At 45.0% G+C, this 59,063-nt stretch overlaps 1 protein-coding gene and 1 pseudogene across 1 annotated transcript; one reads left to right on the top strand and one right to left on the bottom strand.

Annotated features, from left to right (window-relative positions):
- The first annotated feature begins 17,127 nt into the window (after positions 1 to 17,127).
- Positions 17,128 to 17,407, top strand: LOC118581126 (annotated as a pseudogene).
- A 10,390-nt stretch (positions 17,408 to 27,797) lies between these two features.
- On the bottom strand, positions 27,798 to 54,953 carry Stard7 (StAR related lipid transfer domain containing 7). The gene is made up of 8 exons (XM_036184031.1): positions 54,288 to 54,953; positions 42,542 to 42,747; positions 42,193 to 42,242; positions 38,527 to 38,637; positions 38,367 to 38,449; positions 37,743 to 37,842; positions 30,748 to 30,832; positions 27,798 to 29,147 (listed from the first exon to the last, which is right to left on the bottom strand). The coding sequence occupies exons 1-8, from the start codon at positions 54,584 to 54,586 to the stop codon at positions 28,963 to 28,965; spliced, it is 1,119 nt and encodes a 372-aa protein (XP_036039924.1). The 5' UTR covers positions 54,587 to 54,953; the 3' UTR covers positions 27,798 to 28,962.
- Between the last annotated feature and the right edge of the window lie 4,110 nt (positions 54,954 to 59,063).

Here is a 59,063-nt window from a genome sequence, read left to right as displayed (position 1 = left end):
AGCTGGAACTCTCTCCCCATAAACCTGTTTTACTCTTAAAAAAAAAAAAAAAATCAATAAATAAAAGTGTGTGTGTGTGTGTGTGTGTGTGTGTGTAAGAGACAGATAGACAAACAAACAGACACAGCAGGGCATGTCATGACACAGCATGGATGTGGAAATCAAAGTACAACTTTGTGGAACTGTTCCTCTCCCTCCATCTTTTTGGCTTGTGAGGCCAGAGCTTCACCTGCTGAACTGTCTCCCCAGTTCATCTACCTGAGTCTTCAGAACTTGTTAGGAATGCAGACACAAAGGGGGGCGAAGAGCAAGGCTTGTTTGCTTGCTTGCTTGCTTGCTTGCTTGCTTGCTTGCTTGCTTGCTTGCTTGTTTTGCATGGTTTTTATTGGTTTGGTTGGTAAATTTTTTTCGATGCAGATTCCAAGGTTTGTGGACACATGTATCCTAGGCCAGTTGGCCTCTAGCTCCATGCACAGCACGATGATCATGGACTTCTGCTCTGGCCTTCACCTCCTACAAGCTGGAACTGCAGCCATGCCTAGTTTTATACAGTGCTGGGGATCGAACCCAGTGCTTTCTGTAAGCTACGGGCAGAGTGTTCTACCCACTGAGCTATGTCCGCAGCCTGTGCACACCGTTGAACCAGAAAGCAGCAGAACACTTGACACCACGGTGTGAAACAATCACGGACCCACCACTCACGAGGTGCATCAAGCGACAGAACAAACTGTTCTGAGGCCAGTGCGAGGCTGTGACAGAGAGCTGTTTCTGATTTAACCAGGCCCTGTCACCGCTAGCCAGATTCATTTTGTTTTTCAAGACAGGGTTTCTCTATGTAGTTTTGGTGCCTGTTCTGGATCTCGCTCTGTAGACCAGGCTGGCCTCAAACTCACAGAGATCCGCCTGCCTCTGCAGTCCTGGGATTAAAGACATAAAGACATGCGCCACCACTGCCTGGCTAGATTTTTTTTTTTTTTTTTTTTTTTTGTGAAGCTGAGGATCGAACCCAGAGCCTTGCGCTTGCTAGGCAAGCACTCTACCAATGAGCTAAATCCCCAACCCCCCCCTTTTTTTTAAACAGTATTTCACTAGATAGCCCAGACTGGCCTCAATATTTTCCATCATCCTGCCTCAGCCTCCCAGGTTCTGGGAATTCAGACAAATGGCACCACTCTCGGCCCTTCACCAGATTATAAGAGTTCCTCATGCCCAGGCATCGGGCGCCTGCCTCCCAGTTCCGTCAAGCTTCCACACTTTTCTAAGAAGGACATCAGGCCCAGGGGAGTCCCACTGGTGCCTCTGAGGGGAACTTGACCCCTCAGCAGAACAGTCAAGGATGTCATCCCTTCCTCCCTTTTCTGGTTCATGTTCTGTGGCAAAGCCTAAAAGTTTCCCTATCACGAAGCTCCCTGGATCCCCACGCCCCTTTTGCTCACAGCAGACCTTTTCACTGAAGAGCCCAGATAGACTCAGACTGCCCCAAGCTCCCTGCTGGCGTTCAGCACCCATACCACCTCCTCCAGGAAGCCTCCCAGTTTGCCATAGTGAAGAGCAGTGACTACTCCTTGAGTGCCTAGCCCCCAGCACTGTGAAGCCCTCAGAGGCTTGATCCTCTGACACACAGGGTGCACACAGCTGTTACCACCCACCCTCACTTCTCCCCAGCGACCTCCTCCATCCTCACTGCCGGGACTGTTTTCAGGCCTCCTTCCTGGGAGAAATCTGAGACCCAGAAAGGCAAATGAGTCATGGCCTGGGGAGATCTGAGCAAGGGGCTGTCCCTCCTCCCCCATCACTCTGCAGGCCTTGGCTGGTCCCTCCTCCTCCCTAGAGCCAATCAGCATCCTTGCTCTGGAAAGCCACCAGCCTTGGTTTTGGTGGGAAGGGAGGAATTGTCACTGGGGGCCCCCACACTTGGCCTTAGCAAGCCTGGCTCCCCATCCAGGGTCCTGGGGGCCTGAGAAGAGGGAGGAAATAAAGGAAGGAGGGGCTTACTGGTTAATGGGCCAAGAGACAAAAGCATGTAGGGGGTGATTCTGGGGACACCCAGCAAGGTGGTGTCCAGAGGCCTTGAACCCTGAAAGAAGGCCAGACAGGGCTCACCACACCCAACCCTGCAGGGCAGGGGTAGTTTCTGAGTACCGAGTCCAGTGTGAGTAACAGATCCCAGCAGGGAAGAGGTTCAACAGCCCCTCAAATGACAGAAATAGAAACCGCTCATGAACCCTCAAGAAGGCACCTTCCCCTTCCCAGCCAACGCTGGGCCACCCCTCTGATGAGTCATGTCCCCTCAGCCTCACTGAGGAAGGGGCCAAAGCAGGGCCACCTCACCACATGGCTGTGGAAATTCAGTGAGCCTTGCCATCCGGGAAGGCATTTTGGAAACCATGAAGGGTTGTCTATGGGGAAATGATTCAAATAATTAAGGGACAGCAGATACATGAACCCAAGAAAGTCAGTTGGCTTGGCGACAAGGACAGAAACCATCTCCATGGAGATCCCAAGCTTGTCATCCTGCCCATGCTCGGGGCTGCCTCTGGCCTATGTGTCCTCCCCCAGCTGAGGACAGTTGTTCCCTCAGGGCCCTTCTTGGTCCCTCAATCTCCTGGCCCCTGCCCCACTTCCTGAATCCTGAGGCAAGAGAAGGCAGTCGGAGAGAGGAGAAGAGGCCTTCATGGTTGTCCGGCTCAGGCAGGGTCTATAGGTAGCCAGTGCCCCACAACCCCCCACTCCACACCCCAACCCCTCCCCCACAACCCCCACAGCCTAGGTGTACCTTCTCTGTAAGTCTTTTTGCTGAGACTTTGCTTTCTGGGAGCAGAGGCATGAATGTGCTTAGAAAGGCCTGGGACCAGAAGAAACCTGTCCTAGGCTGTCAGTCACCTGCTCCTGAAAGAACTTCTCAAGGGCAGCTGCCTCACACACAGTCAATGAAGGCTCACCCCATCAGGAGACTGGACAGGATAGGAGACAGACTCCAGCTGGATAGGCCCAGCAAGGCAGCGAGTAAGGTTTGTTCCATCCTGCCCCACATCTTGGGGAGCTAGGTCAGGTCAGGGACGTCTGTAAGAGCCAGGAATACGTGGGGCTCCATTTCTCTCTGGTGCCTGCAATAAATTCTCTCTCTCTCTCTCTCTCTCTCTCTCTCTCTCTCTCTCTCTCTCTCTCTCTCTCTTCCTCGGCAGGGTCTCTCTATGTAGGCTGGCCTCGAACTCACAGAGATCCTCCTGCCTCTGCCTCTGGAGTGCTGGGATAAAGGTGTGCACCACCACACCTGGCAGTAACTTCTCTTTTAACCACCTGAAGTCTCCCGAGAGCAGCATACAGCCTAGGATGGGGACACTGTGGTTCTGGAACAAGTTCAAGGCTCAGGCAACTCCTCAGCTTTGGGAATGTGCCGTGTGTCCCAGTTGGTTGTTGCAAACTCCCTCTTCCAAGACCCATTTTCTTCCTGCTCTAGACCCTCCAGACCCAGCTCAGTTCCCTTCTCTGCTTCCCAAGAGTTGTGCCAGGAGGCTCGGGCAGGCAGAGAGGAGAGACATTTGGGCTAATGTGCCGGCCCCACCCTCCGCACTCATGTGTAACAGTAGCTGGCGTTCCTGGGCCTCTAGTCCCCCAGGGGACAGCTGCCTTTGCATGGCTCCAGCACCGATGTCCCTCTGTCCTGTCTTTCCTGTGCCCATCAATGTATGAATGCTCTGAGGGGCAGTATAAAACACCCACACCATTTGATACATCCCACCCAGACTGGGGCCTCACTCACCACACTTGGTCAAACAAGTCACAAGGGAACTGGCAAGATGTCTCTGTGGGTAAAGCACTGGCCACACAGGACCGACGGCCGGAGCTCGATCCCCAGAAGAGAACCAAGTCTGCAAAGTTGTCCTCTGACCCCCACAGCACACCTCATCATGTTCGCACACACATTGATAACAAACATTTGTAACTGTGTATGTGTGTGTGTGTGTGTGTGTGTGCACATGTGCACGCACGCACGTGTGCACATATATGTGTGCTGGTGCCCCAGGAGAACAGGAGTTTGAGTCCCCTGGAGCTGTAGTCCCCTGGACTGGCATTTGTGAGCCATTGGATGTGGGGGCTGGGGACTGAACTATAAGGTGTCCGCCAGTGAGCCATCGCCTCAGCCCCAGTGATAATTCCTTCTTTAAAAAGTCACAGTGACAGCCCAAATCCTGCAGCAACTTCCTTCCCACACCCTGACGGGGACACCATGGTTTTCCTGTATGACATGCTCTCCCATGCTGTAGATAAGCCTGGTCTGTTCAGCCACACATGTGTCCCTGGTCATCTTTAGTGGAGGAGTTGACAGACACCACCTCCAGCCTGGTTCTTGCCTCGTTCATCCTTTGCCAGCATCCAGAAATAACTTTCTGAATTATATTTCTTGTCATCCCTCTGCTTGAAACCTGTCCATTTTCTATTGCTATAACAGAATATCTGAGGCTGGGTAACTTATAAAGGAGAGAGATTAATGTTGGCTCGTGATTCTGGAGGCCGGAAAGCCACAGGGCTTTGGTCTTCTTCAACTCATGGTAACAAGCAGAAGGGTAAATGGGTAGGTGAGACAGGAAGTGAACTGCCACTGTACCTAGTCCATTTGCATGAGGAAGGCGGTAATCCGTTAATCCGTTCATGAGGGCTTCCATGGCTCACATACTCCCCACAGACTCCTGCTCCCAGCACAGCTGCCCTGAGGGGTTAAAGGGCCAGCACAGTTTGGGAAGAGGGAGTGGGACACTCACACCACTGTGGAGAGATTTCATTCTTCGACAGTGACAGTGAGCATCAGGCAGGAGTTCAAGGTTGGCATGGAAGCTCACCTCCAAGTTCCCAGGAATGGACCCCTCCCTCCTTACCTCTGCAGCATAGGGCACCCATTTCCACACTTGCCTCGAAGTCTATAATGCCTGCCACAGCTCCTGCTAGCACACTCATATTTCAGCTAACAAAAAAGAGAAAGGCACAAAGGAGGACCTTTCTTCAGGAACCTTCAGGAAGGGATTCTGTCACTTCTGCGTATATTCCAATGTCCAGACCATGATCACCTGGCCACACCTGACTGTAAGGAGGGCTGTGCCATCCTGTGCACACAGCTGTCTGCCCAGCAAGCTTGCTGCAAGACTGACAAGCAAGGAAAGCAGGAGTCTCAGGACACTAGACATCTTAAACATGAGATATATAAACTTAAAATGCCCAAGCCTGGGACTGGAGAGATGGCTCAGAGGTTAAGAGCACCGACTGGTCTTCCAGAGGTCCTGAGTTCAATTCCCAGCAACCACATGGTGGCTCACAACCATCTATAATGAGACCTGGCGCCCTCTTCTGTATACATAATAATAACAAATAAATCTTTTTTAAAAAATGCCCAAGCCCACCACACCGCTGGGGAAGCTCTCCTTGAAAGAGAGGCAAGACGTCCAAGAATAACTGTGGTTCCCTACTCTGGAAGTGCTGGCCCTTCACAGGAGAAAGAAGGGATGATGAGGAAAAGATGGGAAATAGAACTACCTCTCAGCAAAGGCCAAGAGACGCGCTAGCACATACCAGAGCTCATGAGAGAAGTCGGCAACGTAAGCAAAATCAAGATCACACACGAATCTTTGTTTTTCTACACCCCAGGGAACCAATGAGACACAATGATCAAAACACGTTGTCTCTGCCAGGGGTGGGGGTTGGCGCACGCCTGTAATCCCAACACTCAGGAGGCAGAGGCAGGTGGATCTCTGTGAGTTCAAGGCCAGCCTGGTCTACAGAGCTAGTCCAGGACAGGCTCCAAAGCTACAGAGAAACCCTGTCTCAAAAAAAAAAAAAAAAAAAAAAAAAAAAGGTATCTCCAGAAGTGAGGCTGAGCCCCCGGAATATGTGAGAGCTGTACTCAGAGAGCCCTGCGATGTGACTGCAGGGTAAGCAGAGCTGAGGACAAAGAGGATTGTTTCATGTTCAGTCTCATAGGCTTAAAAAAAAATGAAGCACGCCAGGCGTTGGTGGCACACACCTTTAATCCCAGCACTCGGGAGGCAGAGGCAGGTGGATCTCTGTGAGTTTGAGGCCAGCCTGGGCTACCAAGTGAGTTCCAGGAAAGGCGCAAAGTTACACAGAGAAACCCTGTGTCAAAAAACCAAAAAAATAAAATAAAAAATAAAACACTTAATTGGGGCTTGCTTATGGTTTCAGAGACTTAGTACGTAATCATCATAGTGGGGAACATGGCAGCATGCAGGCAGATATGGAGAAGTAGTTGAGAGTTCTACATCCTGACCCAAGGGCAGCAGGAAGACAGAGAGCCTGGGCCTGGTGTTGGCTTTTGAAGCCTCCTCCAACAAGGCCACACCTCCTCCAACAAGGCCACACCTCCTAAACCTCCCCAAACAGGTCCACTAACTGGGAGTCAAGAATTCAAATACAGAAGCCCATGGAGGCCATTCTCATTCAAACTACCACAATCCATATGGATTAAATAATTTGAAATAAAAATAATTTGAAATAAGAACAAAATATACAGCCAGGAGTGGTGGCACACACCTTTATTCCCAGTGTTTGGGAGGCAAAGGCAGGTAGATCTCTGTGAGTTCAAGGCCAGTGTGGTCTACACAGCACATCTAGGACAGGGGAAAATACTTGGGGGGAAAAAAGACAAATTAAAGGTTCTAATTCAGGCTGGAGATGTGGCTCAGCAGTTAATTGCACTGGCTGCTCTTCTTGAGGATCTGGGTTCGAGTCCCAGCATCCACATGGCAGCTCACAACCACCTCTAACTCCAGTTCCAGGGGCTCTGACACCCTCTTCTGGCCTCTGTGAGAACCAGGCACACATACATGCAGGTAAAGCACCCGTAACCAAGTAAAGGTTCTAATTCATCCTTCCATCCACTCATTCATTCAACAAGTAATGGGAGAACAGGTTTTTATTTGTTTTGGTTTTTCAAGACAGGCAGAGTTTCTTTGTGCAGCCTTGCCTGGTCCTGGAACTCACTCTGTTGACCAGGCTGACCTTGAACTCACAGAGATCCACCTGACTCTGCCTCCTGAGTGCTGGGATTAAAGTTGTGTACCACCACCACCCGGCACGGGTGAGCAGGTTTTTAATCATTGTTCATGTTAAAGTTTCCAGCACTTTTGGGCAATGCCTGGACCATGGCCTTTGAGGCCATCATGGGACAGGACAGTGTGGTGGAAGCTTCTTCTATCACAGCTGACCATAATAGCAACTAGTAAGCAAAGAGCCTGGCTACAGCCTTCAACAGCCCACCAACCTCCTAAGGTTCTGAAGGTTCAGGATAGTTCCTAACTCTGGGAGTTATATGAATTGTGAGGAAGAAAGCGGGTATAAATTAGCAAAGTAAAGATGCGAGCTATCCCTAAAAAAGTGAAGAGGCAAGCATACCGTGTTCCCGTGAGTGTAGAAGCCACAAGCCAAAAGGTGCAAGAACGCCAGTTGACCCCACTGAATGAGATGAGTATGCCACCCATCAGAAGGCAAGCACACAGGCACTGGGCGGGGCAGGCAAGTGAGAAATCAGGCCCCTGCTAGGAGTGTACACTGGAGCTTGTTTCCAGAAAGCAGTTTGGTGAGGTCTGTCCCATAGCTCCTCTTCTGGATAACAACACTGGAAAGGCAGAGACTCCAATGGAGACTTCCAACTTAGCACGTCTGTGTTGGAGAATTGAAAAGCAACTTTATAGTTCTTGTGAGGCTCTAATGATGAGGGCCAGCAAGAAGGCTCAGGAGGTTAGAGGTGCTTGCTGCCAACCTGAGGACCTGAGATTGACCTCAGGAACCCATATGGTGGAAGGATAGAACCAGCTCCACAAGGTTGTCATCTGACAACCACAAGTGGGCCAGAGCTGGTGTTCGAACACCTGTATACACATGCACAACAACAACGATAACAATAAGGATAATGTTGAATGTATACCTACTTACTGCTAAAATTCCTTCCTTGGGAGAGACATACACAATGTCTACCCCCTCTCCTAAGGTCTTGACAACAAACTGAGGCACCATCCCACCGAAATTCACATTGGGGAAGCAAGGAGTTTAGTGGGCTTCCTTATGGACCATAGTTGAGGGGTTGATTACAAGAGTGTGTGCCCCACCCACCCAACATGCCCCACCTAGAAAGCCTTTACCCAGCAGGGATGCAGACTTTTCCCCTAACTGCATAGATGAAGCACCCCCATATACTCTAGTCCCTCCAGAAGACCCCGTCAATTAAGGCAGAATTGCTTATATAACAGGTGGTAGGGGGTGACCAGGCACTCCAGTGGAGGTTCCATGACCATCCCTGTCCCCATGGGAGGACATAAACAGTCTGCTGGGATAACCATTTCTGTCAGGGGCACAGTTGAACTCCCCAAGGTAGTGACTGCTTGGCTCATTGGATGGTCACCCGGACTACTGATATCAAACAAATCCCAAGCCAAAGTGGAAAAAGGATGCTTCAAATTAAGGTCATAGTGTACAATCAATGCTGTTTAAAAATAAATAAAAGAGAAAAGCACTAGATTCTAGACTTTCATACTAAGTTGAGTATAAAAGTATTCTAGGGAGGAGAGTCTGGTAATAAACCAATGGGAAACCTTAGTCTATCAGATGGCTGATGGTGACTTGGGGAGCCATGCCACGCCTCCAGGGGCAACCCCTCAGCTGAGAGGAGAGGACAGGTTAGGAGGCTGTGTCACAAAACAAAACAAAACAAAACAAAACAAAACAAAAAAACCTGAGTAGGTCAAAGAGGTGGGTTCTTGCTGGCAAAAAGCCCCTGTAACACAGACTCATACACTACAGGCTCATAATATCCCCTCACCTTTACACAGAAACACACACACACACACACACACACACACACACACACACACACACACACACACAACCTGCCCATCCTCTGAGACTCCTCAGCAGATGTCCAGGCTGAATCAAGGCCCTGTCCCTGAGCCAGCCCAAGCCGGGGTTCTGCCCATGGTAGGCCTTGTTCTGTGTCCACCCACCAGGGCTCCCTGACATTAGGGAGTTGGCCTGGGAGGTTCTGCTTCCCCACCCCAGCTAGTGGCTGGATGTCACTGTTTTTCCAATGATGGACGGGCCACTCTGCCTGCCTTGTTTCTTCTTCATGTTCAGGTTCACCCTTGAGGACCAAGCTTCGCTGGGGAGACAGGAGCACTAGTTAACATTCAATCCCATCTCTCTGAAAGGTCACATCCTGTCCTTCCCTCACCAGCCACCCCCAGCTCAGGGGTCAGACTGTGCCCCGGAAGGGAGCCAGGCAGGGCTGGGGGAGACTGGTAAGCAGCAGGATATGATGACACCCACACAGCCCAGGGTCTTTTTCCACAGCTAAGAACGCACGGTGCCAAGTGGCCGCTTCTGCTGAAAGCCTCCTTGATTCTCACCTCCCCACCCCTGCTCACATCCTGTTTCCGACCCTCTGACAAAGATGGGCCCCACGCCCCGGGGCCCCCACCTGGCCTCCTGGGTTTTCACGTGGCTTTTCTGAGGTGAAGGCGAGCCACAGATCTCTTGTTTTTAAGCTTCTTGGTGACTTGAGGAATTTCCTCCTGAGAAGACAATCTCAAGGGTGTCCAGTGTGGCCTCTTGGGGTATCGTCCTCATAGGCCACAGTTCAGGTTAAGGAGGAGTGAGGAGGCCAAGAGTCCGGTCAAGGCTGGAGGTCCTGGCTGGAAGCTAAGGGCCACCAAGATGCTGGATAGCTTCAATCAGGGTCCTGAAGCAGGCTGAGTCCCTCTTGGTCTTCCAGAGTCCTGCAGGGATGACCTCCTGGTGTGAGCCCAAACAAGGGAATCCACAGGGTAGACCAGAGACATCTTTGAGGCCCCAGGGCAGGAGCCTTCAAATCTGTCTCTGCCTGCCTTTACCACACAACATCCGTAGAAATCCATCCATACTATCCCTCCCCTCAGGCTATTGTGGAGTCATTTCCCTCACACACAAGCCCTTTGACTCAGTTCAAAGAGACAGGAAGGGTCGGGGATGACTGGAAATAAAGGCCTGAAGTTGTCCCAGGAGGAGAGGGAGGAGGCGTGGCAAGAGTCTCAGCAGTGCGCATTGTGGTCCTCAGGCAGCAGCAGATCCTTCTCTTCCCTTCTCCCCACTGGCTGATTCCACCAGCCCCTCTCACAGCCTGCATCTCAATTCTCCTCAGCTTCTCTCTTTCCAGAGCATAGCAGGACAGGAGAAGCTGCCCTGACTGGGCTCAGGCCTTGCTGAGCATGGCTGATGGTCTCAGACCTCCTCCTTGCTACATGAACAGAGCTCTAGTCTGCCTAGATTTCCTGACAAAAACTTGTGACTAATTCCACCAGTGAGCATGAGATACAAGCTGTCATGAGGATGGGGTTTTCCTATGGTCTCCTGGTGGCCCATCCACAGGACACCAGTCTGTCTCAACTAAAGAGCTCCATGTGTCTCTCAGTAGGCAAGACCACTCTCTACGTCCTTGTCCCATCTGCCTGCAACTCCCATCTTTTACGTCACATTGAGAAGTGGCTGCCACCCACATCAGGACACAGAGCTTGTACCCGGCTTTCAGTGCTTATTCACGTCTAACTTGCTTACCCTACCTTCTAGCTCAGAGCCAGCACATGCAGGACAAGCCAATGGTCCTGATGAGAGGCCCGATTCTGGCTGCTATTGTTTTAGAAGCCTTTGCCCACCCTCATTCTCCCCCGATCCTGGCTAAGTACATAGGGTTATGGCCCACACCCATCCTGTAACGTAAGCAGGTCTCTATGTCTAAGCAGCTCTCCTCAAGGAGTCTTGATCTTGACCACAGCATGGCCACGGTCATCATGTTCACCTGTGTAAGGAGAAGATACCTGAAACTCTGAATTAAGTAAAAGCTTCTTTTTTGTTGTTGTTTTGTTTGTTTTGAGACAGGGTCTCACTGTGTAGCCTTGGTTATCCTGGAACTCATTTTGTAGACCAGGCTGGCCTTGAACTCACAAATATCCACCTGCCTCTGCCTCCCAAGTGCTGGGATTAAAGACATGTACCACCACACCCAGCTAAGATTTACTTTTATTTGTAAAATAAATTGCACACACACACCCTCCACATGTTCCCAAATGAGACCAGAATGGGGCATTGGGTCTCCTGGCACTGGAGTTAACAGGAGGTTATAAGCTGCCTTACATGAGTGCTGAGAACCTAACTCAGGTCTTCTGGAAGAGCAGCAAATATTCTTAACAGCTGATCCATCTCTCCAGCACCTAGACAAAGGTTTATTAGGACACAAAACACAATATAAAAGTAAAAATTGAGCCAGGTGTGGTGGCACATTCCTTTAATCCCAGAACTCAGGAGGCAGAGGCAGGTGAATCTCTGAGTTTGAGGTCAGCCTGTTCTACAGAGTGAGTTCCAAGACAACCAAGACTATACAGAGAAACCTTGTCTTGAAAAAAACAAGTAAAAATTGATAATTGGATTCCCTCAGAATTGAAATCTTGTGTTCTTTGAAAAAGACCATAAAAACTAAAATGTTAAGTCACAGACAAAAAAGAATATTATCAACACATATACATGCAACGGACATGCATTCAAAATACATCAACATACAACTTGACATCAAAGGGGCAGTCTCAAGATGGGCAAAGGTGTGGTTAGGCAGCCCCTTAAAGAAACTACAGAAACAGCGGACACACAAAGACATCTGATGGCACTAGGCACCAGGAAAGTGCGAATCATACAGAACCACAGTGAGATACCACTTCATACAAAACAAGTCATGATGTAGGGCCGGCAGGAGAATACTTCTGGTATGAGTGTAAAATGGTACAGTTGCTTTGGAAAAAATTTGGTGGTTCCTCCACAAGCTAAACACAGAATAACCACGTGATCCAGCAACACCTAGTTACAAGCAAGAGAACTGTAACTATAAGTCCACACAACACTTGTACATGTGTGTTCAGAAGGGTATCATTCAAAGCAGTTCCCTTCCCCTAAAAAGCAGAAATAACCCAAATGCCCAGCAACTCAGGAATGAATAGATAAAATGTAGCATATCCATATAATAGAATATTATGTGGCTATAAAAAGGACTTAAGTACTAATATACTGTGAATGAACCTTGAGAACATTATGGTAAATGACATAAACTGGGCACAAATACCACACACATGGCTTGTGTGGTGGCAAGAAGGAGAATGGCCCCCATGGGGTCAGATATTTAAATGGTTGGTCCCCAGTTGGTGGAACTCTTTGAAGATTGAGAAGATTGGCCTTGTTGGAGAAGGTCCAATACTGGGGTGGGCTTTGAGGTTTCCGAAGTCCAGGCCTTTGCCAGTTAGCTCTCTCTGCCTCCTACTTTTGAAAAGGTACTGCTGCTCCAGCACCATGCTGCCTGCCATGATCATGTACTCACCCTCTGAAAATGTAAGGTGCTTATCAAAGATGCAAATTAAAGCCACAGTTAAGAGGACTGGTGGCAGGTTCAGGCAAGGAGAGAAGAGCCTTGGGGCTCTCAAGCTCTGCAGGGGGTCATACAATGGTGCCACACTTTGGAGGACAGTTTGGAAGTGCCTTTTAAAGTATTTAAAAGCAGCCCCACCATACTATCTTGCCATTCCATTCATGGATATTTACCCTAGAAATAATCCAAAATGAAGCTGGAGGCGTAGCTCAGTTGATAGAGTGCTTGCTTGCCTGGCATGTTAAAGCCTTGGGTTCAATCCCCAGCACCCACATGAAGGCTCACAACTCCAGTTCCAGGGGATTCTGTGCCTCAACATTCCACTAGGTATGCATCTGGTATACAGACTTACACAGAAGAAAAGAAAACCCATACAGATTAAATATAATATATAGGGCAGGGCATGGTGGTGCAGGCTTTTAATTCCAGTGATAGGGAGGCAGAAGCAGGCAGTGTTCAAGGCCAGCCTGGTCTATAGAGACCCTGTCTCAAAAAATATTAAATAAAGTACACATGGGGGCTGGAGAGATGTTTTAACAGTTAACATTAGCTGCTCTTCCGACCAGTTTGGTTCTCAGCACCCATGTGGAGGCTCATGACCATCTATAACTCCAGTCCCAGGGGATCAGATGCCCTCTTCCGGCAGCTATACTCAGGAACGCACACCCACACAAAGACACAAACACACACATAAATAAAAATAAAATATAATGACTCCACTCATACAGGATTCTAGGAAATACAGACACAGACTCTAGCATAAGGCTCTGGGCTCCATCATTAACCTCATGGGGGCAAAACCAACAACAAACCAATCCTCTGTTGACCTGGGGAGGTGACCCAAGGCAGAGGGCTTGCCTAACATGTTCTGAGGGTAAGGAAGGAGGACCATCAGGGTTCACAAGTTCAAGGCCAGCCTAGACCTTGTCCTTGTGTTTTACCTGAGTGGCTCCGAACCTCTGTACAATGTGGCTATTGCCAGGCACCATCATTTGAGATACTTTTTTTCATTTCCTTTTTCATTCTTTTGGCTCAGCTGTTACTTAGATAATCAATCAGCTGAACTTAGCCTCTTATGGTCCTCTTTCCTCCTGTCCCCGCACACTGTTTTCTTTCTTGTGTGTATGTATTTCTGTGTGCATGCATGCATGTCTCCAACTGACATTTTTATATTTGGATGAATTAGCAAATAGAGGTGGGACTCCAGTATTACATCCTGTCTTGTCCTCGATGGCACCACTGAGGGATACACCAAGAAAGAGATGAGACTTACAATCCAGCAAACTCTGGCCATTGATAGTGTGGCAAGTTAAACAAAAATGGCCCCTGGCATAGCTGTGGTGGTGCACACCTTTGATCCCAACACTTGGGAGGCAGAGGCAGGAGGATCTCTGTGTGGTTGCTGGGAATTGAACTCAGGACCTCTGGAAGAGCAGCCAGTGCTCTTTAACCTCTGAGCCATCTCTCCATTCCCAAAGAGGTAGAGTTGGGTGGGTAGTTTTTGGTCTTTCTATGTGTTTTGGGTTTGGGATAGTTGTCATTGTTCAGGAGATCCTCCAGCCTCTGCCTCCCAAGAGCTGGGATTAAAGGTGTGAGCCACCACCGTCCGGCCTTTTGTTTACGGCTATGTCCTCTGATCTCCAGGCAAACTTTATTTATTAACATACAAATAAAATATCACATTTCAGCACAAATAAAATATCCCCACATCTCTGTGCATTCAAGGTCAGCCTGGTCTACAGAGTAAGTTCCAGGACAGCCAAAGCTACCCAGAAAAATCATGTCTTGAAAAAAAAAAATACAAAAGGGGTGGGGTGGGGCATAGGCTCATATACTTGAATGCTTAGTCACCAGGGGTGGAACTGTGGAGGCCCACAAAGGTTCCTAGTGAGACCTGAGCTTGCTTTACCCAGCAGGGCTGCACTAGAAGATGGCTTGACCACAGGCATGGTCACCAGGTGATTGGAAGGGTCTGCACTTGGCTGTGCTGGGGGAGGTCTTTGCTCCACCCCTTGCATTCCTGTAAAAGCCCTTTAGAAGAGACAGTGAGGACTGGTGAATTAGGATCCAGGCCCTCCTGAGCTCTCCTGTGTTTCTATCTGCTTCTCTCTCCTCTATCTTTCTATCTAAGTATTTCTCACTTCTCCCTCCTCAAGAGTACCATGTGGGAGCTGGTCTCCCACAGATATGGTGCCACTGAACAGGGACCAGGGACTTGGTGAAAGAGGGGTTAGAGGGCCCTGAGGGCCCTCAGGACAGGTCCGGCTATGGCAATTATGGTGGGGGTAATCTATTTTCAGGAGTGAAAGAGGCTGAAAGATGGCAGAGTGAGGATGCAGTACATTTATCTATCCAGGTTTCTTTCTTTTTCTCTGTCTTAATTTCTATCTTAAGGAAAAATAAGTTAGAATGTAAGAATATTGTGTAGAAAAAACTTAGGATAAGAAGAAAAAAAAGTTAGAAAAGTAGAATGTAGGAACAGAGCATGTAAGATAAGCAACACAGAGGAACGATGTCCTTGACTTCCAAATATGGGACTATGAGTGCAAAATCCTGGGGAAAAATCTATCAAAGATGAGAAAAAATGGGAAGAAAAAGATTCCTGTGGGAAGCTTTTGGCCTAGAGACAGCTTAGAATCAAGCCCTGAGAGTCAGGGGGGGATGAAACAAAACTCTCCCCTCCTCTGGCAAACACTATTACAACACGGTACCTTCAGAATTAGTTTTCCTAAAAGTTTAGAGGACAGAAGTCTTGGGAAAACTTGGTGGCCTTTTTCTCTCAAAAACTGAAAACTTTTTGGGAAAAACTTTATCTCTCTAAAATACTAAAAGCCTTTCAGATCTTTGTTTCTCAGATTTTTCTTTCTGTAAAAACAAAACTAGATTCACCTGGAAATAATTTCAGTATGGGGAAATCACCTGCAATGGCTCCAGACACAACAAACCTCTTGGAGAATGGCAAAGCCTCTGTGCTCTCCTGCCTCTCCTTCAAGCCGGCATCAGGAGAACAGCAGCCAGAGTTCCCTGCCACCACAGTGAGAAAGTGAGGGAGAAAGCAGAGCAGGGGAAACAGAGGTGGGGAGGGGGCCCGCTGGTGTGGAAAAAGCGGTGGAGGCTTTGAAATCCTCCCTGCAATGAGGGAAGCAGGGCTTGAGTTACCAAACATCTCTTTGAAAAGGCTAAAAAGACTTTTGGTGCTCATTTTCTTTCACTGACGCAGTAACACTGAATGAACCCATGTAAGCGAGCAGGTGGGTGCAACCCCGCTCCAGGAAAAGTGTCAGGGGAAGGAAAAATACCTATCAATGCCAGCTCAGGAAGAACAGAAATCTCCTGTGGTAAAAAAGCAAAAAAATCTTGACTCAAAAACCTCTCACTTGTAAAAGCAAAAGTATGAAAACATACTGTATAAATGGGAATGGGAAGTGCAGTAGACCCGAAAGGCATCTTGGGAAACATAGTCTGTAATGTCATTTGTAACAGCGGACAATATAGCGAAAGGCAGTCTGGGAAATATAGTTTTGCAGCTCAAAATTGCGGCACTACTCAAGAACTGGGTTTTTGTTTGTTTGTTTGTTTGTTTGTTTGTTTTCAGCTCAGGATGCAGTTTCTTTTCAAGTCAATGTTAGGAAGCTTAATCTTACCTCCTGAGAACTAAGAATAGGTGAACAGCTTGCCTCTAAGGAGATGATTGAGTAGTGCTTAAGATACAAGAGGGAAACACTGGCATCATTAAAAGGACTCATGGTAATCTTAAAGCAGCTTTAAAAAAAAACTAAGAAGAGGAAATTTTACCCCATTTTACCCTTAGTTAAGTTTAAGAGCCCCAGAAAAATTAGGCTCTGACTTCAAACTCTCAAGAAAACTTTCAGAATGATATCATTGCTGACTACAAACTCTGAACTTTAGAAATAGTTTTTGGGGGTTGGGGATTTAGCTCAGTGGTAGAGCGCTTGCCTAGCAAGCGCAAGGCCCTGGGTTTGATCCTCAGCTCAAAAAATAAATAAATAAATAAATAAATAAATAAATAAATAAATAAATAAATAAATAAATAAATAAATAGTTTTTGTACTTTCTGTCTTGTTAATTGTTCAGTTAAGGGGCTGGAGAGATGGCTCAGAGGTTAAGAGTGCTGCTTGCTCTTCCGAAGGTCTTGAGTTCAATTCACAGCAACCACATGGTGGCTCACAACCATCTGTAATGAGATCTGGTGCCCTCTTCTGGCCTGTGGGGATATGTGCAGACAGAACATTGTATAATAAATAAATCTTTATTAAAAAATAGTTCAGTTAAGAAACCTCTTCTAGTTGTTTGCTAATAGAGTTAACTTTTTAATATAAGTTAGTTCTGTTAAGAGATTCTTTCTAGATGTTTGCTAATAGTTTCCTCTCAAATATAAGTTTGGTAAATAGTTCTTAAGAAATCTTTTCTAGGGCTGGAGAGATGGCTCAGAGGTTAAGAACACTGACTGCTAGAGGTCCAGAGTTCAATTCCCAGCAACCACATGGTGGCTCACAACCACCTGTAGTGCCCTCTTCTGGCCTGCAAGGACACATGCAGACAGAACACAGTATGTATAATAAATAAATCTTTTTTAAAAAGAGAATCTTGACTTACTTTCGGGGCGACTCTGTGCACTCAGGGCAGGGCAGAAGTAGAGTGGGCCGCGTGCCCTGGGCGTGATGGAACAGCAGCAGCAACTAAGAAACTTGCGAGACTTCCTGTTGGTCTTACAATCGTATGACAGAACTGTGCTTCCAGCACTATGTGCCCAGCCTGCACCACCGAGCTCTGGACGCTGAGGAGGAGGCCTGTCTGCACAGCTGTGCTGGGAAGCTCATCCATTCTAACCACCGCCTCATGGCCACCCTTGTCCAGCGCTGCATTGCGGACTACGAGGCTGCCTCGGCCGTGCCAGGTGTTCCTGCAGAACAGCCCAGAGACTCACCATCAGGCAGCTAGCCATCCTCTGCCCCAGGAGAGAAAGAAGGTGCTAGGATGGGCTCCTCTATGAACCTTGGGCTTGTTGAAATTTGTACAGAGAGACTGAGCCTGAAAGCTGGACACTATTGCTCCATTGCATGGAGCCAATAACTGGGCTTTTACTCTGGTTGATTTTCTGGGGGGGGGAAAAAAAAAAGATCTTTTCTGGATAAGTGATAAAGTCTGTAAAATAGACCTTATATAGTTTCCTTTTGAATATAAATTTGTAAAAAGTATAAATAAGTATATGTTAAATATGGGTTTGTGAAGGGTGTAAATGTTGAATGTAAGTCTAAATGTTGAATGTAAGTTTGTAAAACATGTAAATGTTAAATGTAAGTTCATACTAGAATTGTTTTTATTACTCTATCAATATCTGTCTAGACAAATTAGACAACATTAATTTTTAAAGTAATATGTTTTACCTTCAGATATATTTGAATACTTTTTATGATAGCTTAAAATATAATTGGAAAACTTAGGTGAAGATGTTATAATTAGGGAAGTGTGTCAATCCTTTTCCTAAAAGTTTTCACTTTCTGTTTCTGTTTAGAAAGGGGGAGGCCTCACCAAGCAGTGGTGGCGCACGCCTTTAATCCCAGCACTCGGGAGGCAGAGGCAGGCAGATCTTTGTGAGTTTGAGGCCAGCCTGGTCTACAGAGCGAGATCAGGAAAGGTGCAAAGCTACACAGAGAAACCCTGTCTCGGGAACCCCCCTCAAAAAAAAAAAAAAAGAAAGGGGGAGGCCTCCCACAAGGGGTGAGCCTCCCACAGTAGAGTTACTTTATACAGAAATTCTACTGTGTGGTAGGGACACATGTATATATGAGCTACTTAAACAGCTAAAAGTGTCTTTATAATAATTAGCATGGGTTTTGTTCACTTGAGTGGACACTTTGAAGTTATTTGAAATGACTGTTTTCTCCTAAGAATCAAAATAGTCTCTTGAAAGTTTTATTGAACATCTGTTAGGAGAGTTTTGATCCAGGAAAAGGGCTTGGTGCAGCTGAGACTGCTGTAGTCACCTTAGACCCATTCCAAAACAGATATTCCATCTTTATTATCCTCTACTCCTTTACTGGGAGGTGTGGCAGCTATGGAGATCGCTGTGGATGTTTGCAGACTCAGTAGGGACCAGGGCCAGAGCTGAGTTGAGCTCTATACCCCTTCTGCCAGAGGCTGGTAGTCAAATATGGGCACCTTTCTTCTTGATAGCGTCCAACCTAAGATAGAGAGTATGCTTGATGGAAAACGTATCGCCATGACGGGTAATGAAGATCAATCAAGGAGAACAACCTAAGACAGGCAGTCTACCTGAGGGGCCTAGGGAGCCTTTTTTATATCAAGAAGTGGGAGTTGTAGAGGCCCACAAAGGTTCCTAGTGAGATCGGAGCTGGCTTTACCCAGCAGAGCTGCATTAGAGGATTGCTTGACCACGTGTGTGGTACTAGGTTATTAGAAGGGTCTGCACTTGGCTGTGCTGGAGGAGGTCTTTGCTCTACCCCTTGGCATTCCTATAAAAAGCCCTTTAGAAGAGACAGAATGGGCCAGTGGATAAGAATCCAGGCCCTCCCAAGGCTATCCTTTGTCTCTATCTGTTTCTCTCCCCCTATATTCCTCTATCTAAATATTTCTCACTTCTCCCTCCTTAAGAGTATCCTGGGGAAAATATGGGAGCAGGTCTCCCACATGGAACTCTTGGATAGTATTAGAAGGATTAGGAGGTGTGGCCTTGTTGGAGGAAGTATGTCACTGGGGCTTTGAGGTTTCAAAAGCCCATGTCAGAGCCAGTTTGTCTCTCTGCCTGTGGATCAGGATTACAGCTCTCAGCTACTGCTCCACACCATGCCTGCCACCTTGATGATAATGACCAAACCTCCAAAACTGTAAGCAAGCCCCCAATTAAATGCTTTCCTTTTAAGAGTTGCTGTGGTCATGGTGTCTCTTCACAGCAATAGAAAGAACAGTGATTGAGACAGATGGATTGAAGTCAGAACAGCTATGATCACCCTCAAGGGACACTCACCAGGTTGAACATTCCTTGTGGAGTCCTGGAGGGCTCCTAGGTTTGCACAAGGTCCTGCCCCTTCCCAAGGATATATAAGTATTTAACAGTTGCTAGGGCCCCTCTCTTTCAGTGATATAACTATCAGTAAGTCACTTATCCACTTTAACCCCAATTAAACTCATTAGTTCACCAAATTGAAATTGGGTAGAGTCATCTCTTGTGACTCAAGCCCAAAGATCTGAGTTCAACTCCCAGATCCCATGATGAAAGGCAAGTACCAACTCCTGGAAGCTGTCCTCTGTCCTTCACACACACACTGGGGCCAAGTGTGCCCCCTAATAATACAATACACTAACAATAAATAAAATACCTTTTAAAATAAAATGCAGCCGGGTAGTGGTGACGCACACCTGTAATCCCAGCACTCTGGAAGCAGAGGCAGGTGGATCTCTGTGAGTTCAAGGCCAGCCTGGTCTACAGAGCTAGTCCAGAACAGGCTCCAAAACTACAGAGAATCCCTGTCTTGAAAAACCAAAAATAATAAATAAATAAATAAATAAAATGCATCCTAAGTGGTTATAATTTTAAGAAGGCCTGTTGGTTGTCTCTCAGTCTTCCTGCTTCCCTAGTAGTTACTTCTAAATGGGTTCCTTAATGTTCAGAATTTAGAATCTATGTCCCAGAAGCAGTGGGATATTTTGACTAAATTCTGATTGTCAGGCTATGGAAAGAAATGATAGGCACTCAGGAGACTGTCCTCAAACCAAAAGCATGTCATTGGTTTTCCTTGACTCCAACCAGACAGAAAGCTGGCAATGAAGCAGGAGCAATCAGGGGACCAACGGTAGCAGCAGCAGCTTCCTTGTGGGAGCACATGAGGTCCAATCCTGAACACTACAGTTTAGAAAGTGCAGCAACATGCTACAGTATATGCAGAAATATAACCATGAGAAAACAAGATGGATGGAACAGATTGGGCTCTGTCTCAGCACACTGTAAGGACAGCTGAACAACCTGAGTTTGAACTCTGCAGGTCCACTTATATGTGGATTTGTCATTGTTGAGATTTTTCAAAACTACAAAAAATACAAATAAAACTTGTAGCCTAGAAACATTGACGACATTAAGAAAAAATTGTGGAAGCTGGAGAGATTGGGCAGAAGTTAAAAGCACTTGCCACTTAATCATTAAGATCAGAGTTCAGACCCTAACAATCAGGTGTTCACACACTCGAGCTCCAAGAGATCTGCTGCCCTCTGCTGGCTTTTATGGGAACCTGCACTCACAGACACAGGAAGGAACAGACACAAAAATAAGTTATGCAGATAACAAACATTATCAATCATTAGTAAGATAAACACAATTAGCAGAATATGAAGGGACACACCATTAGTCCCAGAATTTGGAGAAAGAGGAAGGCGCAGCTGTGTGAGTTTGAGGTCAACCTGGTTCATGCAGCAAGTTCCAGGCCAGCTAGGGCTATATAGTGAAGATGTCTTAAGAAACAAAAGATACACACAAATTTATTATAAAAAGCTGAAAGTTAGCCAGACAGTGGTGGTGCACACCTTTAATCCCCACACTCAGGAGGCAAATACAGGCGGATCTCTGTGAGTTTGAGGCCAACCTGGTCTACACAATGAGTTCCAGGACAGCTGGGACTACACAGAGAAACCCTGTCTCAAGAAAAACAGAAACTAAAAAGCTGAAAGTTATCAAACAGGCACACAAATGCAGAACATGCAGTGTCATTTGTAGAGGAGAGACAAAGCTACAGTTTGAATTCTTGACACATAAAATTAAGCATCCTGCATTATTTTTAATATTTATTTGTGCGCGTGCGCGCGCATGCATGCGCATCCTCAGAGGCCAGAGGTGCTGAGTCCCCTGGAGCTGCGAGCCACCTGATGTGGTGCTAACTGCTGTGCCATCTCTCCAGCCCTCACCCTATATTCTATACTTCAAAAACCTCATTTATCACCCTAAGCAGCTTAGCTCTAAAAAAAAAAAAGTACCCTAGTACAGTCAAAAGATCCCCTCCCTAAGCTTTCCACATGGATATAACACACGAGATGCGTTCAGCAGCTGTTACCAGTTAAGGCTTCAGCCAAGAGCAGGTTCTTGGTGGTTCTTCTGAAAGATGGGTAGTCAATCATATGGAGGTTAAGTGCCTACACCTCCAAGACTGTTCCCAGATTGTAGGGTACCATTTAATCTTCACAGCATACCATAAGCAAGCACCCTCACTCTTTCACTGATGAGAAAAACAGAGGTCTAATTTATCCAAGGTCATGCAGCTCTTGGCTCTGACTCCAGAGCCCACACTTTATAGACATTTCACTAGTGTTTCCAGATATTATACATTAGGACTCTTGGGAATGTAAAACAAGATGCTGGGTCCCACCTCTGAAATGTCGTAACTGATTCCACCCCAAGGGAGGGCAGGAGCCTGAGACTGGGGGGCCATGGAGCCACTGTACTAGTGGACTGGCTGCACCCATGAGATCAATGATAGATTAATTTCAGCCATGCTGTCTTCCTGTCCTTCGACATGAAACCATAATCCTAACCTGCACAGTCTTAAGACATAAAAATGTATTAGCTGTCTAAATGCTCAAATATTACTATTTTTAAACTCTCATCCTGCAATTTTAGATGTGGTTAAGCTATGTAGATGTAAAGTCAGACCTTGACTTATCTCCTAAGTTCATCTGTGGCCATAACTAATCCTACTTCCAGAAAAATATCTTTGACAGTACACAGCTGGGAGTTCTGCTTGCATGATACACTAGGCAGCTGCTGAGGTTTATGAGAAAGGAATGTCTTGCTTTAAGACCACTTTTATTCACATATTAATTTTTTAAGGCTTTTATTGGAAATAACAGATCTTAGATTTTCTATTTTTCACTGTTTGGACTAAGGACTGAGACTAGCCACTTGGAAACAAAGACTTTTAGAAAGTGTTACTGAGCACACTGGTGCATACCTGTAGGACCAAGACCCCGGAAGCAGAGGCAGGACTGCTAAACGTTCAAGGTTAGCCTGGTCTACACAGTGAGTTCCAGACCATCTAAGGCTAGATGGATAGACCTGTCTCAAAATAAAGCTGAAATAAACAAAATTTTTAAAGAGATTGATTTATTAATGTATACAACATTCTGCCTCCATGTATGACTGTGTGCCAGGAGAGGGCACCAGATCTCATTATAGATGGTTGTGAGCCACCATGTGGTTGCTGGGAATTGAACTCAGAACCTCTGGAAGAACAGCCAGTGTTCTTAACCTCCGAGACATCTCTCCAGCCCTAAACAAATTTTAAGTTGTGTTTTAATCACTGGACAGTCCTGGCTGGCCTGGAACTCATTATGTAGACCACACTGGCCTCAAAGTCTCAGAATTCTACCTGCCACTGCCTCCAGAGTGAATACTGGGATTAAAGGCATGTCACCATGACTGGGCTCCAAAATGGTATTTTAAGACTGTCCCTAAAGTGCCCTCCACCCATCCCTTAAAGGTTTTTAAGGTTTTTATGAGAGAAGTGACTTCCAATGCGTCAGACACAAATAGCACACAAGTGACCCCACGGGCAAACTCAAGCCATTGTCCTGGGTGGAACATTGTAGGTGTAGTGCCCCAGGAAAAGGAAATCTAAATTTAAGCTATGCCATCAGATGTCTATGTTGTCAGTTAGGTCAGGACCTGCCTCCATCACTACTTCCTGTGTGGCCTTGAGCAAGACAATTAATTGCATAACCTGAGGGCAGGTCTTCATCTGTACAACAGGGCTAGCGGCACACTAGGTTTAGAATAAAGCAGGAAACACAGTGCTGGCACACCAGGTGCTTAGAGATGACCACTGATGTTGGCCAACTCTGAATTTACTGTAAGCCACCAGTGTGACATTACCATGGAAGTGCAGTCTAGGGAGAGCTCTGCCTTTGCCTTTCAGGGCACGCTACAGTAGAATACTAGGTGCTACAGTGAACTCACCCCAGATGCTGATGGTTGGGGGTGGGGTGGAGATAACTGCCTAGGCTCTGGGAGTTTGGAAACATTAGCAGGGGCAGCCACGTTTGAAGTGATGTTACATTACAAAGGGTAGGCAACTGTTCTAGATTAAAATTGGGTGAAGTTCGGCTGGCTAGCTGGCTCAGTGGGTAAAAGGGCTTGCCTCCAAGCCTGATAACCATAGTTCCATCCTCAGAACCCACATGATTGAGGAACTGATTCCTGCAAGTTGTCTTCCACATGCATGGCTGTGGGACACATGACCCCCTGCTGTGAAATAAACCTTCTGTAGACTGTGAAGGTGTGTTCCTCTCATTGTTAATAAAAAGCTGACTGGCCAATGGCTAGGCAGGATTTGGAGGCAGAGAGAAAGCTGGAGAGGATGCCATGAGATGCAGAGCAAGCAGGGTAAGAAGTATGTACGTGAGCTAGGTAAACGACCCTCAGGGAAGCACATGGATGAATAAAAATGGGTTAATTCAAGCTATAAGAGCTAGTTAAAGGCTGGAGAGATGGCTCAGAGGTTAAGAGCATTGACTGCCCTTCCTGAGTTCAATTCCCAGCAACCATATGGTGGCTCACAACCATATGTAATGAGATCTGGTACCCTCTTCTGGCCTATAGTCATATATGCTGTATACATAATAAATAAATCTCAAAAAGAGCTAGTTAAAACCAAGCCTAAGCTATCGGCTGGGCTTTTATAATAAGTCTCTGCATGGTTATTTGGGAGCTGGCTGACAGTTCCAATGAAAGACTCCACCTACAACCTCCAACACCACAATAAATGCCAATTTTTTAAATGGGTAAAAAAGACAAATACATAATAGTGGTGATATTTTGTTTGTACTCTAACAAATAAAACTTGCCTCAAGATCAGAGGGCAGAACAAGCCACTAGATTAAACATAGAGGCCAGGCAGTGGTGGCACACACCTTTTATCCTAGCATTTGGGAGGTAGAGATCCACCTGGATCTCTGAGTTCAAAGTTACCCTGGACTATACAAGATTAACAAGGTCTAAAAGAGAAAGCCAGGCAGTGGTGGCAGACACCTTTAATCCAAGCCCTTGGGAAACACACATGCCATTAATCTCAGCACTAGGAAGGATGAGACAGGAAGTGATATGGCTGGGTGGAGAAAGGCATATGAAGTGGGAGGAGACAAGAACTCAGTTCTTTTGGCTGAGGACTCAGGAGCACTCAGTCTGAGGATTTATAGAGACAGGATCTTCCCCTTTCAGCTGAGGAGTTGGGGAGGTGAGAAGTGGCTGTAGCTTGTTTCCTCTGATCTTTCAGCATTTACTATGATATCTGGCTCTGGGTTTTTATTATAAGACCAATTAGGACTTGTCCAATACATAATAGAGGGCACTGGGAACTGAAAGTCATTTGGAAGTCAAACAGGGAAAATTTAATAAGAGCTGCATTATCAGATGTGACACTATTGGGTCCAGAAAGATGTCAGTAGGTAAAGGCACTTGCTATGCAAGTCTCCTGACTTGATTTTGATCCCTAGAACCCAGATAAAAGTAGGAGATGGCAGACAGTGAGGCACAAACCTTTAATCCCAGTACTTGGGAAAAGGAATTAAAGCATGCTTTATGTGTGGGGGGTGTGTACTTGCTACTTGTTCTCAAATGGTCCCAGAAAAGTGTATGTAGAGAAAGTACTCCCAGCAGCTTGCTAGCCTAAGGGAAGAGTGATCCAAGGTTTCTAGTCTGTTGTGGTTTTAATGTGCAGTGTTTAAACACTTGGTCACAAGCTGGTGGTGCTGTTTGGGAAGGCTGTGGTACCTTTAGGAGGCATAAACCCGCTGGAGGAAGTGGGACTAGGGGAGGACCTTGAGGTTATAGGCTAGCCCCATTTCCTGTTCATTGTGTGCTTTGACTGGGGAGGCAATCTGGCCAGCAGGCCTCTTCCTCCTGCCACCATGTCTTCCGAGGCCAGGCAAACGCACCCCCTCAAACCGTAAGGCAGAATAAACTCTCCTTTCCTCAATTTTTTTTTTTTTTTTTTTTTTTTTTTTTTTTTTGGTATTTCATCACAACCATGATAGAAGCAACAAAGTCTCGTGCATCCTAGGCTGGCCTTTCACTTACCATGTAGCCAAGGGTGACCCTTGAACTTCTGGTTTTCCTACCTCCACTTGCAATCTGGGATAAATATTGGGCAATGCTGAGGATCACACCCAAGGCTTCATCCATGTTAGACAAGCACTCTACCAACTGAGCTACAACTCATTAGATACAAAGCAAGTCTAAAAATTCTTTCAATCCTTAAACACATTAAAATTTTCAAAGTAAAAAGCTCATATTAACACTTGACCTATAGCCATCTTTTTTGAATTACGGCTGAGTAAGTGCATGTGGCTCTCTGGATTCTTATCCCATGGTCCTTCATTTTGAGAAAAGTGCTGCTGGAACATCGTTGCAGAGGCATACACACGTATGTCCTGATTAGGGTTACTATTGCTGTGATGAAACACCATGACCAAAGCGAGTTGGAGAGGAAAGAGTTAACTCTGCTTACACTTCTGCATCTCTGTTCCATCATTGAAGATTCAGGGCAGGCACTCAGACAGGCAGGAACCTGGGGGCAGAACCGATGCAGATGCTGTGCAAGGCTTGCTTCTCCTGCTTTCTCTCTTGAGATTTATTTATTTTATGTATACAAGTGCTCTATCCGCTCTATCTTTACGCCAGAGGAGGGCATCAGATTCCACTTTAGATGGTTGTGAGCCACCATGTGGTTGCTGGGAATTGAACTCAGAACCTCTGGAAGAGCAGCCAGTGCTCTTAACCATGGAGCCATCTCTCCAGCCCTCTGCTTTCTCATCGAACCCAGAACCAACACACATACAAAATAAACAAATGGGTAAATAAATAAGTGAATAAAACACTCAAACACAAACCTACAGGACTTATGGAAAAATGGGCTCAAAACTATGATAAACCAAATCAGTGGCAGTTTCATATGTACCAATGGGTAAGGAATACACTAATTCATTCTGAAAAAGCCTGTAATTTGCTGGCAGGAACCCACTGGCCTGCCTCTACTCTCTGGCCAGAGGAAGAGAATGGAGGGAATATGGTGATAAAGATGAAGCATAAGCTAGAGTAAAAAGAGAGAGAGCAGCATGGCCAGGCCTCACTGCAGCTGCAGCTTGCAACGAAGATGGACCTGGTCCTGTGAAATGAGACAGACAGCTCTGTACCCTGCAAGAGGGAATGTTCCTTGAATGTCTACGCAGTTCTATTCAGCAAGTTTCACCTGTCTGTTCACCAGGCATTACCCATAGGCAAAACCACACACAAGCCCAAATTCTGCAGAGCTCCAAAACTTCTCAAATGTATCGCTCCCTCTGAAGAAATCTGGGTCCTGGAAGAGCTTATAAGGTAACCCATCTTCTACCAAGCCTGTCTACAGAAGCTCTGACATTGATTCTCTCTCTTTTGTTTTTGAGATAGGGTTTCTCTATGTAGCCTTGGCTCTTCTGGAACTAGCTCTGTAGACCAGGCCTGCCTCTGCCTCTCGAGTACTGGAATTAAAGGTGTGTGCCGCCGCCGCCGCCACCACCACCACCACCACCACCACCACCACCCAGCAACACTGAGTCTCTTAATGAGATTTTGTTCTTACTCAGTCTACGAGTTAGTAGATCAAGACACTCGAGTAGAGACATTTTATTTTCAGTTCCCAAGCTGGCCACTTAGGATCCAGTCTTTGCAAGGGGGCTAACTTTGTATCACCCACAACCTGCCAAGAAAGAACAAGGCCCACCAATGCCCTATGCCAACTTTGTGATCAAGATGACAAAGAGCCCAACCCAACATGCACTATTTCCCCACTGTGTGTCCGAACATAAACACTCTTCTGTACCAATCTTTATGCATTTATTCACACATCTGATAAAAATGTCACAGTTAGGAGCAAACTCATTATGATGACCAAGTAACTGTACAGAGTCAAATCACCAGAGTCAGAACAAAGGGCAACCACAACTGCTTAGTCCCTGCAGCCCAGCACACACACACTCACACTCACACACATTCAGCTACAGGTGCTAAATTCAGAGAAAAGGTTTCTGTCAGGTCCTGAAAGACACTGGGACTGCTCAATGCATCTCTCTACTCTGCCAACACTCGAGAAGACATGAAACATTGGGGGAGTCAGTTGTTTCCTTGGCACAGAACTGAGTAGGCAACAAGAACATTTTTTTAAAAAGGGTTAAGTTCACCTTAGGGTTAGTTTCCTTTTTCAACACCACAACAGGGTAGCAAGCAGGGAAAAAAAGAAAAAAGAAAAATTCCGCTATATAAACTCCAGAAATAAACAAAAAAAAAAAAAAAAAAAAAAAAAGGAGTAAAATTTAAAACTTGATCCCTATTCACAATAAAGAAACCAGCAAGGCCAGGTCCCTATCATCTGGTTGTGATCTTATTTATCCAAACTGTGTGCCTTACTTCTGTGTCAGCTCTGGAGAGAAATGTTTTAGAGGGTCAAGAGGGTCACATAAGCCACATCCCTACCATATTGGTATGGGGCAAGACTTCATCTGCTGGCCCACATGGCAGCTTACAGTTTTGAAAGTTCTGAGGAAATGGTGCAACCACCATCTACTACCTTGAGCCCTCCAGGAAGGCCCAGTCACCCTGCAGTGGGAAAATAGTGCCCCAACAAGAAAGACTACAAAGGAGCTGTGCTCTCGTCTGCAACTCCACTTGGCTACAGGGTTAAAAAGAAATCTAGTTATTTTAGAGTGAGAAGTTTTGTGCACACTTCCACTGACCCTATCAACACACTGACGGCATCAATAGAAAGCTACTGTCTAAAGGGGTTTGTCTCTGGTGCTCCTGGCAAATGGGCTAAGGCTGTGGCAGAGGCCACGGTCCAATGAGCACAGCCCATGAACACAGAGGGCCAGTTAGGATGAAAACTGCTTTGAGTCGAATGAGTCAGTGTCATGGTATTTTGCAGGGAGAAGGATCCCTTGGTACAAACTTCATGTCTCTAATGATAAACCAAGGTGAGGACAAGGCACTTAGCTCAGCCAGTGTTCACATCACCACAGGATTGTTACCAAGAGCACTCCAGTGAACCCTTAGTGAGAACCCAGGGCCAACCACTTTCCAAGTGACCTAGAGAACCGAAGGATATCCAGAGCATTGCACAATCAACGGTGGCATCTGGAATGTCAGCAAGGAAGCTTCTCGGAGGAGGCAGATGGGAGTCATCCTCTTCTGGCCTAAAGTGAGACATTTGCTCCAGATTAGCTCAGCATAATGCTGGATTTCACAACAGTTGGCCTGAGAACATGACGACTCCATGATGTCATGGCCCTCTCTGTTTGGTAAAGAGCAATAGGGCTCCAAATGAAATCTAACTCAGTTCTAATTCTCTCCCACTGACAGTTACAGCAGATGTCTTCTAACACATGTGACTCGTGCCTGTCCTGAAGCAGAGCTGAGGGAGCAAGGCAGGATCAGAAGTGCCTGTCTCTCCTTATCCCAAAGGCCCTTAAGCATACTCAATCCGAGCTGGGCCATGGCTACCCTCACTCTTCCGCTCGGAGGATGGAGCAGTGGCCTTGGCCTCACTGCTCATTTCCAGAGGCTTAGCCGAGATGTAGTCCTTCACTTTGATCTCCATGTTCTTGGCTTTCAGAGTGGCCATGTGCAGCTTCTCCAGGAAATCTGGCATGCCTATTAGGACACAGAAGAATGCAGTCAAGCTGCTGTGATGGTTCGTTTTTTCAACAACCCGACACAAGCTAGAGTCATCTGGGAAGGGGGAACCTCAGTTGAGAAGATGTCTCTGTAAGACTGGCCTCTAGGAAAGTATGTGGGGGCATTTTCTCAATGAATGATTGATGTGGGAGGGTCCAGCCCACAGCAGTACTATACCTACATAGTTAGGTGGTCCTAGGCTGTACAACAGCTGGCTGAGCAATCCATGGAGAGCAAGCCAGTGAGCAATGTTCCTCTATGGTCTCCACTTCAGCTCCTGCCCTAGCTTCCTTTCACGGTGGACATAGCTATAAGGTGAAGCAAACCTTCTCCTCCTCCCCAGGCTGCTTTTTTTTTTTTTTTTGGTCATGGTGTTCATTAGAGCAACAGAAAGCAAACTAGAACAGTTGCTAAATAAGCTAATAACAGGCTTAAAGACAGAGCCCATTCTCTCCAATGGTAAGCAAACAACAGCCTGAATGAAAATCCACAGTGACGTCTGCCTCCCAGAATGCTTCCCTCTACATAAGCTTGTGAAAGCTACCCACAACTCTGATCTTTTCATCAAGCCACTGAATTCCAAAAATGTCTCTTTTAGGTGATTAAAATGTCACTTACTGACATAGTCACAACAACTGTCATTTAATTCAGATAAATGAACACAGATATATCTAATTTCCCATCCCCCTCCCTAAGGGCAAAAAACCACTAGAGCATGAGAAGAAAGTAAACATATGAGGAGTCAGGCGTGGTATTGTACACCCGTAATTATAACACTGAGATATTGAAGTAGGAGGATCTAGAGTTTACAGCCAAGCCGGAGGTGGTGGCTCATGCCTTGAATCCCAGTACTCAAGAAGCAGAGACAGGTGGATCTCTGAGTTCGAGGCCAACCTGGTCTACAGAGTGAGTTCCAAGACAGCCAAGAGTGATTCACAGAGAAACCCTGTCTCAAAAAACAGGGGAAAAAAGAGTTTAAAACTAGCCTGGGTTATACAAGATCTTCTCAAAAACAATACAAAAGAAATTTCCAAACCAAAACAATGAAACTCATGTGAGAATGATTTCTAAGACAAGGTTTTAAAAAGTGGGGGGGTAGAATTATGACTGTGACATGCAGCCTTTTAGGTAATAGCCATTTCCCTAGGTAACTGCCCCATAACTAAGTATTCTTGGCCAGATCTCATATCCTTTAACACTGCGGCTTTACCAGATGTCACCTAGGCTGGCCTTGATCCTCCTGACTCAGCCCCTGTACCCATTACTGAGATTACACATGTGTATACCACCAACCTAGCCATTCAGCACTACTATAAATACATCAATGTGCACATCTATATGTAAGTCATCTAAATGAGTGTCTTAAACACTCCTCTGGGTAAAAAGAATCCTTTCTGGAACTCCTGTACTTTTAACCCTTCAAATCCCACTTAGAGTCTATAATAAAATGGGAAGAGTGTTCAAATCTCCCTGACCATGACTACAAAATGTAAGTACCAACCTCCTGTTGCCATTATTGAAACAGAAAAACAAACGGTTCAGCTCAGGTCAGCGCCCTATGCATACTCCTACTTACCACTGGAAACCATCCAACTGACACAGTAGCGAGGGAACACTGTCTGGGGATTGTCACTGTATGTCAGTAAATAATCAAAGCCATTCTGGAAAAGAAGAATACCAAAGATGAGGGCACCTGGATCTCTCACAGAAACTCTACAACCAGTATCAGAATAACCATGATCCAGTACTGCGGTGAAGAGTGCAATAGCCTATGCACAAAACACTGACAGCAAAGGCTTGAGGCTGCTGTTCACATAAGGGCCCTTGACTATCTTGTTCCTGGTAAATGAAGTTTCCTGTGCCCAAATCGTAACAAGTATCACATAACCTCTGTGAAAGATGGATTTTCTTCATGGAGGTACAAAACTTACATGTTAAATAGAGGGTGCTGTGGGGTAGCTTCTAGAGAAAACTCCAGCACCAAGTCTCTAACAGGTTGCTAGCCAAAACATTAAACACATTGTTGCATCTTGGTGCTAGAGAAGGAAGGAAGCCTTAAGACTATTCCCGTCTTCTTCCTTTATAGTCCAGCCGTGTGTCCCTGCTCCGTTACTGTCCTAAACAGCTAGGAGCACACTATTTGCTGAGTCCTGAAGGTCTTCCTAGCAAATCTTCAAACATGGGAGTAGCCTTGAGGACCCCAATACAGATGTTCAATGTTTACAACTTCAAGGTCTCACCTTCCGCTTTGCTCGAAGTGCTAATAACTATTTACAGAACACTCTGCAGCTGGAGCTGCCTTAGGTGCAGCCTATAATGCACTCCCCTCCTCCACTTTACAGATGAGCACCTTGGACACAGAAGTGAGAAAGGGAAATCCGACCAGCAGGCCTACATACCTACTATTCTTTGGTTCAGCCCTCTCATACCTAACACCAAAGAAGACCCAGGATTACTGAGGTGATTAAAGGGTCCTGATGCTGCTGGGTATGGTGGCACACATCTGTGGTTCAAGCACTTGTCAGGCAGAGGCAGGACACTAGACTATAAAGCAAACAAAACACAAAATGTCTTGACCCCAAGAGAAGCCTGGAGCAGCTGTGTTCTCTTTGAAGAGCAAATGCTCTAGCCACACACAGCCAAACCTACCCTCCCAGCCCTGCTCAAAGTATGCTGTTAAGTGGTTGTTCATTTTCTCAGCAAAGATCCTGTGTCTGCTCTATCTGGCACATTGTTAGGTGCTGCAGAGCAAACACATCAGCTCTAGTCCCTGACCTCAGGACGTCTGGCTGTGAAGATTAAAGTGCCCTAACTGGTACTACACTTCAATGATAGAGCCTTTGCCTCAAACGTGTGAAGTCCTGGGTTTAATACCCAGGACTGAGGAAAAAAACGAAAGGTGCCCTAACAAAAATCCACACTGAGCACTGTGGAAGTGTGCAAAAGCAGAGGTAAAGCCACACAATACAAACACAACCAGACCCACCAAAGGCCGCTTACATGACAAAATGAGATCCTGCAAGTAAAACTTTTTCAAGTTATTCCATCTGGGACTAGAGATGGCTCGGCAGTTAAGAGCACTTGTTCTCGCAGAGGACAGGGGTTCAATTCCCAGCACCCACATGGTGGCTCACAACCATTTATAACTCCAGTGCCAGGCAATCTGACACCCTCTTCTGGTCGCCAAGGTATATGAACATAGTACACAGAGATCCTAGCAGAGAAAACACCCACACACACTTTAAAAAAAATAATTCCATCTACAAAACACCAAGCCTGGGAAATCAAGAGACCTGGAGTCTCATCTAATAATGTAATACTATAAATAGAAGCCACACTGAAAATTATGACCTCTGTAGGAAGAAGCAAAGTCGAATGTGCTGAGATATGATGTAAATCTCTTATGTGTAGATTTGACTTTAAAAGTAAATGCTTGACTTTTATAATATAATCAAACAAAATAAAATTTAAAAAGCAATTACCTCAAAATACCAAAGTAGAAAATAAAGATCTGAGGAGACAGAGGGATGTGGAGGATGGGTCACCAGCTACATGACAGAGATGCAGGTGGACAGAAAGGTAACTGCTCTGTTCTTACAGCACAGTTACAACCTCTACGTTCCAGTAAGAGACAAGGCTAAGATATACAAGGACGCAGTAAATGCCCGAGGGGACAGCCGTGACACTGTCATGTGGTGCCCCACAAACACATTGCTATTTGTTGACTACAAAGCAGCCTAACTGGAACTGAGCTGGTAGGAAAAACTACAAAGTCAAGACTTATTTCAGGTGGCTTTAAAACTCAACATGTTGTGCATAGCTGAGTATCCTGGCACAAAGGACAGCCACACCTTGGGTTTGCAGGTCAGGAGCTCTAGCCTAAGGATGTAGCGTGGATAAGAACTTGGACAGAAAGCAGCACACCTGGGAAGGTTCTTATCACTCCTGGCTGCCACACAATTGTACAGGCTGCGAAAAGCCAGGAACAACTAGTCCCAAGTCAAGGAGCCAATCAAAGAGGCTTCCGTATCCAAAAGGGGAGCTCAGAGAGAAACATAAGAGTCATCCAGGGAGCTTTGGAAGTCAATCCTAAAGAGGACTTGTAACGTCCTCTTTAGTACCAACCTCATTACATAAAGGACATAGTTGTCTTAGTCTGTTTGTCTTGTGATAAATGCTGCAGATCATTTGCTTGTGTTACTGTGAAACAAAAGCTAGTCCAGAATTCAGAAAGAAGAATGACTGAACCAATCTAGCCTCAAGGTTCCCCATTTCCTGATGGTATCTCTGGTTTGCTTATTAACTTTTGGAATCTAAGGTGTGTTACTTAAAAAAAATTTAAAAAATAAAAAAAGGAAAGCAAAATTGTACAGAATAGTTTTCAGGTTTTTTTAAAAAAAAAAGTAACATTCTTTTCCTATTAGCTCCGTGATTAGTGTAACTAAAAACCTCATCACCACTTGTTATAAATTTGAAGAGGTGCTGGAGAGATGGTTCAGTGGTTACAAACACTGGCCATTCTTCTAGAGGACCTGGGTTTGGTTCCCAGCACCCACATGGTGGTTCACAACCATCTGTAACTCCATTCTCACGGGTCAGACACCCTCTTCTGATCTCTGTGGACAACAGGTACACAAACGATGCATTAAGTACAAAGCAGGCAATATACACATAAATTTAAAATGTTTAAATTAATAAGTAAGGATTTATCAATTATGCCAGGGATGTCCTTAAAAGAGTGTCTATCCAGCTGGATGCCATCAGCTGAATGGCTTCAGAGAACAGGATCACACTTAATATTACACTTACAGAAGCCAGGCAGTGGTGGTGTACACCTTTAATCCCAGCACCTGGGAAGCAGAGGCAGGCAGATCTCTGTGAATTCAAGGCCAGCCTGGGCTACAGAGTGAGTTCCAGGACAGGTGCCAAAGCTACAGAGAGACCCTGTCTCAAAAAACAAAAACAAAAAACAACAACAAAAAAAGACACTGAAAACTGGTTTTGTATCAGTTGAATAGCTTGAATAGTATATAATATTTTCTGAAAAGATGCTATAAACTTTAAAAAAAAAATTACACTTACAGAGAAGGCAGGTTCTTGTGTCATGCATGTTGGACAATGTTGTACTTTTATACCTAAGAATACAGCTCCTGATGGGATAATAACCATGGCCCTTGGAAGATTACCTCCCCTTGCCAATAAATTAACAACAGCAAGTAAAAACAAATCTGAAAAGAGGCTTTTTAAAACATGTAAAAGAAAATACCTAAAAGAAAAAGAGGAAGAAACTGTAAGAAATAGTTATGGTCTGTTTCACTATGAGATCTGCCAAGAGTTCAGTTACAAATAAGCAGAAGGGGCTGGGCCCTTCTTGCCTCTAGCTGGTGGCTGTCTCAAAACAGAGAATTGAGGTTAAAGGTGGTAGCTTATGTGACAGAGCCCCTGATCAGAAAAGTGGATTAGATAGTTTCAAGCCCCCAACTTATTCACTAGATAAGGCTTTGTATCCTAAACTAATAGGATGGAAAACATGGGAAGGGGCAAATCCTGCACTACTAGATAGGAAGATAGGAATTTCTTGTGATCAGGAACTTTAAAAACACTGCCTTAGCCAGGTGGTGGTGGTGAATGCCTTTAATCCCAGAAGAAGGGGTTCCTTTGTGAGTTCAGGGCCAGCCTGGTCTGCAAAGTGAGTTCTAGGACAGCCAGGGCTACACAGAGAAACGTTGTCTTGAAAAACTTAAAAACTACCACACTGCCTTAAACCAAATCAGCACACCAGCCATTTTTACCTTTTCTCTACACTGGCATCTCTTTTTCTGCAGAAGGGTGTATTTAAAATGTTTTGTTCTCACTAGTCTCTTGCTTGTGTGATTATCTTATTCCCCATAGACAGGATCTTTGAGAGAGTTGGTTACACCATATCCAGTCAAGAAGAGAGAGAAATGAATGCACCCATGCTGCCTGTTTACTTTTGTTTTTGTTTGTTTGTTTTGTTTTGAGACAGGGTTTCTCCCTGTAGCTTTGGAGCCTGTCCTGGATCTCACTCTGTAGCCCAGGCTGTCCTTGAACTCACAGAGATCTGCCTGCCTCCTGAATGTTGGGATTACAGGCGTGTGCCACTGCTGCCTGGCTTTTTTTTTTTTTTTTTTGGCCTGTTTGCTTTTGTTATGCTAGCTTTCTCACACAGTTCACTGCTGGTCTGCCCATGAGACAGTACAGCCCACATTCAGGGTGGATCTTCCATCCCACCTCTACTAAAGTAAGAGATGACAATTCTCTGAGGCATGACAGCTGGTCTGTAGGTGGAGGCACTTGTCAAGATTGACAACCTTAGTCTCTCTAGGGTAAGTTGCATGCCTCCCATCACCCATAATAGATGAATACAAAAAAATTTTAAAGGAGGGGCTAGAGAGATGGCTCAGTGGTTATAAGCACGTGCAGAGACCCAGGTGTGAGTCTCAGACCTCAAATTACTACATAAAACAGAAAGGGAAGGAACACTACCAAATCCATTCCATAAAGCCAACATTATCCTGATATCAAAACTGGATAAGAACATTAACAAAAAAGAAAACTCTATACCACTGTCTATTTTTTCCCTTTTTTTAAGAAAATTTTTTCATTCATTTTATACACCAATCAAAGACTCCCCCTCTTCCTTCCTCTTGCCCCCATCCCAGCCTCCCTCTCCCAACCTACATGGGACTGGACTAGGTCCTCTGCATGGTGAGACAGTTGTGTAGCTTGATCTGCTTAGGGGGCCCATGGCGGTAGGATCAGAATCCATCTCTGGTGCATGAGTGGGCCTTTTGGAGCCCACTACCTATGATGGGACCACCGTCTATTTTTACTCAGTATAGTGCTCAAAGTGTTATCTAGCAGTAAGGCAAGGAAAGGAAAGGGGGGTGGGATGCAATAGGAAAGAACAATAGAAACACATCCACGTTTATGGACCAGAAGAATACTATGAAATGGTTATGGCTACATGGAGCTGGGGAGATGGCTAAAATATATAGCCATAGGATCTCAGTTCAGATCCCCAGCACCCAAATAAACAAGTTCATGGTATATGTGCCTGTAACCACAATACTAGAGGATGATATGAGAGGGTGAGCAGAGACAAGAGGACCACTGGGACTTGCTGGCCAGTCAGCCTACCAAAAAGCTCTGGGTTCAGTGAAAGATCCTGTTTCAAGGGAGTAAGAAAGAGTGATAGCTATGTCTTTCTCTGGCCTCTGTGCACACATGGTCATAGACGCACACACACTCACACACACTCTACATGCATATATATATATATATATATATAGGGAGTGGGGAGAATGGCTACAATAAATACTAAAAGATGTATATATTCAATGCAATCCCCCTAAAAACATTATTTATAGAAGCAATGATGGCAGAGTTAATACAGTTTCTGATTTCAAATCATACTACAAAGCCCTATTAACAAAAACATGGTATTAGCACAAGAACAGAATAAAGGACTTACATATAAAACCATGCAGCTTCCATCCTCTGATTTTCAACAAAAATGCCAAAAACATGCCATGCCAAAGACATTCTCTTTGATAAACAGTGTTAGGAAAACTGGATACCCACATGTACAAGAATGAAACTAATGCCTCAGGTGTCACCTATACAAAATTCTGTTCAAGCTGGGCATGGTGGATATGCCTTTAATCCTACCACTTGAGAGGCAGAGGCAAGTCGATGTCTTTGAGTTTGAGGGCAGCCTGGTCTATACAGAAAGTTCCAGGGCAGCCAGGGCTAAGTAGAGAGACCCTACCTAAAAACAAATAGGTAGACAGACAGACAGACAGACAGACAGATATAGAAGACCTGAAATTTTGAAAATGCTAGAGGAAAACAACCCAAGATACTAGCACAACCAAGAACTTTCTGAACAAAACTCCAACAGCCCAGAAAACAGGAAGAAGTGACAGACAGGCCAGGGGTGGCCGTTCACACTGGAATCCTGACACTCAGGAGGCAGAGGCAGGAGAACTGCAAGTCAGAGGTCACCTGGACTACACATCAAGTTCCAAGCAGCCTGGCCTGGGCTGTATAATGAGACCGTCTCAAAAACAAGTCACAACGATAAAGTCACTTGTTTGTGGCATTTAGAATTCCTTAAAATTCAGAATTTATCTATTTGTTTATTTATTTTTTGGTTTTTCGAGACAGGGTTTCTGTGTAGCCATGGCTATCATGGAACTCACTTTATAGACCAGGGTAGCCTCAAATTCACAGAAATCTGCCTACCTCTGCCTCCCAAGTGCCGGGATTAAGGGTATGTGCCACCATACCAACCAGAATTTATTTAATTTAGAGATTTATTAAATTTAAATCTTTATATTTTAAAGTATTTTCTAGCCATCCTTGAAACAACAAGAAAGTGAGACCAGGGCCCACAATATATCCAACAAGTTCCAGGCTGATCTTTATTGCATAACTCTTTCTAGCATACTGCATTCTGGCAACTCACCTTTCCCTAGTTCAGAAAAAGACACTCCTTAAAAAAACTCAAAGCCACAACACTCATGTCTAATATGTGGTAAAACTCACCTCATCAAATGACTTGTGAGGACGAATAACCATTTGGGATTCATAGGATCTGACCCTGACAAACTCTGGAGACTCTGGCACACTGGGGTGTTCCACTGCACTGTAGGGAGGAAGAGGGGGATGACTGTCTTTGCATTAACTGATGGTAAGCCAAAGCTGGGGGAGTATGGTGGGGGTGGGCAAGACTCTAAAACATTGACTCAACAAAACCAAGCAGTCAGTGAGATGAATGAATACAACCCAGGTTGTGAAAATAAATTTCTTGGACATTATAATACATAGTTCACAGGTTGTATTTCTAATTTACCTTTTAAAATCACCAGCATTAAGAAATTCACAAAACTCAATCAAAACTTAAATTCAGAGCAATAGCTCAGCAGTACCATGCTTACCTAGCATAAGTAAGGCTCTAGTTTATACCCTCATTACCCACTCCCACCTCCCTGCAAAAGCTTGAAAGCATTTGTTCAGCCTCCCTGGTAGATGCGCCTTTTCCCCAGCAGGGACAAGAGATGAATGGGAACTGGCTGCTAGTAAGTCTGCAGGGCACCAATGAAGGCAAGCTTAAAGGGACAGAAGGCACAGCTCGCAGAGCTCAACGAGGGCTCCAGCAGTTATACATACCGGGACACCAAGACCATCACATTGTTTTCCTGATCCACGCTATACCGACGAACATAAACATAATCCCTCGAGTACATTGGATACTAAAGAAAGGGGGTGGGCAGGATTAGTGTTCTGCATCACAGACTTGAGAGAAATAAAGCCAAAGCAAAGTACTCACAGGAAAATGCGTTACCCAATGAAGAACCTCAGAACCACTGACGACATCTCTTTCAATCACCTCCAGCTTGATCACAAGAGCATCCCACTTTTTCCTGTACTCTGTGTCCAGCTGCAAAAGGGAAGATCCAAACAGAGATGCAGAAGATTCTCTGGAGGCTGGATCTCTGACTTAAGGACATTATGGAGAAATAGTGATTTAACTCAACAGTGCCAACATTTAGAGGCATGGCTGTTCATTAGATGATTCTCTTATGACTCTTACATACATTGAGGGGATTGTGTGTGTACATGTGTATGTTCATGTGTGCACCTGTGCATATATAGGCCAGGTCAATGCTGGGTGTCTTCTCCACTGTATTTTGTTTGTTTGTTTTGATTTTTCGAGACAGGGTTTCTCTGTGTAACCCTGGCTGTCCTGGAACTCACTCTGTAGACCAGGTTGGCCTCAAACTCAGAGATCCACCCACCTCTGTCTCCTTGAGTGATGGATTTATTTTATTAGGACAGGCTCTCGCCAGGCGGTGGTGGCGCACGCCTTTAATGCTAGCACTCGGGAGGCAGAGCCAGAAGGATCTCTGTGAGTTCGAGGAAAGGCGCAAAGCTACACAGAGAAACCGTGGGGGGGAGGGGGGACGCACACAGGCGTGCTCGCTCTCTCTCTCTCTCTCTCTCTCTCTCTCTCTCTCTCTCTCTCTCTCTCTCTCTCTCTCTCTCTCTCTCTCTCCACTGACTGGTCAGCAACCTCTGGGGACCCACCTGCCCCATCTGCCCAGTGCTGGGGTTTCTTACAGAAACATGCTCCCATACATGTTCAGCTTTTACATGGGTGACAGGGACCTGAACTCATGCATGAAAAGCAAGCATTTTACCTACTGAACCATTCCCCAAGTCCTGTAAGGGAATTTTATTTTTTTAACTTTTATGTGTACAATGTTTTGCCTGCATGCCTGTCTGCACACTACAGCATGTTTGCCTGGTGGCCATGGAGGCGAGAAGATTGTGTTTTAGATACCCTGGGACTAGAGTTAGTTATGAGCCAGGACATGGGTCCTGGGAACTTGGGTTGTCCAAATGAGCAGACAGGGCTCTTGACCATTAAGCCACTTCTCCAGTCCCCTGCAGGGAGTCTTAAAAATGCAATCAAACATTTGGGGCACATGCCTGTAATATCAGCAATTCACTAAGTAGAGACAGAAAGATCAAAAGTTCAAGGCAACACTGGACTATCCTTCTCCCCAAAAAAAGGACTGAAGCTGCAGCTCAGTGGTCTATTGTCATGTGTGTATATGCAGGCACATACACAAAAACTATGCAATAGAAATGTCTGTGGAATGGGGCTGCCAAGATGGCTCAGTGGGTAACAATGTTTCCCACTTATAGTCATTAGCTTTAACTGTCAATGCCACACAGCCTGGAGTCACCTGGCTAGGGGAAGTCCAGATAAGACTGGCCCTTGGGCATGTCTATGGTAGACTGTCTTGATTATTAATTGACTATGTGGACAGAGCCCACTATTAGACAATATCATTCCCAGGGAAGATGGTCCGGGACCACACAAGAAAGTTGGCTGAACATGAGCCTGGAAGAGCCAATAAACAGTATCCTTCCATGGTTCCTGTTTCAAGTTCCTGTCCCAACTTCTCTCAGTCATTGACTCTAACCTATAAACTGAAATAAACCCTTTCCTTCCCTAAGTTGCTTTTGGACAAAGAGTTTTATCACAGCAACAGAATGAAACTACAACACTGACTATGTAAGCCTAACAACCTGAATCCAATACACAGAACCCACATAAGGGTGGAAGGAGGAAGTGAGGACTCTACAGAGTTGTCCTCTGGCCTTTACAAGCCTCACTTGTACCATCATCCCCACAGTAACAATAAAAAATTTAAAAAGAAAAAGAAATGTTTGGAGAAAACATAGCATATAACGTGTAAAGATATTTCTAAAACACTTTAAACCGAAGAAAGTCTTAAAGTATGAACAGATCTCTGATGCATAGAAATTCAGGAAACATTTCTCATCTTCTAGCATCTCGAGTAACTAAGGAACTTCAAATAGACGTATGGTATGCAACAAACAAAACACAACACTAATGAAATAAAGTGCTGAGGTCAAACACACTTGCATATCCTTAGGGATGGGTGTATTGTTGCTGCAGTTCTGGGGATTCAACCCAGACCACATACTGTGCAATGTTCTATTTCCCAGTCCTGTTTTCACTTTTTAAGACAGGCTCATTAAGTTGACCAGGCTGGTCTTGAACTCATTATGCCCCCCAGGAAAACTTCAGCCTCCCAAATAGCTAGGACCACAGGCCTAGTCCAACATAGTTGGCATTAGTGGGTATTATATTATTATAACCAACAAACTAGTTACTGAAAGCTTGGCAAAAATCACAACACAAGGATGGCAGGGATGTGGAGAAAGAAAAATCCCTTCTACATTGCTAATGGAATTATACACTAGTGCAACCATTATGAAAATCATATGCAAGCTTCTCCAAAAAATTAAAAATAGAACTACCATATCATCCAGCCACACCACTTCTGGGCATATACCCTATATGCTGTCTCTTACTATAATTGTTTACTATTGTACTATTCACAAAAGCAAGGAAATTAAACCAAATGAACAGACAGTAAATATGTGGTACTTATATACAATGGAATTTTATTCAGCCATAAAGAAAAATAAAATTATAAAACCTTTAGGAAGATGAAGAATCTGGAAGTTATATTAAGCAAGGTAACAGACTCAGAAAGACAAATGCCTCTCATATGCAGATCCTAGCTTTTCATGTTCATGTATGTATAAATATGTGGGTGTGGGTGTGTATATAAGTCTTGGCACCAGAGGAGTCCAGGAAAAGGAGGTTGATGAAAGAGGGATGACAACAGAGCGTGCGTGACGTCAAAGTTGAAAGGGGCTACTGGGGTAGAGACACACAAGAGTGACAGAGGGAAGAGGAGAAGGCAGTGGGAGGAGAGGACCAGCAAAGTAAGTTATGTTTGAAAATGCCATAAAGCAGCCTAGTACTTTGTAGACTTATTTGATTTTATATTTTGGTTTTTTTAAGACAGAGTCTCTCTACATAGTCCTTGATATCCTGGGGCTATGTAGAAGACCAGGCTAGCCTCAAACTCTACTTCCTGAATGCTGGGATTAAAGGTGCATGCTATCACATTCAGCTGTATACTAAGTTTAACAAATTAAATTTTTAAAATGGAACTATCATGAAAGAAAGTTCTATGTAGCTAGCATTTTGGGTGATCCCATCTTCCTCTCTCACTTCTGTTTTACTTCTATTGTTTTTTTGAGACAGGGTCCTTATTATGTAGCTTTGGCTGACTGTCTTGGAACTAGCTGTGTAGCCCAGGCTGGCCTTGAACTCAGAGATCCATTCTCCTGCCTCTGCTTCCTAAGTGCTAGGATTAAAAGAATGTGTCACCACACCAAAATTTTTGTTGTTTTTAATTCATTTATTTGTTTTAACTCTTGGGACAGGGTCTTGCTATGTGGCTCTGACTAGCCTTATATTTGTTACATAACCCAGGCTTGCCTCTAACTTGCAGCAAGTTTTCGGCCTTACCTTCCCAAGTGCTGAGATTATAGGTATTCACGGAGCCAGGAAGCTCCAAATCTGGAAAGAAAATGAACTCACCTGAACATTGAAGAACTGCCGAGGCGTCACATCTGTGTATGTTCCAAAAACTAGAACGACAAGAGGGGAGGGGGGGCTTGCCACACTCTGTCCCCTAGACTGACAGGTCTCAAAGGCAAGATCAAAACCTACAACCATCCCAGGAGCAGTAAAGTAAGGCAGAGAAGACATGTATCAAGAGAACAGGAAAAGCTTGTCATCTGAGAGGAAAATAGACAAAATAAAGAGAGCCAGGACAGAACAGTTTAAGAAGTACCAGGAACCAAGTGCTGCATGCCTGGGCACTGTGCACAGCTGCATGCCTGGGCACTGTGCACAGCTCAGGTCAAAGGCAGCAGGCTTGGCTCACCTCGGTACTGATAAAGGTGGGTGCCTGTAATTGGGCGCCGCCATAGCTTGAAGTGTTTCTTATCCATCACCATTTCCCATGGTTCTTTGTCCTTTGACTTTTCATTCCCTTCTGCGGGGGTTTTTGGTTCAGGAGGGTGATTCTCAACTCCAGAACTCTGAAATACATTTGACATTTCCTCCAACCGCTTCATCTCATTAATGGACCTGGAAAGACAGAAAAGGCATGATATCCATGAAATAAAGTGTCCAAAGACCTACAAAATGAGAGGTGTGGTAGGAAACAGCATATTATCTCAATGACCATAAATAATAAATGACCATAAATCTGAACTGTTAAGCTTGAATGCTAGTCTAACACTTGCAATTAGAATAATTACTTAACCAGTTCCCACTTCTAAATCTATAAAATATAGAAAATAATAGCACCTATCTCAAGCTGGTTATAAAAACATACCAAAAAAAAAAAAAAAAAAAAAAAAGTGGCCGGGTGGTCGTAGCGCACGCCTTTAATCCCAGCACTTGGTAGACAGAGGCAGGCCAATCTTTGTGAGTTCGAGGCCAGCCTGATCTACAGAGAGATCCAGGACAGGCACCAAAACTACACGAAGAAACCCTGTCTAGAAAAAGCCCTCCCCCCCACAAAAGACCTGGCATAAAGCTTCAAATAATTTAAAAGCATTTCAACATTTATTTATTTTTGGGTATTTTTACTTTGCATGCACACAGTACACATGTGTAGATACTTTATTCCCATCACCTAAGTGCACTTCAACTCCAGGAGTGGCAGGTCTTAAAGGCAGGTCAGAAACTATAAATCATGCTGGGAAGCAGCAAAGTGAGACAGACACAACATGTATCAAGGAAGACAGAGCTGAGCCAGCTTCAAATACTAACCACCAAGGTTTGTAACTGACATGTCCTTTGACGCTTCTATCCCTTCTGTGACACAGGATCTCACTATGTAGCCCAGGCTGACCTTGAACTACCCCCATCTTCTTGCTTCACCCTCCTGAGTACTGTGATTACAGAATACACCATCCGGTAAGGACTTTTTTTGCCCTACTTTTTAGTGGACTGTCTTCTTCCTATATTATTTTTTCCTTGTTTTCAAATTGAAATAGAATCTACATACCAGAATTATAGACCTCTTTCCAGTGTACAATTCAGTGCTTTTTATTAGACTATCCAAAAACCTGGTTATTTATTTTCAGATACTTCCCTCACTTTCCACTCTTGCCAGCCATAAGGGGTACTGGAGATGGACTCTAAGGCCTCACACGATAGGCAGGCATTCTTACTATCTGAGTTACATTCCCAGACCTACATTTACTCTTTTGAGGGATTTTCAAACTACTTCCCTTCATCTTTGTCTGTTTACATTGATTTATTGGTAGGGAGAGATGTGTGCCATGGCTCCTACGTGGAGGTCCAAAAGCAACTTGTGGAACTTAGACCCCTCCTTCCACCATGGAAATTCCAGGAAATGAACTCAAGTCATCAGGCTTAGCAGCAAGCAACTTTACCACTGAGAGATCTATCTGGCCCCTAAACTATTTTCCAAAGCAGTAGTACCATTTAAATATCCACATCACAGACACATGAAAATTCCAGTTACTCCACCTTGCCAACATGTATCATCTCCCTTGTTTTTATTTTAAGACAAGGTCTCACTATGCTGTCTGCTGGCCTTGAACTCCTAGGTTCCAGTAATCTCTCTGCCTCAGCTTCCCAAGGGGTTACAGGTGTCCCACTGTATCTGTCACTTTAAACTGATCTTACTTACAAGTGTTCATGTGCCATTGTGTATGTGTAGAAGCAAGAGGACAACTTTTTAGGAACCGGTTTTCTCCTTCCACCCTGTTCCTAAGGCAGAGTCTCTCGTTTCTGCTCCTGGCTGGCCATCTCTCCTGAACTTTCAGCCAAGTCTGACTCTGCCTCTCAATTCCTAATGGGAATGTTAGGATTACAATGTGGATACATCTGACATTTAAAAAAAAAAATGTGTGTCTGGGGATCAAATCTATGCTATTAGGCTTGCACTCAAGGTGCTAAATCCCTGGCCCATTTGCCTTTTAAAGAACTCAATATTTCATTTTTGAGACAAAGTCTCACTGTGTAGCAATGGCTAGCCTGGAACTGAGTAAACCAGGCTAGCCTTGACCTTAGAGACCCTATGCCTTTGCTTCCTGAGTGCTGGGATTTAAAGGTGTGTGCCACCACACTCAACCTCAATAATGTTTTATAGATTTCAGTGCTTTAAAAAGTTTCTTGTGCTTCTTAAGTTTACTAAGAATTTTATTCTTGCTGGGTGATAGTGGCTCTCACCTTTAATCACAGCACTCGGGAGGCAGGGGCAGGTGGGTTTCTGTGAGTTCAAGGCCAGCCTGGGCTACAGTTCCAGAACAGGCAGGGCTGTTACACAGAGAAACCCTGTTGCAAAACACACACACACACACACAGAATTTTATTCTTTTGGATGCTGTGGTAAATGGAACCCTACTCATTTCATATTCAGATTGTTCATTGCTTATTGATTGTTTAGCCTGCTATCTTATTAGTGTGAACAGTTTATTAGGTTTAACAGTTTTTAAAAATCCCTTGGTATTTCAATCCACAGGGTAACATTTGCTGTAGTTACTTCTTCTTTTCCAGTCTGGGTACCTCTCATCTTTCTCTTCCTTAACTTCCCTGGCTATAAGCTCTAGTTCACCTTTCAAAGGAGGGAGGGAGAGCAGTAACTTGTCTTGTTGCTGACCTTAGGGGGAAGGTTGCAGTTTCTCAGCATGCTGTGAGCTATTTTTAGATGCCCTTTCTAAATCTGAGGAATTTCCCTTTAATTCCCAATCTGTTGAGGGATTTTTATTTTTTTAAAGGTTATATATGTGGGTGCTTTTGCCCATATTTTTATCTACGTACCACTTGAGTGCCTGGTACCCTCAGAAGCCAAAAGAAGGCACTGGATTTCCTGGAATGGGAGTTACAGATGGTTGTTAGTCATCATGTGGGGGTTGGGACTTGAACCCAGATCTTCTGGAAGAGAAGAGCAGCCAGTGCTCTTAACCATGAAGTCATCTCTCCAGCTCCTGTGATTTTTAAAATCACGAAATAAGGATAGAATTAGCCAAACGCTACTTCTCTAAGTTTTTTCTCTAATTTTTTTTTCTTTCCCAGTACTTGGGAGGGAGAGGCATATCTCTGTGACTTTAAGATTACTACATAGTGAAGAGACCTTGTCTCAATGTGTGTATATACATATCTGTCTAGTCCTCACAGAGGCCGGAAGAGGGCATTAGATCCCCTAGAGCAAGTTTTAGGGGTTGTGAGGTGCCCAAAGCAGATGCTGGGAATTGAATTTGGGACCTCCAGAATAGCAGCATGTGTTCCTAACCACTGAACCATCTCTCTAGACCCTTTCTCTCCTCCCCCCCCCCCCTCTCTCTCTCTCTCTCTCCCTCCCTCCCTCCCTCCCTCTCTCTCTCTCTCTCTTTTTTTGTGAGTCTCATGTAGCTCAGGCTGGCCTCAATATGTACCGGAGGATGACCTTAATCTTCCTGTCTCCACTTCCTGAATATTGGGATTACAGGACTGTGCTATTATACATGGTTTATATAGTGATGGTAGTCACTCCTAGGCTTTGTGCATGCTCCCTCTACCAAGTGAGCTACATCCCAGCTCCTGTATATTTATTCCACTAATGTGCCATATTAAATTAATTCTGTATGTTGTTGGATTCAGTCTTATTACTTTGCTTAGGCTATAAAATCCTAAAACATGATACTACATAGTATGATTATATAATGATCAATGCTTAAGAATAAAGACATGGGTTGGGGATTTAACTCAGTGGTAGAGCGCTTGCCTAGCAAGCGCAAGGCCCTGGGTTCAATCCTCAGCTCAAAAAAGAAAAAAAATTTTAAAAATTAAAAAAAAAAAAAGAATAAAGACATTAATTGGTATAATATCCAACAAAGTAGAATTATGGGCATATCTCTGGGGGTAGGGAAAATTCACAAAAAGCACATAATTTCTATTGTAATTTTTTTAGGTTGTAGATGGTACTGCTTGTTTTATTTTTAAGAGAGGGTGGCCTCAAACTCCTGATCCTCCTGCTGCAGCCTTGCAAATGCTGAGTTGCAGGCATCTAGGTCTGGTTTTATTTCTTAAGTGTTATATTTAATATCTTCAATTCTTTAAACCTTTTATATCTGAAACATTTTATGAAGATTATTAGTTTTTTTAACATGATACTACAAAACTGGTCAAAAGCTCCTGGGGAGCACATAGGCCCGGGGGGAATCGACCACTCACAGTTTTGCTAAATGGTAACTATTTGTGCTTATACCCACAGAGCAGGGCTGCTCTCTGTCTGGACGGAGCAGCTTTTATAGTGGGCAGCAGTTAACAGAGACTCAAAATGCTGAGAAAAGCAACTTGAGTGCTCAGCCTTAAATGTAACACAAGTGTAAAAACACTAGATACTAGTTTTTTCTCATTCCCCACCTACATGCAGATGTTTTGATCCTTCCCTGCCCAGTACACAAGGGCTCCTGTTGCATTCCAAGAACCTAATAGCCTGGACCAGTGACCCCATTCCCCTCAGCGCAATGACTCCTTTCTCCTTGGATCAGTAAACCCTTTTCCATTCCATACACGCCAATCTGGAAAGACTGTGAGGTTGGACCCCAGTCAGTGGGAAGAAGATACAGTCACCAACTGTGTTAGAATACAAGAACCACCACTCTTCCTGACCCAGTATGCCTGCTCTTCTGCTTTGATGAGCAGTGCACCTTCTTGATGAGGAGTAAAATTCTACTGTTGAGACACTTATTTAGAGTGGTGGTCTCTTTCTTTGCCACTCACAACTTATTTTTCTAACACAAAGCTCAGGGAAGTTAAGAAATGCTGTTTTCAACAGGCTGTGACTGCTCTACTTATAATCTCATAATAGCTGTGGTAACCTGCACAAGACCAAGCCAGGCAACATTCCAGCATGGATAGGGGAAAGTCATGAAGCCCCAATCCTAGCTGAGGAGCTTTTGGCAGTTCATGGCTGCTGGGGGAGGAGGAGCCATTTTCTTCTGGAGTTGCTCAAGCTCTGGTGAATGGTCTCACAATCATGTATATGGCAAGCAGCAATAACTAGACTTAGTGGGTTATGGGGGGAAGTGGTATTCCAGAAGGTTCTAGAGGAAACAGGACAGCAGAGGTTGGGATATGATCAAGACACGCTGTATACATGTTTGAAGTTGCCAAAGAAAAACATGGCTTATATTTTATAAATAACTTTATTTATTTGTTTGTTTGTTTGTTTGTTTATAGCTTTAAATAGTAAATAGGACAGAAAACCTGCTGGTTGACTAGGCTGCACATAAAAGGGTGCAATTCAAGACTCAGGCCACCAGCCCTGGGTGTGGCCGAACACACCTAACCTGCATTACAGCACTTGGGCGGCAGTCAGAAAGATGGAAAGTTTGAGGCCAGCTCAAGTTACATAGTAAGACCCTGTCTCTCCTGTGTCTGTCTGTCTGTCTGTCTCTCTCTCTCTCTCTCTCACACACACACACACACACAGACACACAGACACACACACACACACACACACACACACACACACACACACACGCACACAATTCCAGGGTCTGAGGATGTAGATATGTAATACATACAAGCCCTGGGTTTGATCCCCAGAACTGCACAACAAAAAAAAGACTAAGGAAAACGCAATTACTAACATACTTAAATAACTCCTACAGAGTTAATGACATATTTTCTTATATACCCTCAGAGACAAATCACAGTCTACTATAATAAATCTTTATACCTGCCTCCTTTACTAAACTATGAATCTCTTAACCACGGTTCCAACTCTTAGTATCTCTATGGGAAGAGTAAACAGTCAACAAATATTTATTGAATAAACTGAGTAAATGAAAATACAGAAGTAGACCCCAGTAACTCAAATTTTTATAGTAAAATATTATATTAATATGCTGCTTTAAAAACAAAAAACACACCAGGAGCAAGTGGCATATGCCTACAATCTCAACATTAAGGAAACTGAGGTAGAAGGATTATAGTGATCAAGATCATTTTAGACCACAGGCCAACTAGGGCTACATAAGATGATGCTTAAAAAAAAAACAAAAAAAACAAAAAACCAACTGATTCAAACTGAAAATTACTGGCAATCCAAGACTAAATTTTTGAGCAATTTAACAGTCCTTGAGGTTTGTTGTAGTCCTAGCTCTAATACCAACTAACTGTGTGAACTTATGAAGATTCACGTAAAGTGAAGAAATCTTTTCTTTTTCTTGTTTGTTTGTTTGGTTGGTTTTTGGAGACAGGGTTTCTCTACCTAGCCCTGGCTGTCCTGGAACTAGCTCTGTAGACCTGGCCTCGAACTCAGAGACACCCTGCCTCTACCTCTAGTGCTGGGATTAAAAAGGCGTGTGCCACCACCACCCAGCAAGACATCTTTTCTGAAAGGTTCTTATTACCTCTAGAATTCCAAGTTAATAGATTTTTTTAAACTTTAGACTTTGGTAAAAAAAAAAAAATATATATATATATATATATATTGAGCTAGGCATGGTGGTGCTCACCTTTAATCCCAACACTTGAGAGGCAGTGGCAGGTGTATCTCTGAGTTCAAGGCTAGCCTGGTCTACAGAACAAGTTCCAGGATAACCAGTACTACACACAGAGAAATCCTGTCTCGAACCCCCCACCAAAGGGAGAGGGGTATATTTCTCATTTTATTGCCTTACATCCCTGCCTATTTATGGAGAGTTCAACTAGACGGGTGCAAACCCGTACTACTCCACCTCTCATATTTAAGCACAGCTAATTTAAGTTTGGGATTTCTAGGAGGGCAAAAGCCCAGGAGGTTTACAGATTGTTCACCAGGCAGTCTAGAGCAACGAAAAAGTGAAAACCCCTACAAGGCAGCTGCATGAAGACTCTCCCTATAGCAAGCCTTGACCATTCTCTTGGCCAGCCTGTACTCTTGCCAATGCTCTCAACAACCAGCGAACAAGGACTCAGCTAGTTCATTTCTTTTTGGTTTGAGTTAACCAAGAGCAGTTTCACTATTTACACCCAAGAACCTTGACCAAAACAAATGTTTCAAGTCTAACCATGGGGGCACACGCCTTTAATCCCAGCACTCAGAAAGCAGAGGCAGGCAGATCTTGTAAGTTTGAGGCCAACCTGGTCTATAGAGTGAGTTCCTGAACACCTGGGTTACACAGAGAAACCCTGTCTTGTGGGGAGGGGGAAGCTTCATCATTTTTTGAACATTTTAATTGGAAGCTGCAGACTAACTCAAGGCCAGCCTGCAAAGGTCTAAGTATAGGAATGTGGCAGCATCTTACTAACAGCAGGCAGAGGAAGCTGCAGACTAACTCAAGGCCAGCCTGCAAAGGTCTAAGTATAGGAATGTGGCAGCATCTTACTAACAGCAGGCAGAGGAAGCTGCAGTCTAACTCAAGGCCAGCCTGCAAAGGTCTAAGTATAGGAATGTGGCAGTATCTTACTGACAGAGCAGGCAAAGGAAGCTGCAGAGGAGAACCAGAACACAGTCCCAGCACCAGCTGCCTAGAGGACAGTCCCAGCCTGGCCTGGCAACAAGTAAGGGCACTGTTCCTGGTGATTAAAGCATTCTTTTCTTCTTTTGAGACAGTCTTTCTATGGAACCCTGGCTGTCCTGGAACTTGCAATGTAGACTGCTGGCCTCTATCTCACATAGATCCATCTACCTGTCTGTGCTTCCAAAGTGCTGGGATTAAAAATGGCATGTTCTTTAGAAATGCAGTCTTTTTTTCTTTTTTGGTTTTTCAAGGCTGGTAATACAGCTCAGTCAATAGAATTCTTGTCCAACATACACGCACAAACATGTGAGTCCCGAGTCACTCCCTAGCACTTCATAAACCACATATATAGGGGCACATATCTGTAATCCCAGCACTCAAGAGGTACTAACAGCAGATTATGATGTTCAAGGCTATCCTTACCCACATAGTGAGTTCAAAGCCAGCTGGGCTACAACATCCAATATACATGTATTTTTGGAAAAGCACAAGTATGAGTGATGGAGCAAGACTTGGCCATTACTGCCCTGAAGGGTTTCAACTTCCAAATGCTAATAATACTGACAAAGCACACAAGACAGTATCATAGATAGCATGGGGGGAAAGGAAACACCTCTTTTCTATGCGTCTAATCTCGTTGGGGCAGGATAAGTGTCTAAATCTTCCCATCTAAGAAGACTTAATAAGAGAGAGAGAAAAGGGCAGAAGAGATTACCCCTGAAATAGTAACAAAATCAGCAGATTAGTACAAGGGTGAAGGAGAGATAGTCTATGCTTTCCTTTCTCCAAAGCAGTACTTGGGGAAGGGATGGACTGAAGAGTAAGGAAACTGAAGACACACACCGAAAACAGAGTAAGCATACCAACACATGACTCAGCCAGGGTGCTGCCCTTACCACAGACTCCAAAATAATTCTGGTAGAGCCACCCCTGCAAATAGGGATTTCAACACAACTGCTTCACCTACCAAAGCCTTCTGAAATTCCAAACTACTGCTGACATTAGGGACTTCTGGCTCGGTATAGTAGCTCAGGCCTTTAATCCCAGGTCTTGGGAGGCAGAGCCTGGTAGATCTCCGTGAGTTCAAGGTCAACCTGGTCTACAAAGTGAGTTCCAGGACAGCCAGGACTACATGAGACCCAGTCTTTAAAAAAAAAGAAAACAACAACAAAAACAGAATTAGGGATTTTCAGCTACTACTGATTTGAGACATCTCTTGAAATAAGACAAAGTAGTTCATGGCATTTTTGGACAAGCAGCTAGTTAATGGTAAAATAACAGACAAATTCAACAAATCTCAAGTCCCTTTTATGTTGTTTTGTTTTAAGGCAGAAGAATTTTTCACCAGTTAATAACACACTGAAAAGTTTAATAAATCCTAAATGCCCCAAAAAGAAATGGGGAATGAAAAATTTTCCTTGTGAAAATTTACTACCACCGATCCCTCATTAAACAGAATTACTCAGACTTTTAAAGCAGTGAACTGTACCTCTCTTTCAACTGGTGTTATGGAACATTCCCCCTTTATTTTCATATTGCCTAACATCCTTCCTCTTTTTGTTTCAGTAACTTTAGGAAGAAAAAAAAAACAAACCTAGCTGTATTTTTCCATGGGATTTGCCCCAGTCTGACAGAACACCAGCTAGCTAGCACCAGTAATAATAGTCCACAAAGTTATTTTGCTTAAGAAGCCAACTGGATGAAAATACTAAACAAGTATTGAGAGATCTGAAGTACCAGAGATGGCTGGGGGAGGGGGGGTACTTGCCCCTAAGCCTGAGAACTGAGATTGACCCCAGGGTCCCACATGACAGAAGAAACAACTCCCACAATTGCTCTTTGACCTCCACACAAAGGCTGTAGTATTTAAGAGCAACACCCCCACCCAAATAAATAAATGTAATCAAAATATAAAAAGAGAAATCTTATTTCTGTTGGGCATGGTAGCTCACACCTGTAATCCCAGCATTCAAGAGGACCATTCCTAGTTTGAGGCCAGTGTAGGCTATATAGTGAGTTTCTGGACAGCCTAGGCTATCGAATAAGAGCCTGTCAGGGGTGGGGGTGAGGAGATACCAAAAAAATGATTTCTATGGCTGATGTAGCAATGATTCAAAAGGTTAAATAAGATTGCTAATGCCAGGTGGTGGTGGAGCACACCTTTGATCCAAGCTCTGGGGAGGCAGAGCCAGGAGAATCTCTCTGAGTTGGAGGCAAGCCTGGTCTACAGAGCGAGATCCAGGACAAGCATTAAAACTACATGGAGAAACCCTGTTTCAAAAAACCAAAAATAAATTTAAAAAAGCTTAAGATTGGATTTGGTAAGATGTTTTCTTTCTTTCTTTTCTTTTTTTCTTTTAAGATAGGATCTCTCTATGTAGTCCTGGCTGTCCTGGACCTCATCATGCAGGCCAGGCTGACTTCAAACTCAATCCTCCTGCTTGTCTCCCAAATGGGGGTTATAGGCATGTGCCACCACACCCAATCTGCAAGAGGTTCTTAAGCACCGAAAGGCTAGGAAGCGAGACCATTCTTTCCTCATTAAATAGAAACCAAATCACATGAGAAAAAACACAAAACACATGCTGCAGCTCCAGGTGTGATGGCACACACCTGTATCCTAGTTTTCTTTCAGTAGAGACTGAAGTGTAGTGGTACACACCTGTAATCCCAGCACTGGGAAGGCTGAGGCAGGAGAACTAAAAGTCCAAGGCTACTGGGCAAAAAATGGACAGATCCCAGCTCAAAAAACTGAGGAGGGGTGCAAATGACTACATAGAAAAGAATTACCAAAATACCAAAATAGCTATCAGGTTTTCATTCCTCAACGTTTTTATATGTAGAATTGTTTGTGATTATAATTTTAAACTGCATTTATAAAAGTCATCTTTTGTGCCAGGCAGGAGTGGTGCAGGCCTCTAATCCCATTCAGAAGCAGAGGCAGGTGGATCTCTGAGTTTGAGACCAGTCTAGTCTACAAATCGAGAGCTACACAGAGAAACCCTGCTTCAAAAACAAAACAAAATTCATCTTCTGTCTGCAGCCATAATATCCTGAACACACTCGACCTTTTTAAAAGCCATCTTTCTAGGTAGGAACATAGTCTCAGTTCTTAAGAGAGACTAGCTAGCATTTGTTCTCAATTCAGTACGGCACAAATTGCTGCTTGGCATTTGGGTATTATGTATCCCAAATAGGTCACAGTATAAACTTTACTGTTCTGTTCTCATTTTTAATGCAACAAAAATAAAAACAAACAAAGTAAACAGGTTCTCTCACTGTTTTAGAAATATTTAGAACAGACTCCCCGGTAGAAAGAAGGGAACTGGCCTTGGTTCCTGAAATCACGATTTAGAAGTGGGGTGAGGTGCACAATTTGAGTTTGTTTAAAAGGAATATAGAAACACTGTGATGCAAAAGCATTTACTTTCTAAGATTATCTGGAAATTATAAAGTCTCAGAACTAGACTAAAAAAAATAAACGCCAATAGGCTTTTCCACAGACAAAGCCTAATAACACAGTAGTCGAAGCGTTCTAAAGCAGCAAAAATTTAACTTAACTCTTACAGGTTAGAATGTCCGGGCCACTGCTTTGCACAAACAGGCAAACCCCTCCCAGTTTCTTTAATGTGCCAAGACAAAAGTCACAGTGACAGAGGCTGTCCGCGCAAAGCCTGAGTCCCATCTGGATTGCAGTCATTTTATAAATGGCAAGATATCACACACACACACACACACACACACACACACACACACGCACACACGCACAAGCACACCCTTGGGCTTATTTTAAGGCTCGTTTTGAACGTGCACTCTTCTGGGCATGCCGATTACCAGAAAAATGGCCTCTATACCTTAGACATCTAATTTGATTTTGGAATATTTCTTTAGTGCCATACTACCCATTAGAAGTCGTCGTCTGTCCCCCCCCACCACACCTCCAGTTATTTTTAACCTGACAAATGGAATTAACAGGCAAGGAGGCAATAACGTGTGGTGCTAAAATGAGTTCAGTCTATTGCACCGTCACTCAAAAGACCACGGGGCAAACGCGGCACTGACGACAGGGCAGGGGACCCAAGGTGCCCACCAACCTCTCGCCCAGGCCCGCCACTCTCTACGGAACCGGGACGCCCCTGCAGACAAGAGGCTCACCTCTGCAACTCCTCCTCCTGGATCCTCTCCTCGTCCCAAACGAAGACACCGGCGAGCGCCGCCATCAAGGCAGAGACATGGCCCGGGGGGCCGCGCAGCCGGCGCCAGAGGCGTCCGAGGAGGACGCAGCGCGAGCTCTCCGAATACAGGCGGCCGTAGAGCTGCGCGATCTGCTGAGCTCGCCGCACGCGCAGGCCCGTCACGAAGCGACACTGATTGGCCAGCACGGCCAGCAGGCCCCCGCCCCGCGCGCCCGCCAGCCAGGCGGCCAGGGTGGCCGGCGGCCTCCGCGGGAACATATCGGCCTCTGTGGAGTCAGTCCCTCGCCTGCCGCTAGGCCCCGGAGCGGAAGGGCTGGGGAGTCCGTGTAGTCCCCCTTAACTGGCCGACCCCGAGCCCGCCTCACGCTCCCGAGGCCGGGAGCCACCCCTCATGCCTCTCTGCAGAAGCCGCTGAGGCAAGAGTGGATTCTGAGGAAAGCGCCGCTGCACGAGGCCTCCTCGGTTCTGGCGACCCGCTCGTCTGCGTGTACGGCGGAAGCTCTAGGGTCCCCGCATCCGGTGCGCGGGAAGGAGAGAGGGGGGCGTCCCGGGCCGCAGCAGCAGAGGTCCCGTGCGCCCGTGTCCGCCCCTCGCGCCGAGCGCGCGCAACCAAACCTGTCTCCTCCGTCCGCGCTCTGATTGGACACAGCCCAGAAATCTGGGCGCTCATTGGCCAGGGCAAAGTGTTCATCCGCCGCTTGTTAGCAAGCTAGGTGGCACGGCACGATGGCCGGTCAAGGGCGCCCGGAAAGTGACCCTCGGACCCTGGCGCGGCCGCCATTCAGAGACGTCCCATCCTGCCTGGCGGAGAGGTGCGGTCAGGTGTGATGTTCCATTGTGCTGAGAGGCCCGCCCTGTTGACCCGCCTCTACAGTCCAGGGAGGGGCGGGTCTGCGCTGGGTGGAGGGCGGTGCATGCCCTATGTGAACGGGGACCCAGCGCGGGCCCGGGGTCACCTGCCGCCGGAACCTTCCAGGGTCTCCTAGTCGGGATCCTTCGAAATCTCCTAAATATCTGCAGCTGGGACGCGGTTCTGGGTTCCGGCTCCGAGAGAGAGGACCAGTGGCCCATTCTTAGGACCGAGGAACACCTTTCAGAGAACGCCACACGGGCAGGTGACCTGTTGTAATCTGAAAATGCGCCAGACCTTGCTCTCCAGTCTCCCATCTGACTCGAAGGAGGCGACAGGGTAGGAAAGTAAACAGGTTTCCCAAAACATACCTTGCCATGTGCAACCTAATGGTTTCTAAATGGAGTCTCTGGATAGATCACTATTCTAAAATGGGGCGTGGTGGCTCCTGCCTGTAATCCCAGTACTCTGGCGGCTGAGATAGGAGCTTTGCGTTGAGGTCGAGGCCAGCCTGGGTAACAGTGTGTCTCAAAAGTAAATAATTAAATAAAATTTGTGTCCAATCTTAAGGTGATAGTGATAGCTATCCCTTGACTAAGCTGCTTCTGTGTCGTCCTTTTAAAAAAAAATTATAAACCGGGCGGTGGTGGTGCACACCTTTGATCCCAGCACTCAGGAGGCCGAGGCAGAGGCAGGTGGATCTCTGTGAGTTCCAGGATAGCCAGAGCTACACACAGAGAAACCTTGTCTCCAAAAACAAAAACAACAACAACAACAACAAAAAAAAAAACACCTTATACTTGAGAATCTTATTAGGTGGATGATGGTGGCACATGCCTTTAATCCCAGCACGAGCGCCTTTGATCGCAGCACTCAGGAGGCAGACAGATTACTGTGTGTTCAAGGCCAGCCTGGTCTACAAAGCGAGTTCCAGGACACAGAAAAACCCTGTCTCGAAAAATAAAACAAAACAAAACCTTGACAACAAATATTGTTAGAAAGTTTTAACACGCCAAGCAGTGGTGGTGCACGCTTTTAATCCCAGCACTTGGGAGGCAGAGGCAAGTGAATCTCAGTGAGTTCCAGGCCAGCCTGGTCTACAGAGTGAGTTCCAGGACAGCCAGAGCTGTTACACAGAGAAATCTTGAAAAACCAAAAAAAAGGTTTTAACACAACACAATTTGCCCCATGGTGAATGGAAAGCCAACTGGAGACCTATTTGGAGCTGGTAAAGGATGTAGAAATATAAGAGTCTTTTTGGTCGAACACAATAAAACTTGTATTTAGGACGAGAAATTAAAACCTTTTATCCCCCCCACCTTGGCAGACTTTTATACAAACGTTTTAATCTTCTGCATCCAGGAAAACCTTTGTTTACACAGAGGCCCACTGCTCTAGTTCAGGAGCAGGGACTCTTTTTTCCTCTTTATGCATTTCCTGTGTGCCAATTCTTTTGACTATCCAATTGCACGAGAGTGTGAGGTTGGCCCTCAGCCAATGGAGAATAGACCCAGCCGCCACCTGAGTTGGAATAAAAACCAAATGCACTTCCTATGTGTGTGCTTCAGATTGCACCCTCTTGATCAAGAGCAAAGTATGCCTTGTCCAGACACTTTAGTTCAGTGGCAGTCTTTCTTGGGGACCCTAAACATTTTTTGTTGGTTTTTTTTTCGAGACAGTGTTCCTTGTTGTAGCCCTTGCTGCCCTGGAACAAGCTCTGTAGATCAGGCAGGCTGACCTGTGCCTCCAGGGTGCTGGGATTAAAGCCATGCACCGCTGCCACGCCAACACTTGACTGATGCTAAACATTTCTAACCAGGAGAACCTGCAGACCACTCTCAAAGCAGTTTCTTCAAACAAGAGAAATTGGAGTGTGGGGGCACTTGTATATTTATACTGTAACACTTGAGTTCTGTCTGTAGCTGGGCATGTTCCTGTAGTGCCATCCTGGGCTGTGGTGTGAGACCTTGTTGCAAAAGACACAAAGCAAAGCTGTTGGGGAGCACAGCCTAGAAGCAGAGAATTTAACAGACAAGGAGCAAAGTTTACACAAATTGCCTAGGAGCCCTCCAGTAGTCAACTCTGCTGCCAGCAGGGGGCAGCAGCTTCTCCCTGCCTGTAAACAAGAAACTTCCTTACACAGGATTTAGGATTTTACTTATACACTCACCAGTGTGTGCTATCTTAAGATATTTGTACCAAAATAAATTTTTCTCCAAAGGTTGGGGGAGAAAGATGTTTTCTGGGAACTGAAAGCTAGGCCTCTTCTGCCCTATCTGGGCTGAATTTAGTTTAGAAATTGGTATTGTGTTTATTTCTTCTTGAGAGCAAATTAAGGAGAAATTTGTAATAGAAAATAGTAATGGCCTCTTGAGCAATGAGAAGGTTGGACTTTGCTTCTGTCCTGCTTTTGTTGATTGACAGGAACCATTGAGGTCTGCAAAAGCCCCAACCTATCCATGGTTTGGGGTTGCTATCTGCCTCATAAAGCAAAGTGGAGGAACTGTCCTCTGGAAAGACAAAGTTGTCTTCTCCTCTGAAAAACCTCCCACATAATTGGCTTTGATGTTTTTCCAGGAATATTGAGGTCTTACGAGGGAGTAAGAGATCAAGAGAATACAGCAACTATCAAGTGCTGTGTGTATTTACCTCCAGGACATGCATCTTCCATAGAAGAGGATCATCTTAGCAGCTAAACACTTAAAATGTTTTCCACTATTCAAGATTACAGCCATCAAGACCACATGCCCAAAGCAAGGTTCTTTAAAATTTAAAAATCTTTTAAGATGGAAAACAAGTTCTTTAAAATTTCCAAATAAATTTTATTCTAGCACCAAGGGCTTCACTGATACTGGATACTTTATCCCAGTAGTTCTAGAACTAAAAATTGAGGGAGCCAGAAAGATAGCTAAGCAGTTAAGAGTGCTTGCTGCTCTTTCTGCCAGAGTTCAGTTCTCACCATGTTGGGTGGCTCACAAGGACTTGTAACTCCAGCTCCAGGAGATCTGATGCCATCTTATGGCTTCTGTGGCACTCGCACAATATGGCATATTCTCATACAGACACAAATTTAAACAAAAAATTAAAGAAAAACTGCAGGCAAACCACCTATACACATAAAATAGTAGTGGACCAAGTGACTTTCTGGGCAGGCAGAACTTGTGAGAATGCTGCCTTCTGTTCAGGGACCCACTCGGAACTGACAACTTGGGAGTGTCAGAAAGTGGATCAGAGAAGAATCCAGTGAGTTGTGTGCTGCCTCCAAAGTCACTAGGCACTGTTATGGAATAATTTGCACACTGTGAAGATTTGTCACTTGGATTGGTTTAATAAAAAGCTAGGCAGGATTTGGGGGGGGCAGAGAGGATGCTGAGAAAGGCAGAGAGTTGCCAGCCAGATGGAGAGGAAGCATCATGGGGCAGTACAGAGTAAAGGTAATGGAGCCACATAAAAGAACACAGATTAAAAGATATGAGTTAATTTAAGTTATAAGAGCTAGTTAGGAACAAGCCTAAGCTGAGGCCAAGCTTTCCTAATTAATAAGAAGCCTCTATGTGGTTATTTGGGAACTGGCTGGCCAGGCAGAAAAAGTCTTGACTACACACTGTACCTCTTTTTGTTTTGTTTTGTTTTTCAAGACAGATTTCTCTGTGGATCAGTCCTAGCTGTCCTGGAACTCACTTTGTAGACCAGGCTAGCATCAAACTCACAGAGATCTACCTAGCTCAGCCTCCTGAGTGCTGGGATTAAAGGCATGCACCACCACTGCCTGGCTTTGTACCTTCTTAATGGTGGGGGTAGGGACACAGTAACCTGTCTTTTTTTTCTTTTTATCGTTCCAATTTTAGTATATGTGCTGCCGAAATGAGCACAGTAACCTGTCTT

This window comes from Onychomys torridus, chromosome 4 (genome assembly GCF_903995425.1).
Source record: "Onychomys torridus chromosome 4, mOncTor1.1, whole genome shotgun sequence".
NCBI lineage: Eukaryota > Metazoa > Chordata > Mammalia > Rodentia > Cricetidae > Onychomys > Onychomys torridus.
The sequence above is the reverse complement of the archived record's forward strand: the minus strand, read 5'-3'. Positions and strand labels throughout refer to the sequence as shown.

What these genes read in the sequence shown, in the direction of transcription:
- Stard7 (XM_036184031.1), bottom strand. Translation starts at nt 54,586, where the DNA reads ATGTTCCCGCGGAGGCCGCCGGCCACCCTGGCCGCCTGGCTGGCGGGC. An exon ending in ATTGGGTAACGCATTTTCCT is followed by an intron (nt 38,450 to 38,526) that starts GTGAGTACTTTG and finishes CCCTTTCTTTAG; the next exon opens with TATCCAATGTACTCGAGGGA. An exon ending in GTGATGGTCTTGGTGTCCCG is followed by an intron (nt 37,843 to 38,366) that starts GTATGTATAACT and finishes TCCTCCCTACAG; the next exon opens with TGCAGTGGAACACCCCAGTG.